Here is a 70,158-nt window from a genome sequence, read left to right as displayed (position 1 = left end):
GGCAGGCATTTCCATCAACCAAGAGATGGGGATGGGAGATGTCTGCGGCTGGTGCCTCTGGGTGTCTCAATGAGGGGGACAGCTGGGGTAGCAGGAGTGGGGTGGGGAGGCAGAAGCACCAGTCCCTCTGCCTGCCGCCCCCCACCCCCGCCCCTGCAGCCCACCCGGCCGCCCAAGGCCAAGCTGGAGGATGAATTTTCATGTGACGTCTGTGTCTTCACGCGGAGGGACCCGATAGGAGCTGCTGCAATATTTCACCAGCTCTTGTGTTTGTCGGCTCCACTAATCATCAGCCTCAATCACTGGTGCGATATTTTATGAATTAATAAAAATGATCACGGGCAGTCCAGGGGGACCCAGGGAAGAAATGCGTGCAGTAGAATTTTAATGAGCACCTTGGGGAATTTCAACCTTTTCTCTGCCTTTTTTTTTTTTAATCTTCCCTTCGTTTTTTTTTTTTTTTATCTTCCCCCTCCCTGAAATTCTTCTTCCTGCTCACCCCCTTTCCTTTAGCCAAATCATAACCCGAGCAGCTCTACATCACTGTCACGCAAATTAGGTGTTTTCCCTCAGCCTGTTGTTTGGCCCACAACAGTGCCATCCTGGGCCGCAAACGCGCCCCGCGCACCTGCTCTCCGTCCTAATTGAGCAGATGAGCTGCCGATTTGTCATGCTTAGCCCAGACCCCCTTCCTGGCACCCATCCCCCAGCCCACCGGCCTTGGCTTGCCTGGAACAACGGGCAGATGTAAAGCTGAGTGTGTGTGTGCACGCGTGTGTGCGTGCGTGTGTTATGACAGATCTTGTACTCATTATTGAATAATTCATTGTTGCGTTAATGTCTTCAGATACCATCTCTCTTTCTCCACTCTTTCTCTCTCATCTGGCTCGCTCGGGAAAACTTGATTATGCCTGCTGCCCTGACGACAGAGTATACAGATAAAAGATAATTGCTTGGCTTGACTCTTCCATTGATATGAAAATAAGATTTAAATTATTCACTTTGGTTTAAAGGTTAGTTGAAGGTTATTACAGGGGATGAAGGAAAAAAAAATCACTCTTCATAACGTTGGGGGTTGAGATAAGACAGGTCTGAAAGGGCCTAATTTGCACGTAGGCAGAGCGCCTTGTTGTGGATAAACTGAGAGCCCCTCCAGAGATTTTAATCTAGGAGAAGTCAATTATTTATAAGCAAATTATGGCCGGCTTCTCATATATATACAAGGCGCTGTGTCATAAATAAGGACGAGGTGGTGTCTGTTTCCTTTTCAGTGCTGGGTTTTTCTTGATCTCAAAGCCCTGGCCTTGCTTGCAATGGGGATTTAATGAGGCGCCCTGATTTGGAAGGTGGGCTGCCTTGGTGGGGGGGCTCTTTTTAATAGACAATAATGGTATTAATAGAACGGTAATTTGGCTCTGGGAGGTCTGCCTCTGCGCCCGGCGGGCGGGGCAAAGGGGTTGCACTGTCGGCCTGCACGTGGCCCCTCGTCCCACCGAGCGCTCCCTTCCCAGTGGGTTATGTCAGCTTTACAGAGAAAAGCATCTCAGAGCCGCTCTGCCCACAGACGCAGTTCTCACACCTGAGCATCAACAATTAACGGCCTTTCGTGTTTCTGGAAGTTGGGCGCTATTTCAGAAAAGTATCCAGTGGCCTCCTCCCCAACAGTGCTCCATGCATTAATCATTTCTATCAAAATAAAGAACCAGGGAAGAAAAACCTCTTATCTCCTGTGGGGTCGGCAGCCAGGCCCAGGGATGCTCTTGAAGAGCCCCCCGGGTGAGCGACTCGCTTCTGGGTCTTATTCTCCCAGAACTTCCTCCTACTGCACATTCATTAGGAACCTTTGCCCCTCTTTATCCTGCATTAGGGCACCATCCACACCCACCCCACAGCCCTCCGGGATTGGTTCGGGAAAAAACATGCCCTCAGAGTGCAAAACTGTTGGGTGTCCATGAGGGGTCCCGGCCTGGATACCCTGGACACGGTGGCTTCCCACAGTGATGAGGACGGAAGCACGGAGGCTGCCGCCAAGGGAGGGGCCTGGCCAGGTGACCGTCGTCCTCTCTGGCTGCTGGAAGCATCAGTGGGTTGCTCCGTCAGAAGATGGCAAAGCCTCCAGGCTCTCAGCCTGGGGTCGTTCTCTGCAAGGGTCCTATCTGGAAGGGAGACTGGCCCCGTGAGGGCCCTTCCGTGCCAGATTTCGAGGAGGGTGTGCAACAGCCTGGGTTTACCAAGGTACCTGGCCTGGCATCCGAGTGGACTGACCCGTCTGGCTCAGGGGCCACGAGGGGAGGAGAAGGCGGCTGGCTGCAGATGGGATGGGCGCCACTTCTGAGTAGCTTGGACTCAGGAGGGCTTGCAGATGACATTCTTCTACCATTACTCAGCCTGGAGCCAATGACTCTACAAAAGCTCTACGGGCAAAACAAATGAGCTTTGTGTGTGTGTGTGTGTGTCTGTGCATGTGTGGGCATGCGTATGAATATGTATATTTACATATACTACAAAAATGCACACTTTGGACTACATTTTGCCCAGCTTCCTCACTGAAGCCCAGAGAGGTCAAATGACTTGCCCAAAGTCACTTGAGCAATGAAGTGGTAAAGCCTCGATCGAAACCCACCTCTCCCGATACCCAGCTGATGCTTTTTTATTTTTATTTTTTGAGGTCCAGAAAAAACCTGAATGTTGCTTCTCATCTTACACTCTAACCCCCCCGGGGCAGTGGGGGAAGGGCAGGGCTCAGCTCCTCATCTGGACAGGGGGCTCCTGGGTCCCTTTGAGCTCTAAATTCTGTGACTACAAATTTAGTGGAATACTCCTTGAGGGCGTATCCTGAAGTCATTAAACAAAAAGTAACATTAGCTGCGTATTTGCCCTGAACGAGACCCACTCTAGGCTCTGCCGGGGTGATGGGTGACAGGATTCTCCAAGATCTCATCCATCAGCAGAAATGAAGTGTTCAGACGGAGGAATTAAAGCAAGATCAGCAATGACCCCCCAGCAGGTAGGAGTTTGAAAGAAGCTTCCAGGGACACACAGTCAGTGCTGCAGGAGCCCCCAGGTGTTGGGGAGGAGCAACAGAAGATGGAGCTGGGAGGTCCAGCTTCCCGAGGAAGATGCCAAGACAGGTTGGGGCGGGACACAGGAAGCTGGGGAATGATAGAGAGCCGGGCAGCCAGGCGGCCAGGTGACAGAGAGAGAGGCAGAGAGAGAGAGCACACCTGGAGGTGAGTAGGCTGGTGGGGAAGGAGGAGTGGCCACTGGGACTCAGGTGCATGTCCAGAGGGACGGAGGGACCCAAGGCCACTTTGGGCGACTATGGAGAGCAGCATGTTCCACAGAGCCCCTGCTGATTTTAGACAGAAGGACAGTGTGTTGAGCGCTGCATCCAAGGGCAGATTTCCTGGAACAAAGGGGCTTGAGGTGGGAAGTCCGAGAGGAGGAGGCTGATATAATCCAGGCACAGACCCAGGTGCAGGCATGGATGACCCATTTTTCAAAGGCCAGATGATGGGTTTGCTGAAGAGTTGTAAGGGGAAAGAAAGTACCAAATTGAGTACAGAAAGAAAGATGGTGGCTGGGGAGGAGAAGGGTGAATTTTGGGTGGGGAAATGTGAGGAACTGACTCTGGGACCCTAGGCAAGTTCCATGGGCAGTCAAATGACAGAGGACCAGAAATGAGCTGGGCCGGGAGGGTTTTTCTCGTCCCCGAGGGCAGGGTCTGGGAGGGGGCGGGACCTGGTCACAAGGTCTCTGGGCTCTGGTGCTCCTTCCCCCGGGCCAGTGGCCCCATGGCAGCACCTTGCCTCCAGGGAGACAGAAAGAAGTGGAATCCTGTTCCAGCGGCTTTGCCCCTGCACTCAGTTTCCCATGAGAGGCAGGAAGGTGAGAGCTGTTTGCTGGGGCAAGGTCTCATAGGTTATCTGAGCTTCACTTAAGGGGAGCTGGTTGCACCACGCCACATCGGATTTTAATTATTTCGAATCTCTGGGTCCTGGGAGGCCCCGTGAGAGGTCCGGGATGGAGGCCACTCCAGCACGAGGGATTGATTGCCAGAACAGGGACCGCTAGGTTAATGAGTCTGAGGTCGCTGCAGGAGATAGGTATCCATCCGATCAGTGGATATTAAAACCTCCCTAATCATTTTTGCAAGCTGGCTCCCTAATGTGATCCAGTGATGCGCCTGGATTTAAGTTCTCATTACCCATTTCCACCCACAGGTAACAGGTCCTGCTCATTTGCCATGGGCAATTTCCTGCCCCATTACCTGTGAAAATCAGAGAGTAGCCAGGCCCTTCAGGAGAGCCAAGGAGCCCATTTTCTGCTATTCTTAAAATCATGGCAAAGTAACCCTTCCTGTAAGACTCTGGGCTTTTGCAAATCTAAGCACCAGGTGAGGGGGCAGCGCGCCAATGCCTGACATCAGATAGCACCCCTCGAATGCAGGCAAGCGTGCTTGCTTGCTGTCCCCTCGGCGGCAGGGCCCGGGCTCAAGCTCTCAGGCCTGTGACAGGCATCCCCTCCTTCTTTTTACAAAAAGCCTTCACATCTAAGCAGAGGGCGTGGTCTGCTTTTCTGGATCACTGCTCGTCCATTACCTCGCAGGCCTTTGAACGGAGCGATAGTTCTTATGATCCAGCCCTTGGGCCCTGTGTACAGAGGAGCCCCTGATGCTGCAGTTGGCTGGCCTCTGGCCCCACGCTGCCTCATGCTGCCACCCCTCCGTGTGCTTCTCGGCCCTCCGGAGCCGGGTGAAAGAGGCAGAGACCATATCTGCCTTCATGGTCTGCCACTGTGTGAGCGAGTTCCCAAGACGCAGCAACTTGGAGCCCCGGGCACGCTCACGTCTCGCAGAGTTCCCTGTGGTCAGCACTCCTGGAACCTGGGGGTTCACGGGGGGTGGTGAGCGAGCCAGGGTACTGCACTTGTGTGGATTGCTGTGTTTGATGTGTGCGGGGCATGTAACATGGTGCAACGGTAAGTTTTGAAACTATTGAGGGGGGTTAGGGGTCCATTCTTCCATTTTATGTATGGATAAACTAAGGCCCGGGAGGAGAAGAAGCTAGTCAGCGTGCTTCCAAAAATGCAGCCTTTCAGATGGCTGAGCAATTCTGCACCCATTTCCCTGCTCCTCCCCAACACCAGGTGTTAATTAGCCCCTCCTCAGAGCCCCAGGTCCGTTTTCCCTCCCAGCTTGCTTTGTTTCCCCACACCCATTGTCATGGGAACGAAATCCCACGTTAGACCCACATCTCTGGGCCTGGGGCAAACCCCCACCCCCCACTCTAACTGGCTGGCTGACCTCGGAAACCTCCACTTCCTTATGTGTAAAGGAGGAAAGGGTTGCACCAGAGAATTTATGGGTCTGAGATGCTGGACCCTGTGCAGACTGGAGCCCCCTCCTCTAGTCCCAGGCCCTGGAGTTTCTCGTTGGCAGAAAGCAGTACACCTGACCGTGGGCCCAGGGACTCTGTTACCAGGGAGCCACCATGACTCGTCAGGGGGAGAGGGGCCGTCCAGGGGAGAAAGGCCTGGGGCTGAGGCTGCAGACTCTCACTCCCCTAGGGATTTGCCAGTTCTCAGGGATATGGCAAATCTTCTCTGAAAAGCTGGGAGGGAAATGGAGCGAGTGGCTCCCAAGGCCTCACCTGGAGCAGGGAGGGGCTGGAGATCTGGCTCTCAGCACCCAAGCAGATGCCAGGAGCTCGGGGTTCATAACAACAGCCCTGCTTCGGTGGACACGCTCCATACTTTCTGTGCTTTAAGTCGCATCGCAGCCCTCTGGGGGCATACTGACATCCTATGGTACAGGTAAGGCAACCCAGGCCCAGGGAGATCAGGGGACTTGCCCTTCCAGGTGCCTCCCAGGTGGATTAGCACCACAGCTCTGGAGTGGGGCATGCTCTCAGCTTTTCCCTTTGGGTCCCTCAGCTGCCCAGGGTTGTAACAGGACAAACTGATGTGGCAGGCCATCTCTTGTGTGGGATTGCTGCATCGAGCACATGACACTGCTGCATTCAGATAGGCACTCAGGTGCACATGCATATTTGCCAGTGTGCACACACACGCACACACATGCGCCTAGCTGCACGCTCCCCCCTGGCATATGCATGCATACATGTAAATACATGCACATGGGTGTAGGTCCTTGTCCTTGCTTATGCCCGTGCGTGCCAACGTGCACGCGTGCACACACACGTTCTCACCCCACATGCTCAATTCCATAAGGGTTTGAGTCTTACGGGAGCCTCTAGCTGTTCCCTGGGAAAGCCTATTCTGCGGTTGCTAGGAAATGCGGAGGAGGAGAGAAATCTAGACCCCTTCCCTTTCCCTCTTGGATGCAAATCCCAGTGCAGCCCCGAAGCCCCAAGCCCCGGTGCCCTTCCTGTCTTTCTGTGAGTTTCCATTTCTCTTAGTCACCACTGGGCTGCTCCTGGTGGCTTTGAATGGGGCGGAGGGGCGGGGGTCACACTGGTCTCGGGGCCCACTCAGCTCTGCGACCTGCACGGGGCCCGGCCCCCCGTGCCGCCCAGCAGTGTTCTGGTTGGAAACAGCTTCGTTTGACTGTTGCTATTGATTATGGCAAGATTGTGTGTGGCTAAGAGCTCCTCGGAGCCAACTGGTATATTAAGCAATCATTTCTATAGCGGATGACATAACTCCCCCGGCATCGGTTTGTCCTAATGGGCTTGGTATTACTCATGTGCTAATTGATTGGGCACGGAGGGAAGAAAAACTAAATTCACTTGTGAGGCGATTTTATGGCAGAGCTCATAACAGAGGTAATTTGCTGAAAATGTTCAGTCCCGCTTCGGTTATGTAAGATCGTCTGTGTTCCCGTGTTTTATCTCCTCCGCGCCGGGCGGGGAGCTGGCCTGGCGGGCCGAGCGCGGGGAGGTAGGCTCCCCCAGGCCCCGGGGCGCTGACAGCCCAGCTTTCCGCCGCCTTCCCCGGGAACACAGCGCTGCCCCTTGGGGAGCTCTGACAATTAGGGCCTTATGCATAACCTCCTCGCCTCGGGGATGGCTTTCAAAATATCTCAGCTTCTCCTGTTAAAAAACGACTCTGTCTAAGGGCAAAATAGTTATTTTCGGATCAGCCATCTAGTGTTACAAAGCTCTTGTTCAGAAAGGAGAAGGGTGAAGGGGGGATTATTATTAATTATTTTCTGGAGAAAGAATATTTTGCGTGGAAGAGGGAGGGATGGGGAGGCTTAAAGGGCCTCTTCCCCCCTCCCCCCTCCCCCCCCCCGCCCGCCTCCTCCTCCCTCCTCCCCCCTCCTCCCCTCTCCCTCTTCCCCTCCCTCCCCCTCCTTCCTTCCCCCCTTATCTTCCTCCTTTCCTCCCTCCCTCCCTCCTCTCTCTCCACCTCCCTCCCCCTTCCTCCCTCTTTCCTCCCCCTCTACTCCCTCCCCATCTCCTTCCCTCCCCGAAGCTGCCTGCCTTACCAGTGACCTCTGGAGGAGTCTGAGCCTCTGCTTGGCTCTTGTGCTCTGCACAGGAGGCAGCACAGGCCTTGAGCCACACTGCCACCGCAGAGAGGCAGGACCAGCTTTTCCAGTGCTCTCTGCAGTGACTCCGGGTTGCCATGGCTGCCTGCCAGATGTGTGCAGCTGGGTGGTGAGTTCCACAGGCCCTGGCTGCCCACCATGGTGGGCCTGGTTGTGTGATTAAGTGGTGTTTGGGCTCCCTGGGGGTTGGGTGGGGGAGGCCTTCTGAAGGGCTTCTGCACAGCTCTGAGGTGTGTTTCCAGAAGGGAAGCTGGGCTCCCCTGCAGGGTGTCACAGGACACCCAGGGAGAGACTCTGTGCTGGTCTTTCCTTACGGAAGAGGTGGTGGACTGTCACTTGAACCTGGATCCCTGATAGCACTTCTTCCTTTTGGCTGTGACCCTAGCGTCTCTCCAGTGATGTTCAAGTTCCAATGGGAGGGGCCCAGCTGCAGTGATCCAAGGAGGAAACCAAGGCACTGCATCCCTCAGCCTTATTTGAGGCTGGCCCTTTGGATCCCAGCAGTGCCCGGCTGGCCCCCAGTCCACTCAGGAGGCTTCACAGGGTCACTGAGTCTGGGATTCCACCGAAGTCCTAGTGCTGGTGCTTGATGCCTCCCGGAGAGGCGGCCTCCGGCTTCCGGGACTCTGTGGGCCCCGCTGTTTCCAGCATCCCCACGGCAACACGTTTCAAGTTCCTGGACGGAGCCTGAGACTTTTGGGCCTCACCTCTCTGTTCCCTTCATGTGGGCTAAAAGGCCCCACTTGTGGTTCTGAGCCCACTTCATCTTAGAGACAAGAAACAGGAGATCCGAGGGGGCAGGGAGCTTGCCTAGCCCGTGGCTGGGGCCAGAGTGGAACTCGTGAGCTCAAACGCCAAGCAAGGCCTGAGCTCTTCCTCCAGTGTCCCAACCCCTCAGCAGGCATCTCTGTTCTCCGGGCCCGCCTCGACCTGACAACCCACCCCTGCCACACCATCTTCTGGCCACTGCTGGCCTAGTGGCTTTCTCAGACTTCCGCCTAGCCTCAGCTCCAGGGAGGGGTCCCAGCTGGGCTGTGCTACGCTCAGCCAGCCTCTCTGAGCTTGCTTCCTTTCCTCAGTGGGGATGAGAAATAGTAGTCGACAGGTACTGAGTACTGACTACGGGCCAGGAATAGGGTTTAGTACTTAGCATGGTGTACCTCTTTTATTTTAATCCTCATGACAACTCCATGTGGTAGAGATCATTGTGATCCCATTTTTCAGAGAGGGAAATTGAGGTGACATGGCAAGTAGCAGCGCTGGGGGTGTGGGGGCGGCAGACAGTTCCGCTACAGTGGCTGGTGCAGGGACACCTTTGTCCAGAGATTCTTACCCCTTTGGGGGTCCTAGGGCTCTTTGAGGATCTTCCAGAAGCCTTAGCATCTTCTCAGAGAAATGCAGTTACAAACATGTATGAAAAATGTTGCCCACAGTCTTCGGGGTCCTGAAACGAACTGGTCCATTCTTAGGAGCATGGATGTCTGGTTAAGGACCCTTAGCCTATTGAGTGTTTTCTGCCATCTCAGTGGGGAGGTGGGAAGGGAGAGCAGCGGTGTGAATTTTGGGGGTGAGGAGCCAGGACGTGGCTCCTTAAGGTGCCCCAGATCTGTGGGACGGGTGGAAGGAGGCTTTCTACGGGAATTTCAACATGACTCGAGCAGCCAGGGCAGGCCTGAGCATGGCTCAGCTCTCCTCTGGGCACTTTGGCACTGGCCTGGCTCATTCTGGTGGGAGCCGCGGGGTGGGGATGATGGGGAGACACAGCGTATCCCAGGATTTCAGGGAGACCAGGGGGAGTGTGAGGGTAGGTGGGGGGAGGCGCTGATTTTATCTGTGCCTGGATTTCCCCATCCCTAATTATCCTGTGATAATTAATAGGTCTGGAACATTTGCCCTGAAGCCAAGCTGGGTAAATAGCGAACGGGGGGAACAGAGGTGTCTGATTGCTTAACTTGGCAGGGAAGGGCCGGTTTTATGGGCACAGAGCTGCTGGAGGGGGTGTGGTGGGACCTCTGGGACAGCCCATTTCCCAAATGAAAACTCTCTGCCTCGCCCCCATCCGCCTGAAATCCCACCAGTGCAGATACGTAATCTAGGTCCAGAAGGACATTCGCTATATGAAACGGAGACACCCCGATGACACGTGCTGGGTTTCATCGGCCACCACTAGAGGACAAAAGAAGCTCCCCCAGAGAAAGTGTCCGGAGAGAGCAGGGGGACAGAGCAGCAACATGAGCCTGGGGGTTAGGCAGAGCCAGCCTTGGCCTTGCTACTCTTCTGTTCTGTGACCTTGGGAAGGCCCCTAATGAAGTTCCAGGGAAGGTTCCTGCCCCCACCCCGGAGTTGTCTGGTTGTCGGGAGGCTTAAACGAGCTGAGACTTACAAGGGCTGAGCCCGAGCTTGGCCTGGATGAAGCGCTCACTAAATGGTGACTGTTACAATTCGGGGCCCAGGAGGGCCCAGGGGACACAAGCTGACTTCGGAGGTGGGCCAGCCCTCAGAGCCCATCCTGTCAGCGGGGCTGCAGCAGGCAGAGATCCTCCCTGAGCTCCCCAGGCTGGCATGAGCCCTGAGGCTGGCTAGCTCCTATTTCCCAGTGCCCTGTGGGAGAGAGAGTTCTGGAGAGAGACGTTGAGGAGATGGGAGGTGGCGTGCAGAGAGCAGGGCAGGGGTGAAGCGAGGGAAGACAAGAGTTAAAGGCAAAGCTAATTTCAGGGGCAGGAGGAGAGAGGGCAGGGCAGGACCATTCCTGAGGGCCTTCTAGATTCCCAAGGGTCTGCAGTGGGTTGTGGGCAGAAAGAAGGGGGGCAGGAAATCGGTGGCCTGTGGGGCTGGATGTAAATAGTGGATGAAGAAATGACCAGATAGTCTCCTTTCTAATCGCCACCCCTTCTGCCAAGAATTTAAGTTCCACGAGGGTCGCCTTTTTTTTTTTTTTTTTTTGCCCCTCACTACTACATTCCCAACACCTAGAAGAAGCTCTGGTACAAAGTGCTTAGTGACTATTTCCCGAGTGACTGTGTCTGTGCATGCGTGTGTTGGGTGTCACACACATGCTCGCGGAGGGAGTCCCACCACCAGCAGGGGACGCCCTCAATGCACTCCCAGGGCCCTAGCCCCTCTCCTGCCACCACAGCTGCAGGCTACAAAGGTGCCCTGGGGCAGCACGAAGGGCCCAGAAGGCCAGGGCCTGGTATTTGCCCTGCTGGTGGGCAGGCAGGTGCTGCCAGGTCCATTTGCGGGGGGTTATCCCTGAGCAGGTGCTCCCCCCACTCACGCCCTGTCCCCATCATTAACCCCCGGTGGTTTGAGGAGTGCCCCCACAGTGCACTGCACCTTGACTGCACCCCGCCAGTGAAAGGCTCAGAGACCTCACCCCAGGCAGCTGCAAGCAGCCTCATTGTACCACTCCAGCAGTGTTTTGCACAGGCTCTGGTCCACACGAGGATGCCGGGTAAGCAGGTATTACTTCAATCACCACATTCACACTCCGCTACGGCTGCCCTCTCTGGATCTCCTGACTCAGGGAGCTGTTGATTTACCTAGTGTGCCCTCTGAATGCAGTGAGGGTCAGGCCCTCCCAGATGGATAGATGGATGGATGGATGGATGGATGGATGTGCGGGTGGATGGATGGATGGGTGGATGGATGAGTGGATGGATGGATGGGTGGATGGATAGCTGGATGGATGGATGGATGGATGGATGGATGGATGAGTGGATAGATGGATGGATGGGTGAATGGATGGCTGGATGAGTGGATGGCTGGATGGCTGGCTGGATGGATGGGTGGGTGGGTGGGTGGATGGATGGATGAGTGGATGGATGGATGGATGGATGGATGGATGGATGGATGGATGGATAGATGGATGGATGGATGGGTGGGTGGGTGGGTAGATGGATAGATGGATGGGTGGATGGATGGATGGATGGATGAGTGGATGGATGGATGAGTGGATGGGTGAATGGATGGCTGGCTGGCTGGCTGGCTGGCTGGGTGGGTGGGTGGGTGGGTGGATGGATGGGTGGGTGGGTGGATGGATGAGTGGCTGGATGGATAGATGGATGGATGGATGGATGGATGGGTAGATGGATGGGTGGATGGGTGGATGGGTGGATGGATGGATGGGTGGACGGGTGGATGGGTGGATGGGTAGATGGATGGGTGGATGGGTGGATGGGTGGATGAGTGGATGGATGGATGAGTGGATGGATGGATGGATGGATGGATGGATGGATGGATGGATGAGTGGCTGGCTGGCTGGCTGGCTGGCTGGCTGGGTGGGTGGGTGGGTGGATGGATGGGTGGGTGGGTGGGTGGGTGGATGGATGAGTGGATGGATGGATAGATGGATGGATGGATGGATGGATGGATGGATGGATGGATGGATGGATGGTTGGATGAGTGGATGGATGGTTGGATGGATAGATGGATGGATGGTTGGATGGATGGATGGATGGGTGGGTGGGTAGATGGATAGATGGATGGGTGGATGGGTGGATGGATGGATGGGTGGATGGGTGGATGGATGGGTGGATGGGTAGATGGATGGGTGGATGGGTGGATGGGTGGATGGATGGATGGGTGGATGGGTGGATGGATGGGTGGATGGGCAGATGGATGGGTGGATGGATGGGTGGATGGATGGGGCTCTCCCCTCTGGGTGGTGACTCTGGAATTTGTATCTGCCCACAGCAATGATGCCTGTCAGGCCCTGTTCCAGTCCTGTGGCTTTACTTTCTGCAGGGGGCTGTCGCCTGTCATCTGTAAGATGGTGGTGCTAACGGTGCAGGGTTAGGGAGTGGAGGGCAAGTGACAGCTGTCTTTCGGGATCCTTCCCCGGGAGTGATGGTGGAGGGAAGTCCCGGGTTAGGAGCACAGGGACTGAGGTCCTGCCCTGGTTCATCCACTGACCAGCCACGTGACACCGTGCAGCTCTTCCCTTCCTGAGCCTATGGTTTTGAGGTGGTGCCTGCCAGGGAGAGGCCACTCCTGGCTCCCTGTGACCAGCATCTCACGCAGCAGATAAGGCTCAAGGACACCAGCCTTTGGTCCATGTGGGCTGAGACTTTGAACAAACTCCCAAACATGCTTTCCCTAAAAGGATGCAATTGTGAGGGGTCTGGTGGCCTTTGGGTGAATGACAGGCCCCTCGGGGGAAGGTGCTGCCATCCCTGAATATCAGGAGACAGAGGGCTGAGGAGATCCTCTCGGCCCACAGTCCCAGCCGAGGATGCAAGGGGACAGAGCAACGAACAGGGATCAAGTGCCTGGAGTATGCTGGGACTTGAAGGTGGGTAGCGCCTGGGGGTTCTGGAATCCTGGCTGGGCAGGGTGCTGCTGTTGGACAGATTCCTGCCCCAGTCCCCCAAGAACCTGGAATTAGGTCCTTCTCGATCTTCCTGCCAACTTGGGCTCCTTCTCCTGTAGTTTTCTCCACCCGGGATACCCTCCCCCACACCTATCTAGGCATAGACCCTGCCCTCTTTCTCCACTTCTGAGAGCCTTTCCCGATCCTCTGGGAGGAACCTCTCCCTCTTTCTCTGCATCCTTATAGAGCTCCACTCTGTCCTGGACTTGTTCTGTGCACCAGTCTGGGAGCCCCCCGGAGCCAGGATCTCTGTCTCAGCTCATGTCCCCTGAGTCCATAGCTCACTGAACGGCTCAGATGACCCAGAGACTGGATGTAAGTGATGTGACAGTCACACAAGCAGAAGGAGCCCAGAACGGCTTCCTTTCTGGAGTTTCCTGGACCCTGCAGTTTTACTTGGCATCTTGAAGGCTCTAGAACGGGCCCCACGGGAGGAATACAAGACATGGAATACAAGCTGAGTTCTCACCATGACTCGGATGACCTGCAATGTAGTGGGGCAGCGGCAGGTGTTCCATTTTACAGATGGGGAGGCTGAGGCTGAGGCTGGTTAAGGATTTCTCCAGGACACCCCTGGCTGGGGCAGAATTGGGCTGGAATCCAGGCCTTTGACCTTTTCATGGTAGGGAACAGTGATGGGCCAATCCATGAGCCCAGGGCTTGGATAGTGCAGTGCGTCTGGAGTGGGGGGTGGTTTTACAAGGACATCTCTTTAAGGGCTTTTGTTGTTGTTATTTTAACAAGAAAAAACAAAGGAAAAAAACCCAAAATGATCCATAATTCATTACCCAGATAATCCCTGTTAAATTTTTTTTTAAGTAAAATATTGATTTCAGAAAGGTATAAAATAAAATGTTAGAGTCTCCTTGCTGGTACTCCAGTTTCTCTCCTATATAAGCTCTGTCAACAGATTTTTTTCCAGGAAAAAAAAAAATATACGTAACAGCATTGACGTTTCTGTGTGTGCATAACATACTATATTTATTTACTTACATTAAGGGGGTCACAGAGTACCCATTGTGCTTAGCAATGCAGTTCTTATATGTCCCTGCGTTTCTGTATGTTTGCTTATCCCTATATATTCACGACCTGACCTTCAGAGCTACCTCCTTTTGTTAATGGCTGCATCGTGGCCCATTGTATGATGTTGCATACTGTTATTTGACTAGTGAATTGATGAGAAATTACTTCCAGCTTCTCTTCTGTCAAATAAGGCAGTGAAAATATCCTAATACCTTTGTGCCACATTTCTTGGCATACTTTTTTTTAAAAAAAAAGATTTTATTTTTTTATTTGAGAGAGAGAGAGAGAGAAAGAGAACGGGGGGGGGGCAGAGGGAGAGGGAGAGAGAGAATCCCAAGCAGACCCCATGCTGAGCGTGGGGCCCAACGCCGGGCTTGTCTTGATCTCACGACCCTGAGACCATGACCTGAGCTGAAACCAAGAGTTGCAGGTTTAACCGACTGAGCCACCCAGTCGCCCCTCTTGGCATGCTTTTGTGAATCTAAAGGGGTAAGTGTTAAAGTAAAGCTCTGATCTTCAATTGACATTGTCGAGCCTGGAAATCTTTATTGAGTGGTGTCCCTGATGTAGAATAAAAATAATATTAATATTAATAATAGGAACACACATGGCACCTACTATGTGCTAGGTACCATCTAGGCCCTCACATGTATAGTTCATTTAATCTTCACAGAGATCCTAGGAAGTAGGTGCCGGTAGTATCCTCCTTTGACAGATAAGGAAACTGAGGCATGGAAAAGTGCACAGCCTCGCCCAAGGTCACATAGCTAGTGTATTAGTTGGCTTGGGTTGCCATAACAAAGTAGCACAGACCAGGTGGCTTAAACAACAGAAATTAATTTTCTTACAGCTCTGCAGGCCAGGGGTCTGAGCTGAAGGTGTAGGCAGGGCTGTTTCTACAGAGGCTTCCCTCTATGGCTGTAGACAGCTATCGAACTCCCTGTGTCTTCACCTGGCCTTCCTTCTGGGTGTGTGTCCTAATCTCTTAGAAGGATGCCCGTGCTATCGGATTAGGGCCCACCCTTAGGAACTCGCCTTACTTTATCACCTCTCAAATTGCCACCTCCATATACAGTCACATTCCGAGGTATTGGGGGTTAGGGCTTTAACATATGAATTTGGGGAGCACAGTTTAGCCTGTAACAGCTGATAAATGGCAGAGCCAAGATTCGAACCCAGCCGCTGCACTCGAGACTAGTACACCATGACATTAGCATGGCCAGGAAGGGGTGAGCTGGCCGGTGCGAGCGGCCCTGGTCCCACGCAGAGGAGGTCTCCCGGTGGGGGCTCTCAGCTTTCAGAGCCCCGGGACAGCAGCGCCCCCCCCCCCCCGCCGGTCTGGCCCCAGCTGGAGGAGGCTCTAGCCCAGGTGGCTGGTGAGACCAGCAACGTGAATCAGAGAAAAAGGGCACACTGGGTGGGGAGCCCAGGCTGGGGTGGGCAGAAGCAGGTGCACCTAAGAGAAGGTGGCTGATTGAAGGATGGGAAACCAGGTGACAGGTCTGTGTACCTGACGAAAGGACAGGTAAAAAGGCTGCCGTCACCTGGGGCAAGCAAGGTGTCAGAGGCCTGGGGGGCCAAGCAATGTGCATTGTCTTGATTGTTTTTAACAGCCTCAGTGAGATATAATTCACATGTCATCCAATTGACCCATTTTAAGAGTACAATTCAGTGGTCCTAGAATCATCACTGAGTTGGGCAAAACCATCGCCAATATCAATTGTGGAACATTTTTATCACCCCCAAAAGAAACCTCATCCCCATTAGCAGTCACTCCCCATTCCTCCCCAGGTCCCCAGCCCAAGGCCACGACAAATCTACCTTCTTCTGTCTGTATGCGTTTGCTTATTCTGGACATTTTTACACATGGAAACATACAATATGTGGTCTTTTGTGACTGACGTCTTTGACTTAGCATCATGTTTTCATGTTTATCCACGTATAAGCACTTGACCTCTTACTGCTGAGTAGAATTCCAGGGTTTGGATATACCATATTGTGTTTCCTTTCATCAATTTATGGAAATTTGGGGTATTTCTACTTTTTGACTATTAAGATTTAATCCTACTCTGAACACTTATGGACAAGTGTTCTGTTGTCATTTTTCTTGAGCGTATGCCTAGGAGTAGAATTGCTGGCTTATATGGTGACTCTATGGCTAATATTCTATGGAAGGGTCAGACTGTCTTCCAAAATGGCCCGGTGGCTGCGATTAAGGCTGCTGATAGTCCCCTGAATAGGGGAGGTGGGTGCTGAGGGCCAGGGGAGGAATTGAGTTTGTTCACCTGGCCAGAATTTTCCAAAACAAGCACTGTAAGTAAAATGGTTTGACAGGTGAGATCATGAAAATAAAGAGATGTCGTCTTAATCAAAGGAGGCAAAAGAAGCGTCAAATCCTGGGGAGGCAGATTTAAGAGTCCCCCCCCGCAAATGTTTCCTATCCTGTGCCTCCAACACAGGATCCTGAAATCATGTGTATTTATTGAAGACACAGGCTCAGGGCTGGTGCTGAACAGACAGGAGAAGACAATGTCCTACGTGGTATGATATTAGGGGGACAGGAGAGACATCCCCATACCCTAAAATGCTTTTGGTCAGCCCCTGAAATTTCATCTCCAGGGTCACAGCCTTTTAAGCCATAATTAGAATGCAGGTTTAAAGTGCAGACCCCCGGGGAAGTGAGCCCGTGCATACTAGGCAGTAAATGAACACTAGGAACAGGCTTCCTCTGGGTGTGTACGGGAGAAGTGGCGGGGCGGGGGAGGAAGAGGCTGGGGGTCGGAGGTCGGGGGTGGGGGTTCTGGGGAAACCCGACCAGAAGCCACATTTGCTGGAGCCAGCCTCAAGAGGATAGGGCTCTGAGGAAAACCCTGGAGCTACATGGGGGCTGTCCCCAGACCACTGGGGCCCAGCCAGGTCCACATCACCTCCAAGACCCACAGGGGTGTATCTCCTTTCTTTCTTCTCAATTAATTTGCATTCTCACTTTCAAAAAATCAATCCCCATTCCACACCTCCCTAAAACACATACCAATAAGTTATTGAATGAGGCCATTCCAGAAGACACCTCAGGTTCAGGCAAATCTGATGTGAAAGTCAAGTTCTGTCCTCTAGAAGCTGTGCATTTTGGAGGAGTGAATTCCACTCTCTGAGCCTCCTGTCCTCACCTCGGCCGTGGAGATATTACGCCACCCCATGGGTTATTGGAGGATTCGGTGATGCCAAGCACCCAGCACAGTGCCTGGCATGCAGCAACACCTGGTGATGGTTCCTTTCTCCCTCCCTCCCGTCTTCCTGCTCTCTCTGTCTCAGGCTCCATCTTTCTGCTCTCCCCCCATCTGCTGACCCATCTTGGATGCTAATAATTGCTGGACACCTGTTAACATGGCTGTTCACACCTAGGGAATTGTGGTTCTGTCTCCTAACTCCCACGTATTTGTCTTTCTTTCCTTGGAGAAGCTGGTGCCCTTGGTCCCTGGCGCCTGGATGGGGCCAGCACCTCTCACATCCACTGGGCACGGGCCTCACTTCTGTGCCCTCCTCTGCTGCCCACCCGCAGGCTGTCCCACACACTGATGAATCATGAAGAAACCCTCAGACCTGGGCCCCCTCCTTCCCGGCTCCCAGCCTCTGATATATTTGACCCTGGGTGGTATAATTTTTCACCTAAATGTGAATGTATTTGCGAATTGATAGAAAATAGTCCTTGCTCTGGTGATATAATACAGGGCCGCCCCATCTTGGCTGCTATTTTGATTGTGACTTAAATGGATGAGGCCATCAATAATTATTTTATTGAACAGGCACATAAAAAATGATGCAGGGCTAAAGTAATTTCCCTGACGAAGCCGGCAGCAGCATTGTGGGCCGTCTACCTTCCCAGCGCTGAGCTTGCTGGAAGACTGCAGGGACTGTCTCCTCCTCCATCTGTCCCGCTCTCTGGCTGGTGGCAGGAGCTCTGGGTGGCGGGGTGGGGAGGGTGAGGCTGACCTGCAGGCGGCGGGAAGGGAGAGGTCAGAGCCTCGCCACGTATCCATGGACTTCCCATGGCATCATCTCCTGCTTCCTGTCATTCCCAACTCAGCACAAAATGACAATGGGACCCCCATTGGGTGGAGGAGGAGAGTGAGCCTCTGAGGTCCCACAGCTGGTGACAGGGCCTCCCAGGAAGGAAGGAATCATTCAACTGCTTTCCACTTGGGTTTTTGGGGAGCAGGATGGTGGGGACGCTCCAGGAAAGGAGATTCCCCAGATGCACCCCTCAAAGGGTGGATGAAGGCTGCTGGAGGGGAGGTGAGGACGGAATCCCCAGACGCAGGGCCCCTGAGCCGCTCCTCCGCTGGGCCCGTGGTCACCTCCACGTGTGCACTGAACGCCAGCCCGTTCCACGTCTCTGGGGCTGCGCCTGCATTATATATATGCAGTACACTGGAGTTAGAAGAACCCCAGTCCAGTTGGGGGCCCCATACTTGCCAGGGTCACACACGGGTCCCCAAACATTAGCCTTTCACATTCCGCCATAATAGCGAGCTTTATCTACATACCACCTGTACTGTAATTTACATCATATACTTCCTTAAATCAGCTCGTGTTTTTCACTTAGCCCCCTCCCTAGGCAATAAATCCATTCAACCACGGTTTGATGTCTCCCTTCTCGTCGTTTTCCAACGCACACCAAAAATAAAAGCACAACTCAAATAGAAACATGTGCATCCAGGTAACAGTGAGAACCATCTGGTAAATACTAGGGAGCCGTGGGCCTGGCTGGGGCACTAGTTTGGAGAAGCAGAGGTGAGCCTGGAAGGGACCAGAAATCGACCATCTCATCCATCTTGCCCCTCAGCTCACCAGCCAGGCCTGGATCAGCATAGCGCGAGGCCCTCGTCAGGGTCACCTGACCCTGGACTTTGATGGGCCCTGTGTGAGCGAAGGCCTGGGCTGGGGCGGCCTGTGTCACCAGTGTCTGAAGGGATCCTTCCATCCCAGGGCAGGGGGACCCTCTGCCCCCTGCCCGCCGTGCCTCCCCTCCATCTCCAATGGCCTCCATACTGATCCCTTTATTCTTTCTGGGGCTTTAATCTGCTTTCTTTCTCAACTAAAGCCACCTCCTCCCTGCTGTGCAATACCGAGCACAGGTTCCTTGCTTCAGCTCAGATCTGGGAAGATAAACACACAGGCCTTTGTGTTTTGAGGGCCCGTATCACAGATCTCCATAGGGAAATGGCCAGAGGGAACGGAGAAACAAAGGAAAGAGCGAGGTGGGGGGGGGATTCCAGAAATCTTAATGTCCTGGACTCCCGCCTGAAATTTCTGCTGGCGTCCAGCCACTTTCATTCCCCAGTGAAGAGCTAATTAGGCCTCCCTGGCTTCTCCCTGCACCTCTACCCCGCCCCACCCCACCCCACCCCTTCCTCTATTCTCTGAGAAGACCCCTTCCCCCCAGAGGCCTCAGGGGCACGGAGGCGGCCTAGGCTGGGACCACAGTGCTCAGCAAGGAGTCGCCAGCCTGAGTGGACTCTCGCTTGGGGTGACGAAATGCTTCTGTCCCTCACAAATTTCCCAAAGGCTAGTGGGCCCACCTGAGGCCGTCCGATTCCTGCAAGAACATGAGCCAGACTCCAGGTCCCACAGGGCCAGGTGGGCAGGACGGGAGGGAGAGGTGGGGACTGTGACCTACCAGAGGGTACATTCCCATCTGAAGGCACTCAAATGAAATGAAACAGAGAGCACCTGAAGGGGCTGACGAAAACACTTCGTTCGGGGAGTCGGATTCAGCCAGTGTATGCCCTTGGTCTGGAGTAGGGAGGTATTTTGTAGCGTTCTGAGTGGTGGGGGTCTTGGAGCGCTGGGGCTGGGCTCTCTCCAGGAGATCAGCACCGCATCACCCATGGTGGCTGTGGGCCCCCCTGGAACCTAGGGTCTTGCCACCCCATCAGGTGCCTTTAGTAAATTAGAGAAAGGGTCTCTTCCTCGGGGCGGAGGCAGCCTGCTCCAGAGAGCTTAGCGGTGAGCGTGTGCGCCAGCCAGGCCTGATTGCTCGCATCCCCCACCCCCTGGGCATGTACCCCACCACCTGCTGTTGTTCAAAGGAGCTCCACAAACTGCAGGCAAAACTCGAAGTGCAGCTGAAGTATGACACTCACGGACCCTCTTGGAGCCACTGGTGGGGGCATCAGGAACCCCCATCTGCAGGCCCTCCAGTGCCCAGAGGGGCAGCCAGCTGGGCAGCGGGCAGGCCAGGCTCCTTCTCTGCTCCCAGCAGCTGGGCAAAGCCGGGGTGAGGCAGACAGGGGGGACTTAGCGCCCCCCCAGGGTCGGGCAGGAGCTGAAAGAATGCAGCTCAGAGGTCCACTTTCTGCCGTCTGGATGAGCCACGCTCCCGACTGGAGAGCGGCCTTGGCTCGCCGCACCAGGCACAGCTTCCTCACCGGGGACCCACAGGCCTCAAGTTCTACCGTGTGGCAGCAGGTCAGGCAGCCCTCCCCAGCCCCCAGGCCAGGCCCTGAGGTTGGTGCCGCTGCTGACTGGTTTCCAGAGTGGGGAGGAAGGGGTTCCTCTTCATCTTTCTCAGCCCTGCGAGAGAACAGCTTGGCTAGTTAACGGGCTGCAGAGGGACATGTGAAAGCCTCAAGGGCACATCTTCCCTGGAGTGGCCTGCTCCTCAAGTCCTTGTTCTGTCCCCTCTTCCCTCTCTCCTGGTCCCTGTGTGTCTCTCTTCCTCCAGTCCTCCCCCCGTTTCTTTGTCTCCATCTGGTTTCCTGTTTCTCCCCTCCCCCTGCCCCCCCCCCCCCCCCCCCCGCCGCCAGCATCGGAGAGCTCCTTCGGCGACAGTGGTGGTGATGGAGAACATCACCGTCCTCAAGCCCAAGCCTCGGGCTTTCTGCTTCTCACAGGACAGGAGCACGGAGGTGGGGGGACAGCAACGCCCGCCTTCTGAGCAGTGGGGAGCCCTGGGCCAAAGGGAGTGAGCGGCTGAGCGCTCGAGAGCGCCCCTGGTGGTCGCTGCTAGAGGGCCAGGGCCTGGTGCTGGGAACTACTTTGTGCATGAAGTGATGTAATCCCCGGGACAACCCTAGGAGCTCGTCTTATTATTATCCTCATTTTCAGATCAGGGAACTAAAAAATATAGAGAGATGAGATGACTTGGCCAGGGTCACACCGCCAGCAGAAGGCCAAGTTGGGACCTAAGCCCATGTTTCTGGTTCCAGAACACATACTCCTCACGTTTATGCTTTTCTACCTCTCACATCCCAATTCTGTGAACCAGCAGGATGATTTGGGGCAGAGAGTGCTTCTTCACCCCTCCCATCCCCACAAAGGTCCACCCCCCCTTCTCCACTGACACATAAATCTCCAATGTTGGAGATTCCATATTTTATCCTCTGTTCAAACGTAAACCCCTGTCCACATGGGATGAGACTTTCAGCCTGAGTGTTATCTGCATCTGTCAGATACCATTTGACAGCAAATATAATGTTTGAAAGCCTGGGGTGCTGAAGACAGGGAGTGTGGAGGGTGCTTTGCAGAGCAGGGGTTCTCGGACTGGGTCTGGCTAACCCAAGAGCTGGGCCCTGCCCCCCAGAGTTGGGGGATCAGCAACTAGGGGTGCAGCTCAAGAATTTGCATTTCTCCAGTTTTCTCAGGTGGTGATGCTGTGGCTGGTTTGGGGACCCCACTTTGAGAACCACTGTCCAAAAGAAAGGGGAAGCTGGGTCACCAGAGGCAGACATTTCCGTCTTCACTGGAGGCGAGGGCAGACAGGGGAAGTCGGGGGTCCCTGCAGGAATCCGGCCGTGGTTACACAACCCCCTCCTTTGTGCAGGGCGCACTGGGCATCTGGTCCTGGCCATGATGAATAGCACTCATTTAAGCAGGGGCCGCGCGGTGTGGAAAGCACCTCTGTACAAATCTATCGGGTTTTTATTAACCGTTTTACTGTCACAGTTTCAAAATCAATCAAACAGTGTTGCCCTCCGGAGACTCGCTGGGGTTCGAGGGCCGGGGCTCCTGTTCTAAATGCAGCACAGGCTGGGCCCGAACCCGCGGCGGGGGCCCCGGGGGGTGGCACCAAGTGGGCCGTGCTGTCTGTGTCCTCCTCTGTTCTGTCAACAGCCAGCTTTGTCCTCTCTCTGAACCAAAGCCTCAACCCAAGACCAGAACTAACTGCATATCTTTGTTAATTGTTGAACCAAACCCCAAGAGGAATTTCTCTTGTGAGCGACTTACCAAACCTGTGCTCAAATCAGAACAGGGAGGGGAATGCAGGACGCTTCTCCAACCAGCTTGCAGCGGAAGGGAATCTGTAATTCCCCAAACCATTAGACTAAAGCAAATCTGGGGACATCAAAAGGCTTCAAGGCTAACATGAGTCAATATTTTGTTTGGTCTGGCTCCCTGGCTTGACATTAGCTAAGCCCCAGGTGCAGAGAAGTGGCACTCTCAGCTCCAGGGCCAACAAGGGTCTGTGCTGAATGCAACCCTCCCAGGGAACCCGGTCCTGCCGTGAAGGAGGCTGCATTTCTACCCCCACCTCCTTGTCCAAGTGTTGGAGGCCCATTTGGCCTGGCCTGGCTCCTGAATTCCGAGTGTGGGGCCACGGCCCTGGCCCGCTCCACTGAGTAGTGGGGGTCCAGCCTCTCTGGGATCCCGGCAGAGGGGACCCGCCCAGGCCAGTGGCTCCAGCAGCCAGGCCACGCAGCACCTAGCCTCCCGTGGCAGAGGGAAGGAGGAAGGCCTCTCTGAAGTTGGGGCAGAGTCAGAGGACCAGGGGATTTCCATTGTCTTCACAGGCCTGGTGCAGGGGAAGGGACGTGTGTGAGGAAAGTGGGGGGCCTGAGAAGCACAGGACAAAGTGTGTGATTACTGAGGCTTGAGCACAGCCCACCATCCCGCTTCTGCTGTCCACCCCTTGCTCATCCTCAGGGGTCACCAAACCCTGCTCTCCCTGTCCTGGCTTGGGAGCCGCATCTGCTTGAGCCCTGCCACTTGGATTCATCCTTCCTTCCTCCCTCCCTCTTCCTTCCTTTCTTCCTCTCTCTTCCCTCTTTGAATTCCTTTCACATGTTTCTGCCTCCACCTGTTCAAAGGTGGACTGAGCCCCTGCCTTCCATCTGGATGAAGAAGTGCTGCTGGAGAATATTAGTTATCCACGAAAAGGAACGACGTGTATACACGCCACAACATGGCTGAACCTCGAAAACGTGCTAAGTGAGAGAAGCCTGTCACAAAACCTCAAGTGTTGCCAGCTTCCATCTAAATGAGAGGTCCAGAAGAGGCAAAGCCAGGGGCAGAAAGCAGGTGAGTGGTTGCCAGGGCCCGAGGAGAGAGGGGTTGAGGGTGGCTGCCTGGTGGGTAGGGGGTGTCCTTTGGGGCTGATGACAATGTCCTGGAAACTAGGCGGAGGTGGTGGGTGCACAACGTCGTGAACGCACCATATGCCACCGGAATGGTTAATTTTAGGTTATGTGAACCTCAGTTAAACAAAAACCTGCTGAGTTTGCATCCCCCGGCCCTGCAATGCACTGTTCTGTGTGTGTGTGTGTGTGTGTGTGTGTGTGTGTGTGTGTGTGTGCACAAAGTGTGCAAGTCTGTCGGGCACTGAGTCCAGAAGCCCCCGACTAAAGCATCTGTAAATCTGGGGGCGAGGGTGTTTCTCTAGCCTCGTGGATAAATGTACCAACTTGGAAGCTTCCAAACTGGAGCTTGAGCGACTGAGGGGAAGGGAGGGGAGGAAGGGGGGAGGGGACAGTAGATTCTAGACTGCCAGAGCCAGCCAGCTTCACAGCCAGGGTCTCCTCCAACTGCATGGGGAAAGCCACCAGCGGAGATGGCTATTAGTGCTCCAGATTGCAGAGGAGGAAGCCCGTGCAGCAAGGGGAAGGCGGTTAGCCAAGGTCACGTGGCCAGCAAGGGGTTCCAGCCAGCCCCCTGGAGTCTATGCGTTTAGCCCTGGCCACCCACACTGAGCCCCGAGGAAGGGAACCTTGGAAGTGGCGCTGCTCGGGGTCTGGTTAGCCCCACACGTGGTACTGCCCCATCCCGGACCCTGACCTCAGTTGAACCTTAGTTCTGTTCTCTGGAGCCCTTTATACCCTGACGATGGGGTCCTCGGGCTGACCCGCCCCCCTGCACGGCTAGAAACCGGGCTCCCCAGGACCCCCCCTCCCCCACGTGGAGGAGGACGCAGCAGCCTGGCTACACAAGGCCAGCTGACTCCTGGCCACTCGGACACGCTCCCCCAGCAGGGCGTCACCGCCTGAGCCCCGGCCTGAGCCTCTGGAAGAGCCGGGCTGTTTCACCAGGTAGTCTTGGCACAGACGTGGGTCATTGGGTGCTTGCGGCAGGCAGCCACGTGCTCAGGGCCTTCCACCTTCTGGGGAGGAGACGCCCCATAAGGAGGAACAAATAGGTGTTGGTAAGTACGGGTGTGATGAGAGATAGAGCAGGGGCTGGGGAAGGACGCGGGGGGGGGGGGGAGAGGGACAGGAAATATCGGACGCCCTGGGAGGAGGCCTGGAGGCAACTCAGGGGAGGAGCATCCCAGGCAGAAGGGACGGCAGGTGTGTGGGCTCTGAGTAGCCAATGACCTTGGGCAGTGCAGGCCTAGCAAGGAGGCCTGTGTGGCTGGACAGGAGTGACCAGGCACTAAGAGAGACCGGCCAGGTCCTCATGTGGGACAGGAGGAAGCACGCGTGGCTCTCATTCCCACGTGGCCCTCCTTGGGGGCAGAGGAGCGGCATGGACCCCCGCGTAGTTGACAAGGGCAGCGGCAGCAGCTGTGTGGAGGGTGACTCGCAGGGTGCAAGAGCAGAAGCAGGGGACAGTACTCTTCCCTAGTTACTGCTCTGGTCCTTTCGGTCCTGGAGGGTTTGCAGCCTCGGCGGCTGTGAAGGAGGTGACGTGTATGTGCATGTGTGTGCGTGTGCGTGTGCGTGTGCGTGTGCGTGTGTGTGTTGAACTAAGTACAGCCTCAAGGCGAGCCTCCTGACTGTAAAGTCCCGCTCTGCCCCTTCTGGCCGTGGGACCTTACGTACCTCACATAATGTCTCTGTGTCCCTGTTTCCCCATCTGAAATTTGGAAAAGGGATTTTTCATCATTATTACAAAACAACCAACCTCGCAAGATTGTGAGAACTCAGGGGTGGAACGCAGCGAGCACCCGATGCATGTTGGCTGTTATTACCATATTATCATCTTACACACGTGCAAAGTCTCCTGGCAGAACGATGAGCTAACCGGTGGGCCTGCCCCTCGCCCTGTCTCCTTTGCCCCCTGCCTGGGACTCAGCGTAAAAAGAGGATTAATTGGCATATTTTAAAGACCCCACCTCCAGCTCAGAATGATTAGAACCAACATCCCTGGCATGCAAAAGAAAGAGCGTGGGATTAAATGCCTGTGATGTGCTAGGAGAGACCAGACAGGTTGTTGTGTTCAATCTTTCCAATGACCCGTGGGAGGATTTCATCCCTGTCAAAGCATAGGACTAGCGATTTTATCTTTTTTCTTTACTCGTATTAGTGTTATTTATTTACCTATTAGATAAATATATTGGGGGATACATATCTATTTAAAAAAATTATCACTCCTGGGTCTGTGTTCCATGCGTCCTTGGAAGAAGAGTTTCCTGAGGTGCTCAGAATGGTCTTTGAAAGGGGGCTAGGATTTAGAAACCCGGTGAGTGGAAATGAAACCCAGTTCTAGAATAAGACAAACAAGTTCAATCGTGTCTCTCTTTGTTCCATGATCAAAGGGATTTAATGTGGGGTTTTCCCCAAGGTGGGCCCATGGGGGCCCCTGGGAACCATCCCACATACCCGCAGTGGTCACCGGCCAAACACGGTTGTCACAGAGCCGTGGAGTCACATGGTTATCAGCAATTAAAAGAAGGCCAAGAGGTAGGAAACAGACCAGAGTCATAAGGTTGAAATCTAAGAAAAAGAAACACAGTCCTTGCTTACACTTCAGGCTAGAAGCTGCACGAGGGGTTTTCCCACGGAGGAGCAAACAGGGGAAAAGGCAGAAGAATATACAGAAGATGGACCCAAATACAGCCTGGATATTAAATCAGCTTGTGGTTTCATAACTCATTGAACAAACCCGACCCCAGTGGGCTGATGGATGGTTCCATTTCCACCTAGAGGGAGGTCACTGGTGGTCTCTCCTAGGCCCTGAACTTACCAACGTGTGTGCACCCACAGCTAAGTGGATGTAGACACAGGAAGCGGGCCTGTCACACAGCTGGGAGGGAGAATGACATTCCACGTGCTTCCGAGTCACCTCTTGTCTCTCTCTCCCTCAGAAAAGACAGAGTTGGTTGAAGCCACATGTCGGTTGGTGGCAAAGCCAGCCCAGGAGCTAAGTTTGCCACCTCCCTTGTGCTTGTGTGGACCGTGTTGGGATTCACATGGTCCTGGCGAGCACAGGCCATGGGTGAGTCTAGATTATAGCAGGAGAGAGTATAACGGATGAATGTTACGGCTTGCATTTCAGGTTCAGAAAAATCGATGGCCTAAGTACAGGATGTGGGAGGCTGGCTCGCAGCCGGTCTTGCGTGAAAGATCTGGAACGGCGGCGGTGTTGACCACGAGATCAATAGAAGCCTGCAGGGAGATGCAACTGCTAAACAGGGGCGTTCCTGGCCTCTGACAGGGCCGCTGGGCAGAGGCAGCATGCCCAGAGCCTGGGGAGGGGCAGCCTCACTTTCGGCCGTCCTCGCTGGCCACTCTCTGACATTTGCTTTTTTTCTCGGTGTCACAGATGAAAAAGCATGTCGAGGTTTGAAGACTATTGAGGGGAGAATGGCCGAGCTGGTGGAGGGGCTGGGGGAAGCCTATCAAAGACCTCATTGAAAGAGCGGAAGATCTTTAACAGGGAAAGGGGGAGGATAAGGGACGTGCACGAGGCCTTCCGTGTGCAAGGGGGTTGTCGGGGGTAGAGGAGAGGCTTGTCCAGGGGGACTCCAGACGGCAGAACTGGGACGCAGAGCAGCACGGGGGCGGGTGGTGGTTTACCCACCGTGTCCCACGGAAGGCCAGGAGGTCAGCAGGTGTTCCGGAAAGAAGGGTCCAGAGGCACATCCGAGGAGAGAGTATATATATGTATATGTACCCTAGACTAGACTCGCACCCTCTTGGAGATTCAAAGTGCGTATTAGCATTTATAGCATCAGCATTATGTTGTTATACGATACATATATTATTAGGTACATCACATGGGACAGAGCCCTAAAGTACAAAAAGGGCTTGTTTTTGCCCAAACCCCCAGAAAAAAAGAGCCTGGGGCAGAGGGCTTCCGTGCTCTTGCTTTTTTGGGAAGTACATTCCTAGGCAGCTGAGAAGAGCCTAGATAAGGGGGCGTTACTGAGCTGCCTGCAGCTAAGTACAGTTGATTGCTGGATCCCAAGGGACGGTCCCCTGCGAGGCCTTTTAAACTGTATGGCAGGGGACAAAGCGGGAAGACATTGTCCCTCAGGTGCTGTCTCCAAGTGATTGAAGATTTGCTCCACCGAAGTCACCTCTCCTCCCCGTGTGGGCTGGGCACTCATGGGCCCTGGGTGTGGTCCTGGGGTGACAACATCAACAGGGATGCCCCCCATGGGTAGAGCTGGTTGCTGCTTGAGGCTGGAACACAGGTGAGGCGGAAGGGATCGGATGGGTTGGATTCAGGGTGTAACATCCATGCAGTGGAACGTAGGTCTCTTTCCGTCTCTGGCCTATGACCTGGGTCTCTCTGTCAGAGGCAAACAGTGCTTCCTTGTGAAGCCTTCAAGAGAGATTCACGGCATGGGACAAGCATTGGTGCGGTTGGGTGTATGGCGTACGTATTACCCACATGCCCATATTTTCACATGATAGGAGCACACCGTATCACCTGGCCCTTTTCTACACACCGGTGTATCCCGGAGAGCCTTCCTTATCAGTACACTCATGCATTGGACTAGCTGCATCTCTTCCTCCTGTTGCTATTCCAGAATGTACTTAACTAGAATCCCATTCATGGGCATCGAGGATGTTTCTAATCTCCTGCTACTGAAATCAATCTGGCATCGGAGATCCTTGCACACAAGTCATTTTGTAACCCTGGGAGTTCAACTGGAAGGCTAAAGGCCTGGGGTTAAAAGGGGATATGCATTTGTGGTTTCGACCCACATTGCCAAATTGCCTCTCGGGGAAGCTGTGCCCGTTTCTCTCCCAACAGCGGGTCAGGAGGGTGTCCGTTTCCCTTCATCCCTGAGCACACAGGGCATTAGCACATCTGTGAACTTGGCCCGAGCGACAGGTGGAAAACGGCATCGCAGTGGGTTTTTTTTTTTTTTTTTTTTACTTTCACATTTTAAGTGGTGAGGTTGAGGCTTCTTTTCAGACATTTAAGAGTCATTTACATCTTAGTTTCTGTGAACCGACTATATCTTTTGTCCATTTTTCTTGATTTAAAATTGTTAACACAGAATGTGTCAAATATACAAAAAGATATATATATATTTACATCTCTATGTTTATGTGTGTGTATATATATATATTTGCATAAGGCATAAAAATAAAAGAACATCCATGTACCCACTACCCAGCCTAAGAAACAGACCACTAGCTGTATCTTTGAATACAATACCTGTATTGCTTTTCCCCACCGCGAGTAACCACATTTCTGAATTTTGTTTGTATATACATACATACATATGTGCATGTGTGTGCATGTGCTTGTGTGTGTATATAGAGTAGGGGGGACTTTATCTCCTTAAAAATTACATTGCTACGTACATTTTGGGGCTTTACAGGAATGGTATTGAACTATATATACATTTCTGTAACTGACATTATTTTACTCAACATTTTGGAAGTCCTAGCATTGTTTTTGAATAGCTGTAGTTTATTAATTTTCACTGCTCTAAGGTATCTTATTGTATGAATAGACCACAATCTATCCTGTCTCCTGTTGATGGCTTTGTGGGTCACCCCCCAATTTTTGTTATTACAGCGTTGCTGGGAACATTCTGGTACCTATCTCCTGGTGCACGGGGGCAAAAATTTCCAGACTAGAATGCACACCCAGGGAGGGTACTGCTGGGTCATAGGATATATGAGCTTTTAGGATACAAAAAAAATAAACTTTTGCCCATTTAGAACTGGATTGCTAGTCTTATTATTGATTGTAGGGGCTCTTTATGTGTGGAAGAAATGAACACTTTGTGATGTGGGCATATTATCAAGGGCTCAGAGAAGTCCTGCAGTAAAAGTAGCCTGTTTAAGCTGGTGTTTCCCTACGAAGCTGACGTGCCCTGGTAAATGAGAGGCTGACATCGGGGCAAATTTCAGCAGTAGGACAAGGGCCCCCTGTCCTCTGCTCAGGGGGCAAGATTGCGGAGGGAGACCCTCATGAGAAGTCTTCCTGATCTGCCCTTTACGTGACAGCTTAAGGGACCCATCCTTATCACGTATCCACCAGGTCAGGCCTTGTGTGAGTGCGTTCCATCCCTCATCTCCATCCCCAAAACTCGGAAGGAAACAAGGCTCAGAGCAGAGAGCTTTTTCAAAGGAAGACAAGCTGCCGGCTGATGCCAAAGCCCATCCTTGCTCTGTTACGCGATGTCCTGCTGGACTTGTTTAGAACCAAGGCCCGAGCCCCAACTCCCCACGATGCTGGACACTGGTTTTGTCCTTCGCCCCTCTGGCCACCACCGTCACTCCCTGTCAGACCCTTTCCCCAGTCTCGTTATTTTGACACTCGAGCCCTGGCTCTCTCAGGACCTGCGGTGGCAGGTCTGGGCCTCCCCCCTCTGGGCTCCTGGCACTTGGTCCATGGTGAACGGACCATGTCAGGGGTGGTGAGAACAGTGAACGGTGGGGGTGGGGGGGCCTCACCGCAGGCGGGTTCCATGCTAAAGATTCGGCGAGGGTCATCCTGTGTAGGTGCTATTACCATCATTCCATTTTGCAAGTGAAGAAACAGGCTGGCGGGAGTTCAGTCCCTGGTCTCAGGCCACATGGCCATTGAGTGGTGGAGGCAGGATTTGGATTCTAGAGGCAGGGTTCACAGCCGCCTCACACTGTGCACCTGATCAGACGGATGAGCCAGGAGGCCCCTGTTTAGCAGATGCCACACTCAGAGGAATGGCTGCATGGTGACAATCACAGGAGCCCGGGAAGCTTTATTTTGGCACTGCAGGGAGGCCTGTGGGAACAGGCAGCCCTGGGGTGGGGAGGACCCCAGGCCTGGCCTTTTGCCCCTTCCTTAATCCCCTGCTGCCAGCCAGGGTCACAGTCCCAGCCCAAGGGCACCTGGCTCAGGTGGGGGTCCTGGCTGATAACATTGGCGGTTGCTCGGGGGAAGCTGCAAGCAAACAGCTGTGACTCCGTCCCGGAGGCTCTCCCGCCCGCCCCTGTGTCACATTACCTGTGTCAACACTTTTATTTTTAAAGCAGCACAGCCAGGGTGGGGGCTTGGGTGGGCAATGGGGAGGAGGGGAGCCAGGCCCTTATCAGCGCTGGGTCCTTGCATATGTAACACCGTCATATAATTAACAGTGAAGATCATTTACATTGTCGCTTAGCTAATTTTCATAATGTTTTCTTTATTATCAGAGGAAGAAATTAACCCAAGAATTTATTTACATAGCAGCCTCAAACAGTAACAGCTTGCTAATTGCCTGTTAGGTGATTAATAAGCTTACAGCAGATGCTAATGCGTCGTGGGCTCCCCGTTTCAAAGGTGCTCTTGCCGCACGCTTGTGTTTTTGGCAGCTTAATTAGTGCAATAATTATGTACTTGTTGCTCCTTCTTTCGAGCAAATACTGTCAAATGCTTAAAAGATTAAAGTGAATTATATCCTGAGAACTCACAGCGCTTGAGGATGCCCGTTCTTGCTAACTTCTCTGCTAGTTCAAAAATAGAATACAGGAGAGAGGGGGTCTAATCCATCAGCGGGGAGCCATGATGAACCTGAGCGCTGGCTCTGCCCCTCACCCACACAGAGACCTTGAACCCTGCCTCGGTTTCCCCTCTATGAAAGGAGGGACACGTCACTGGCATGGGAAAGGGAGGAGGGGACATTTCAGCACCACAGGGACTCAGGCGACACAGCAACTAAATACGATCGCGGACGTCTTACCTGGGTGCTGATTTGGACGAACCAATTGTAAAAAGACATCTTTGAGCTAATCAGAGACATGTGACCCTGCACTGGGTCACAGGAGACCTCTGGAAGTCATTGTTTATTTTGTTAGGTGTGATGACAGCATAATGGTCACGCAAAAGAAGAATATTCTTTTTTTTTTTTAAAAGATTTATTTATTTATTTATTTGAAAGAGAGAGAGAGAACACATGAGAGGGGGCAGGGTCAGAGGGAGAAGCAGACTCCCTGCTGAGCAGGGAGCCCGATGCAGGATTCCATCCCGGGACTCCAGGATCATGACCTGAGCTGAAGGCAGTCGCTTAACCAACTGAGCCACCCAGGCGCCCAAAAGAAGAATATTCTTGTCCCTTAGATGCACATACTCACATGTTGGGGGCAGACATGATAGGATGCGTGCGGTCCGCTTGCAAATACTTCAGCCCCCTCCTAAAAACAGTGGGTGTGTAGATGAAATAAGATCGCAAAATGTGGATCAACACTGAAGCTGGGTGGTGGGGACTGTGGGGCTCAATGTATCAATTTTCTCCGCTTCTGTGTATGACAGTCCTTTTGAAGGCAGAGCCCGGGACAAGGAGCCCGCCAGCCCCAGGAGAGGCCATAGGCCTCCTCCACTCCCAGGTCCCCGTGGGTTCTTTAGCTATTCCAGACATTCCCAACAGGTCTGGTTTCTGCCTTTCTCATCTCCCTGTGTTGATTGAATTCCCCTACATACACTGGTATTATACCAGTATCTCTCATCTTTGGCATTTCCCAGAGTTGCCTGTTTTTCATTCATTTGCCTGACTTTTTGATGATTGCCGGTCTGTGGCTCCAGAGGGCAGAGACCGGGTCTGTTTTTGGTTACCACCCAAAGCCAGAACTTATACAGTGCCTGGCACGTAGGAATCATAACTAACTTAGTTTTTTTAATTTTAATTTTAATTTTTAAAGCACTTCCCATGTGCCAGTAGCTCAGGGAAAGAAGGCCAAATGCGTGCTTAAATTAGCCAGAGGAGGTTTCTGTTGCTGGTAACCAAACGGACCTGAGTAATGACTGCCTGTCTTCAGAGGACCCTCTCACAATAGAGTTTATGAGAGAAAAGCAGAGGAGCCATGCCTGAAACCAACAATCCTTGGGCTTGTCAGTTATGTAAGCCAATAAATCCCCCTTTCTGCATAAATGATATTTTGGGGTGAGGTTTTCCAACACCTAAGAGAAAGCTTCCCATCTGATACAAAATGCTTCAGGAATTTTGAGGTGGGTCATCCTTTCTGGGTCAAGGGCGCCTCATGGATAGAAAAGTGAAAGGAAAGATCATTCTAGGTGTCGCTTTGGGGAGTACAGGATATAAGCAGAGGTGTGCTGGTGAGAAAGAGCAAGGTACAGACAGAGGCCATGGCAGAGACCAGCAGGCTGTCCCTCAGTAGCCAGTGAGGACCCTCCAGAAGCTGAGCCTGCTAGGAAGAGGGGCATCCTGCCACCCCGCCGGAAAAGCACTTTGTCTTCCACAGTCCCCTTTCCCAGAAGAGGTCACCCCCGATGCCCGAGGTTCCCAGAGACTGCTGGCCCCTCGGATTCCGACTTCCTGCCCAGACAGGGCAGCTGGGATGAGGTCATGGCTGGGGAGAGTCTTTTATTCTCTTGCTAAGCTTCTTCTCTCAGTAGCAATTGCTGTCTTGCTTAATCTCAGAGTTATCTGATTGTCACAGTCGAGTTTTCCACATTAGGCAGCGAGCCAACAAGTTACTTAACCTATAATTGCCCTTTAATGAAGCCCATCTTCAAAACTGAATTGTCAAAGGGAAACTTGTAAACACACAGCGAGGTCCAAGACCAAGCTGGCCCCAGACGTCGCAGCCAGGCCCTTGACTCCTCTCTGGCGTCAGCCACATTTGTCTGACTTACTGGGGCTTTATCGCCGGCTGCCACCCAGAGTAGAGAGGAGTCTTGTGCTCACAACAGTTGCCAGAAGTAGGTCAAACCTTTTACAAGCCAGCTTGAGGGGGCTTGCTTTGGGTGTACACGTTCCCCTTTGCCAAGTTCTCCCCCCACCCTCCACCCCCTGCAACGGTCTACAGATATGAGAGTAATGGCCAACATTGTGACCTGAGCTTTGCAAAGCCTAAGCGGATGAACCCGCCTGCTGGTGGAAAGTGAATGGTCCGCACTATCGCAAGTCAGCGAGGAAGTCTGACATCAGAGAAGAGTTCTTACCCCAGCAGCGTCTGGGTTGGGCCTACACTGTGTGTGGTCAGGTGTCTGACTTCTGGGAACTTCCGGTGGCATCTTCGAACGTCAAACACACTAAGCCACTTCGTAGCTCTCTCCTGTTCATCCAGGCCAAACCAGGGCAAGGGAAGCAGTATTTACAGAACGCCTACTATGTGTCAGCTGTTATGTAGGGCAGTTTACATATTTTTATCTCAGGCTAGGTCATATTCGTCTTATTTTGCAGATGGAGAATGTGAAGCCCCGAGAGGTTAAGTAGCTTGACCAAGATCACACAGCATGTGGGTGGGGAAGGCAGGATTTGAAGTCGGGTTTGCCTCATGTCAAGGCCTGTCCATGCTCCTTCGATGCCTTGGAGGCTCCCTTATCAAGGTAATGGTGGCCCTAAAGCCAATGAGGGGTGCAGAGAAGAAGGGCTGTGGGTTCAAGAATTAAACACGATGCTGTCTGGGATTTGCTGGGAAATCGCACAAAAGTATGACAGGGGAGTGGGTAGGAGGACCCGTGAAAAGACTCGCTGTAGGATGACAGGGGTGGAAGCTGGGCGATGAGGACCATCGTGATACAATCTCATCTAACTTCGTCATATTTGAAATGTTTCATTATGAACAAGTTTACAAGATATAGCACTTACTCCAGAAGTTAGTGTCCCCTCCCGGTACCCTCCTAACACCCCTCTCGTGTGTCTGTCACTGCCCTGCACCCACCACATCACATTAGAGTTTAGCTTTTAAATTATCCGTGTTCCTCTAAGACCTTGAAGTCCGTTGGGGTAAGGGTGGCGACTCTCCTGTTCACCTGGTAAATTCACACAGAATGAATCAACGAAAGGTGAGTCTGGCGCACAGTAGACATTCAATAAACGTTTGTCGAGTGAATGCAAAACCAAAGAACTGGACCTTGAAGGCCAGCTGCATTCTGATTAGCAGAAGGGCCACGGGGAGGGCGTATTAGGCGGGACACGGGCGTGAGCGCAGCCCCAGGCAGCAGGTAGAGGTGAGGGACCGGGATCTCACACCGCCCATGTGAGTTGGCGTGTGCACATTAATGACTTATGTTTCACAGATGCAGCCCTGACAACATGTTTTTTTTCCTTATCACCATGGCAGGGTCATTCCCCAATGGTGGCTGGGAAAGGGTTTCGGCTCTGCACTTCAGGCTCAGGTCACTCATTGAAGACACTTGGCCAGCATATGCCTGGTGGAAGGCAGCTCCGAATGGATGCTGGTGCATTTTTGAGGCCTCCAAGGAGACAAAAGAAATCAGTTAAGGGGACAGGAAAAGAAAGCCTCCTTCCCCAGACCACCCTGAGACCCGGTGCCGCATGAAAACGGGACCCGAAAGGCAAAAACTGGAGCCTAGGGTGGTTTGGGATCAGGTCACCCTAGCAGGGCCGGGTCTGTGTCCTGAGGCTGCGCCCGCTGCATAGCATCTAGTCTCATGCCAGCCCTCCTGATGACAACCACACTGGCTGGAGGTCGAGGCCTGAACGAGGCCTGCAAGAATTAGGATCCCCACAAAGGCCTTTCTCAAACAGACGATAACGATGGCAACGGAAATGTATGCAGCTTTTATAGTTTACCAGAAGCTTCCGCATCCCAGAGCTCAGCTCGTCCTCCCAGCAACTTCAGGATGGAGGGAGAGAGATGGAGAGTGGGAGGTCCGAACTTGCACTTGGAGGAGGGATGCCAGGTGCCCAGCACGGCATGGCGGGGAGACGGTGGCCGAGACGCTGCCCTCCAGTTTGAGCATATGGTCCTGGCCGGGGACTCCATCCTTGGGCCAGGGGAGGGCACAGGTCCCGACCCCCCCGCCTAGTTCCATGGCCTGCCTGGCACGGGCCATCGTGGGCACTCAAAGGATGTTAAGAGAACCTCTGTATGGTCCTGTGGCCTCCTAGAAATATTGATGGCTCCCATCGGCTCCTGGAAATATCGATGATTTTCATCCTCCGGGCCTATCTCTACCCCAATTCTTCAAGGTATTTTGTGTCTCTGGAATATTAATCAGCCCGGGAGGACTGGAACAAGAAATGGCTCTTAGGAGAGGCAAAATGAACATAAATATGTCTGGTGTAGTAATGCCTTTTGTCACAGTGCTTTGGATTTCTCCAAGGGCCTCTGCTCACATTTGTTGTCTAATTTGAAACAAGCAGTAACCCCGAGAGCTGCCAAGGAGAGTGGCAATTACCTTCCTCCTTAAAGCCGGGGAGAGTGAGGTGCAAGCAGTCTTTCGTCTTGTCCAGCATCGGGCTTTCGGACCTTTCCACGTTCTAAAGTTTGAAGAGCATTAAGGCAATCTTTGCCCTTGGCTTTCAAATGAGAGGCTTGAAGAGGATGGATGGGAGGAATTCCTACCCCTATTTTTAAGAAATAAATTTATTATAAGGTAGCAATTATTACAAATGTTTAAGCACCTTGTCGCTTCTTTTGTTCTTTATTCTGTTTCTGAAAACGTGAGCTTTGCATATTTTTCCCCTTTGAAGCCAAAATGTCAAACTTGAGAACTCCTGACTGTGTGGGTGGGGTGGGGGATCCCAGGAGCGGTTGAGAAAGCTCCCCCCTTCTTCCTTGGTGTCTCCTCAGAATTCCTGTTCAGGGAGAGGGGAGGGTGGTCCAAACAGGGAATTTGATGCCCTCCAAGTTCACAGTTATTCACATCTCTTATTTTGTATCATAGCCAGATGTTAATCTGTTTTCACCACTGGGCTGTGAGGGCCCTGAGTGGAGGGGAAAACAAAGGATCATATTCTGGTTTTAGGGAAAAAAGCAAACAAGACTCAGGCAGCTAGGGAACTGAGGCAGGGGTGGGGCTGGGGGTAGGAGTCCAGAGCTGGGACCTGGCAGGACATCACAGCAATCAACCGGGGGGAAAGGAAGAAAGCTTGAATAAAAACTAGGACCAGAGAGGTGAAAAGGAGGGACAGACTCCTGGGCTTTTCAGGATGTGGGGTATGTGTTAATCTCTGCAATGAAGCAGGGGAGTCAAGGACTTGCTCTCAAATTCTAGGGTAGACACCCAGGGAAGTGGATGGCGGGGCCTTGATCAGAACTTGGGAACACGGGAGAAAATGTATCATGGATGGAGAAAACCAGGATGGCTTAGTTCTGGAAGGACTGAGTCTCAGGTGCTAAGGGGGTCTGGACTGCAGACATAAACTGGGCAGGTAACAGCCTCTTGGTGGTACTTTGTGGTCCTCTCAGCCTGCCCAAGGGCTAGGCCTCTGCCTCTCTAACCTTCCACCTGGCTCAGTGGGGACCCCGAAGGACCTGGACCACTTGACTTCATCATTTATTTCTTTTTGCCTTCCACCTGGTGCCTACAGTGAGGCTCCCTGAAGCTCCAAGAAACTCATTCCATAGTCCCTTGTGAAGCACCAAAGGTCACCTAGCACCATGGTACAGCAAGTGGAGCCAGAAGACATGGTTTTCGAGAGTTGGCTCAACCAATAATTACCATGTGACATTGGCAGATCACTGTTCCTCTCTGGGCACCATGTTCTCCACACTTTAATAGGAGAGTGGAGTAAGTGGTAATGTAGCTTGTGTTGGACTAACTCTCTTGTATACAACAGCTTTCATGTAGGAACAATATAAAAAACAAAACAAAACAATTATTTGCCAGCATTGGAGAGCTGCCAAAACCAGGCAGAAACTGCGGTAGGCTTGACCCTTGAAAGAAGGTAACCTCACTGGGTGATTCATGTTTGGACAACTTTTCTCCTGAGTGCACCGTACCCCTGTTTGCATGGCATGGGCTAGCTAGAATCCAAGTAGAAAATCATAGTGTTTCTGACCTTAGGTGTCAGAGGTTGGAGCTCCTCTGCCAGAGAAGCTGGAACCAAGGAGAGAAATCCTGAAAAGGAGAGAACCTCTGAGGGGAGAACCCCAAGTTGCACGTAAACTACCCTCAAATCTTTGACTGATCCTTGAACTGTGCATGCGTGAACATAACATCTAGAAGCCCAGTTGAAGCATCAACTAGAAAGCTATAAAAGCTGGCAGAGATTTCAGTTGTGGCCCAGCTGCAGCTGCAGACATAGACCCTGGACTTTGAGTCCCACCAAGTGAGCAGAATAAAAATGTCCCAGACCTAAGGGAGTCACCCTAAAACTAAGGTAAACCAAATATTACATGCCCCAAGAAAGGGCAAAGTCAAGTCTCTACAAGTTCATAGTGATTATCCAATAACTTAACTGCCTGCCAGAACAAGAATCAATATTCTTCAGAAGAAGATAACAGAATCCAGAGTCTCTGCAACATGTCATCTGCAATGTCTGGTATAAATTAAAGGGATAATAGGAATATGTTATGAACAACATTATACTATCAGATTTTACAATCTAGATGAAATGGACAAATTATTTGAAAAACACAACTTACCAAAATGACACAAAAAGAGACAGAAAATTGAATAGCTTTGTATCTATTAAAGAGATTGACTTTATTATAAACATCTTCCAACAGAAAAGCTCCAATCACATTATGAGATCAATCGTGTCACTCACTAATTTCATCAAACCTTTTAGGAAAAAATAATTCAGTCTTACACAAAGGATGTCTGCACCTTCCATTTCCATTCAGCTTTGTATTGGAGATCTCAACACAACAAGGTTGAACAAAAAATAAATAAAATGCATTAAAATGCATTTAAGATTAAACATAAGAAGTAAAGCTGTCTTTATAGACAACATGATACTTTTAGGTAGAAGATCCTAAGGCATCTACAAAGCAACTCTTAGAAATAATGAGTGAATTTACCAAGTTTGTAGAATACAAGGTCTACATACAAAAATCTCTTGTGGTTCTCTATATTAGCAGCAAAATAATTGGAAAAAGGAATTTTAAAGTCCTTTTACTTTAATATCCCCAAACACAAATACTTAGAAATATATTTAACAAAATATGAACAATATTTGTCATAAAATAACAGAACATTGCTGAAAGACATTTAAAAAGATCTTATAAATGATGAGATATTCCATGTTCATGGAACTCAATATTGTTAATATGTCACTTTTCCCCAAATTTATCTATACATCAAAACAACCCCAGTCAGAATCTCAACAGTGGTTTCTGTAGAAAATGACAAGAAACATGTCATTAAGAATGTATATGGGGGACGCCTGGGGGCTCAGTTGGTTAAGTGTCTGCCTTAGGCTCAGGTCATGATCCCAGGGTCCCGGGATCAAGTCCACCATCAGGTTCCTTGCTCCGCGGGGAGCCTACTTCTCCCTCTGCCTGCCACTCCCCGTGCTTGTGCTCTCTCTCTCTCTCTCTCTGACAAACAAACAAACAAATAAATAAACAAAATCTTTTTAAAAAAGAATTTATATGGAAAAGCAAAGATATAGAATAGTCCAAACATTATTGAAAAAGAAAGACACATTTGCAGAACTTACACTACCTGATTCAAGATTTACTATAAAGCTACATAATCAAGACAGAGTGGTATGGCATAAAGAAAGACAGAAAAACGGAACAGACTAGGCTGGAGCCAAGGAGAGAAATCCTGAAAAGGAGAGAACCTCTGAGGGGAGAGTCCCCAAGTAGACCCACATATATTTCAACCATGGTGCCAAAGCAATGGGGCAAAGAAAGTCTTTGCAACAAATATTAAACACCTCGTTTACTATATGGTAAAAAATGAACTTAGACCCTTACGTCTCACCACACACAAACACTAACTTGAGGTATATTATAGTCATAAAGGTAAAAGTTAAAACTATACAGTTTTTAGAAAAAAAATCTAGGAGAAAGTATTTGTGACTTTGAAATATACAAATGGCCAATAAGCACAGGAAACTGTGCTCAACATCATCAGTCACCAGACATATACAAATTAAGACCACAATGAGCTACTATTTATTACTCACATACCAGAATGGCTAAAATTAAAAAGACCCACAACCTGAAATTTTGGTGAGGATAAGGAACAACTGGAACCCTCATACAGTGCTGGTGAGAGTATAAAATGGTAAAACCACTCCAATTATAAATTTCTGATAAATTTAAATATTTTCCTTCTCATGATCTGGCAATTCCACTCCTAGGTATTTATCCAAGAAGAATGAAAACATATGTCCACACAATGACTTGTACATGGGGCGCCTGGGCGGCTCCATTGGTGAAGTGTCTGCCTTCAGCTCAGGTCATGATCTCAGGGTCCTGGAATTGAGTCCTGCGTTGGGCTCCCTGCTCAGTGGGGAGCCTGCTTCTCCCTCTACCTGCCACTCCCCTTGCTTGTGCTCACTCTTTTTCTCTCTCTCTCTCTCTCAAATAAATAAATAAAATCTTAAAAAAAAAATAGGAATGACTTATACATGAATGCTCATTGTAGCTTTATCCACACTAGCCAAAAGCTGGAAACAGAAAAGTCCAGTGCAGAGGCACTGGATAAAAACATGGTGCTGTGTTCATGTGCTGGAACTAGACTCAGTCGAAATCGGAATCCACTACCGATGCACAACAAGAGAGAGGAACTTCACAGACATATTGAGTGACAGAAACAATACACAAAATGATAAATGTAGTATGATTCCTTTTGTATGACATTCTAGAATAGGTGACATCCAGGTTGGTGATAGAAACCAGAAGAGTGATACCTCTGGGGTGGGTATAACTAGAAGGGAGACAACAGAACTTTCTGGGGCAATGGATATGTTCTATATCTTGGATGACATGGTAATACATTTATCAAAAGTTATTGAATTGCACATTAAAGATAGGTACATTCATTGTATATAAATTTCTCAATAGAAATACAAAACAAAATAAAACAACTAAGGGAATTTAAAAAAATCATTAGGACCCTGACATTCTAGGAGCCTCAAGTGCACTGCCCGAGGGCTTGATCACACTGGGTCCCATGGTCAAGGTCAGTGCTTTTTTCTCTCTCCATGAGCCAGAGCTGAGGAACGAAAGGCTCAGCTGACTGGGGGCCCTGGGAGCTCGTGGGCCCGGCCTCTCCGCAGCTGCCCCAACGAGTCACTTCAGCTTAAGAAGCATCTATAAATTAATCCTGAAGTCTGTGTGAGCCCATCAGTGTTCCCCACTGGTCTTTTGTGTGTGTGTGTGTGTGTGTGTGTGTGTGTGTGTGTGTGTGTGTGTTATTTTAAGCTTCTTCCTTCTCCCTCCGCTGCTATGGCCTTGAGAAAAAAATCATGATTCCCTGGGGATGATGTGTGACCCCCCCCCGAATCAGAGGGTAAGTTGTCTGGCCAACTTGGGTAAACTGCAGAAGAAAACTTCCTGGAGGGTTGTGCCACCAGTTGGATCTACAAGGACTAATGCTTTCTTACAGCCCTTGTGTCCAAGAGGGGTGAGGAGGCCAGATGCCCTGGAAAGATACACAAATGGAGTCCCCAAGCGAGTGCCGACGCCGACCCAAATTCATTCCACCCTTGTGGGAAGTTCACTCTGCTCCCTAGTCCCAGCAGCCCCTTTGGGCCCTCCATTGCTTGGAAACCAGACGAGCAAGGTGCCCACGGGACAAGGGAGGAGGGACCCCAACGAAGAGGAGACGGAGAAGATGGACCAAGACCGAGAAAAGGGAGAGGAGTGTTTAAATAAAAAGAAGTGGAGGGGAGGGGACGGGCAATCAGGGCATTCAGTAGATTAGCACCAATTTCATCCTGTCGTAGAGGGTCCGGCTGGCCGGGAAATGGGAGCCCCATTTTATCAATGGGAAAACTGACTCCGGAGAGCTGAGGGCACTTGCTCAAGTTCACCCAGCTAGAAAGAGGGCAGAGCAGATTGGTCAGATTTGGGCACCTACAGCCCTCCGGTAGCTGCAGCTGCAGTTTCCTGTCCTGGGCACACTCTTACCCCTCTGTCCTCACACCAGCACCCCCTCGGCACAGCCTCAAAGCCAGTGGGAAGGGCTGGCTGCCCTTGGCAAGGCATTACTACGTGCAAGGTGAGGGAACTTAGCTCCCAGCCGCAGGCCTTTTTAGGAAATGTAGCTCTGCATGAAACACTTGGCTTTGATGGGAAGGAAAGAACTGGGTCTACTAATTAAAGGTCATTTAGAATTTTTTTTAGCTTTAAAAACAGAGTAGATATGTTTAATTCGGGCTGACCACAGTCACTGGGCATTTCCGTGAAGCTCGGGGATCTGTGTGCTGAGCCTCCTTGACTCTGAGAGATCAGTGGATTTTTTTTTTTCCCTCCCTCTCTGGTTTTGTTTTGATTTTGTTGTTGTTGTTTTAAAAATACACACCCTCTGGAGTTGAGTACTTTGACGTCTTTGATGCAAGGCAAGCCAACCATGGATTTCTAAAGTTAGACAGAAAGGAGTTGGCACTGGCAGGAACTAAACCACGAGCCTCAGAAGCCTCGGCCGCCGGCCCCGGTTCACCGCCTGTGCGGTCGGCACCGTGTTATTATGTTCTCCCGAGAAAACTAGAGACCCAGAGACCTCTGGTTACACCGCCGCTGGCTCGCTGCCCCCGCACTGGGCGGCCGGCGGGGGCTGGGTGCCAAGCAGGAGTTGTGATCATTTCTGCTCAGCCAGGGGGACGCGAGGGCTCACGGTGCAGGAAATCCCAGGAGAAGGCCAGGGCGACCCCAGTGTGTACCCCACTCGTGTTCTTAAAAGAAGAGACGCCGCGTCTTCAGAAGCCACGCTGTCAAGACGCCTAGGGTTTTAGTCCGCCCAGCTGCCCTTCCCCGATGGTAGAAGCCTTCCTTCCTAGAGCGAGCTCTTTCCACGAGGCTTGGCTGGGGCTGATCCTGCCTTTTCCCTGACCTCACGACCCTGGCCTGACCAATCAGAACACCCCATCTTACCGAACGGTGATGATTAGCTCCATCACAGGCATAGGGCCCCAGTCAGGCCAATCAGAAGCCTTCCTTCCATCGGCTCTGGGTTTGCGAAACTGCGAGGGGCTTCCAATAGCCCATCTTTTCCTGTGAGGTGGAGAAAGCGAGTCTGAGAGATAAAGAGGGAGAGTGTGCCTGTGTGTTAAGCCCCAATACCACCATTGGAATTTCTGGATGCAGCCGTGCCTGAAGGGAGATTACTTCTATGAGCCAAGAGATCCTACCCCCTTTTTTTTCTTGCTATAACTACTTTGGATTTTATTCCTGTCACCTGCAACTGAAAAAGAACCAAGTACTATGTGTTTTACTCGTCTTTGCCTCCCTAGCAGGGGCAGGCTTGGTAAATGAGTGTCTGAACCCCAGACTGGCAGGGAGTGGAGTTCGGGGTAGCCGAGGGAAGTACGTTGCCAAGCACCTGCCAGGCCTCATTTGCCAGGCACTTTACAGAGATTATTTCAGTGGACTGTTTCCTCACCACCTTGCTGTACTAGGACTGCTATGTCCACTTGAAAGGTAAAGTGAGGAAGGAAGGGCCCTAGGGAAAAACCAGACCTTCGGAAACAGGACAGAGTGTGAGCCTTCTAGCTGGGTGCTTCTCTGACACATCAGAAATTGGACCATCTGCACGTCTCCTCTGAAGGGACGGAATGGACAAATAAGATCCTCCCAGGGAACCCCTGCTTCTGGGACCCTGGCCCTCCAGGGGAGCCCATACCAGAATTGTGGGGTTCCTTTACTCCAGGTCCTTGGATGTTGGGAGGATGCGTATTGCCAGCTCCCAAACACTGCACAACTGGAAGTAGATTTCTCAGACCCCCAGAGTTCCCGGACTATCAGCCCCTCTCATGACTTCATGCCTTTCTCCACACTTGACCCAATCCACACTAGAGCCACCATGTTAACCCAAATTTCAGTTGCTCGGTTGATCTAGGCTAGGGCCCAAGTGAATTTTTTGGGGAGTGGAGGTGTGGATTCCTGAGTCCAGAGGTTTCATGGTATCATGAAGGCTACACAGAAAGGTGACAGAACATGACAGTGGAGACCCTGAACATGGACATGAGCTCTGTATTTGCATTTTCACCAGGACAGAAATGACCTAGAGTGACAGAATAGGAAGGGACCTCAAAATCATCTAGTTCAGGAAGAGCAAGTATCTGTTGTGCACGCTGACATGCCTTGACCCTTGCTCCTGACCTTGAGAGAGCCAGGGCTAATAGGTCATAGCCTTCTCTCCTACCAAGCCCAGATGCCCCTTCAGTTCTTTCCCACACAGCATCACAGGTGACCCCACCAATCAATGGAAGATGTCTCACAAATAAAACTTACTTGCCCGCACACCGAGGTCAAGACCCTCCTTTTTGCCGTGGTGAAAATGAGCTTGTGACATGAAGGGACTTGTCCAAGGTCACACAGCCCAGCTGGAAGTTGAAACGAGATCTTTTGATTGGGTAAAGCCCGTTCCGTTATTCTTTGTTCTCATTGCTGACTCAGTACCATTAATAGATGGTAAGATGCCAACCCAATTTAAGCTATACATATACTTAACCGGAAAATAAATCAACCAAATTGATGGGGCTTGGTGTTGTGGAAAGAATATGCAGCATGAATTTCACTTCCGGTCTGGCCATAAACTAGCTGTGTGACCTTGGGCAAGTCAATTCAACTCTCTGGGCCTCAGTTTCTTCAATTGTAAATTGTGGGGCCAGGGTGATCTTTAAACCCCCTAATATACTTTCAAATACTAATAATCTTTTAGTTCACGTGCCCAGCACTGTACCAGGAAGTTTTTAGGCTATGAAGAAATGAAAGAGAAGAAACAACCACACAATACAAGAAGCAGTTCAATGTTACGCAAAGTTTTTTAATTCGTATACTTAAGGGCCAAGAGGTGAGGCCCTCCAGGAGCTCAGGGAAGGGGGCTTCCTCCTCCAGAGGAGAATTCAGCCTGCCCTGGAAGGACGGACAGATAGATGGGGGGGGGGGTGTGGAGGGGGGAATGACACTACAGGCAATAAGAGGAGAATAAGGGAAAGCAGGAAAGAGGTGAGGCCCTCCAGGAGCTCAGGGAAGGGGGCTTCCTCCTCCAGAGGAGAATTCAGCCTGCCCTGGAAGGACGGACAGATAGATGGGGGGGGGGTGTGGAGGGGGGAATGACACTACAGGCAATAAGAGGAGAATAAGGGAAAGCAGGGAGGAGAGAAAAGCAGGGCACGCTGAGGAAGAAACCAGCCTGACTGGAGTGGAGGACGGAGGGCATCCAAGGAAAGCACTAGCGAATCAGGGATGAGAGGAGAACCCATGGGGGCTGAGGCCAGTGTTGCGGAAAAAGTTGGGGTGGGGTCCTGGTCCCACAGAGTTGTATGGGGTCATTTCTTGGCTCATTGAGCAAGACCCTTTTGTGCAAGCGTCAGAAATTCAACTCAACCTCACTTAACCGAGAAAGTGAAATGTATCAGCTCACATAACCAAAAAACCCAGCTGTACATAGCTGGATCCAGGGGCTCAGAAAATCTCATGGGAATTTGCCCTTCTGCATTTTTACTTCCTTCTGTGTGGGCCTAATTCCCAGGCCGCCTCTTCCCAACGGGGGGCAAACGGTGCCCAGCAACTCCCGATTTCCACGTTGCCACTTACCAAGACCTGTGGAAAGAGAGCGCCAGGTTCTGCCTGTTTCTGCGCCAGGGCGGGGGCCGATGCTCATTGGCCTGGGTTTGATGACGTTTCCCATGGCTGAGCCAATCATCAGCCAGGGGCTGGATGAAATCATCTGATTGGCCAGGCCTGGGTCAAGGGCCCATTTGTAGGGCGCTGGAGTGGGTTCTGCCCCAAAGGGGCCTTGGAATCCGGGAATGAGACAGAAGGTCCCAGTGCTCTTACCAACAGAAGAGATGCGTGGATCCTGGACAGGCAAACCCAACAGACGTCCAGTGCCAAAGAGTATTTCCTACGTATTTGTGGACAGATAGGGGACGTCTTGAAGACAGAGACCTAGCAGTGGTTCCCCACTCCGTGCGGGGAGTTCTCGTGTCCACATCAGAACCTGGCGAGTTTCTGAGAGGCAGAGGTGGGGTGGATGGCGATGGCGAGCTTCTGGGCAGGTCCCATGTTTCTTAAATTAATACTCCTTGGATAGACTCAGCAGCGGGGCAGGAATTTGTTAAATTACATAAACATTATTGTGACCCGTAAAATTCAATGAATCTCGGCCTGTTTACCCGCGGCTGGCTTTAATGTTTGCACAGTGTAATTTAATGTGTCAATTTGCTCTCAAATAAAAAACATCTGGTCCTCTGACATGGCAAAGAAACTGAAGAGCTGATGTTCGCAACCAGCTAAAAGCCCCAATCAGAGATGATGTTTAGGGAGGAGGAAAGGCCAGGGACTCAGCAAAGGAAGCCAGCATTGTTCGGACCCCTTCCTGGCCTGGTGACAAGCCTCTGTTTGTGAGTCTGTAAGATCAGTAAATTTCATCATAATTAGAATTAAGAAAAGCCGAGAAGAGCTCATACCATCTTTAACTGGTACGCATTGTGCAATTAAATTTCCTGTGGCTGTCCCTGCCAATATTGACATTCATACTATTGGATTTTTAGCAATCTTATTATTTTGTAATTGAGAAGAGCAGAAAGAAAATTACACTTTCCTCTGCAGAAGATTTCAGCTAATGTACCCCTTCCTATAGCAGTCAGCCTGGCCAAGCCCTCTCCCTCCGGATTCCCCAGGAGTTGGTGGAGCTTGGGAGAGGGGGAGGTGAGGTTCTCCGAGTGTGTGCTTTTCCAGTGAGATCATGCATCTTGGTTTGGTCTCCATTAAATAACGATAGGGCTCGTTCCTGCAGACAGAGGCAGGACTTGGCAGGCAGGTTCTAAGTTGGAGGCGCTGACCTACATAGAACAGGACAGGGGAAGCTGAGTTCTCCTGTGAGACAGGTGGGGGCTTAAAAGCCTTTTGGGGGCCTCGTGGGGCCACTGGGGGGCTGTTCACCAATCCTGACTGCTGGGCCCCCAGATGGAACTGGGCGGGCAGGGGTGGCCCCGAGGGGCCGCTGTGCTGGGATGCACCACTCATTTCATTTTGCAGCGCCCCCTTCCTCTCCTTGCACCCAAGCCTGGGCCAGGCTGAAGGGAGCAGGAGAGGGATGGTTTCCACTCCCCTGTTTCTCACCCCAATAAATGCTCGAGACATCCTGATGAAAAAGAGGCCAGTCCAAAGCCCGGGCAGCCACCCCACTGGAAGGAGACGAGCCTGCTTTCCTGGCCAAGCAATGACGGGGTCAGAGCAAGTTCAGGCTTTGCTTTAATTGAGTAGAAGATAGTTCTTCCTTAAGGGAGCCCTGAAATAATGCTTCAGCAGAGCAGAATGACTTCCCATATTGTCAGAAGGGATTAGCCAGGCTGGTTTGTAAATAAAGAGTGATCCTTCTTCCCCCTCTAGGACAAACAGATCATATTTTCTTCAGGTCACCAGGGACTGGGCTTGCTCTAATCAAATCCTTGACATTTCACTAGGACTCCATGAGTTCTATGTTTTCTGTGATTGAGCCCTTGGTAATTACCCATTTTCCTAAACGATTGCTATTTTCCAATCCAGAACGTTTGAGGGAAGTGGGAAAAAGAGATGTCTGTCCAACAGCGTGGGGAGGAGAGGGGAGAAGGGCATGGGGATGCAGAGTGGAGGAGGGTCTCTTGAGGTTGAAACAATATCATCTTAATAAGCACCCCCGGGGGGTGGTGTTCTCAGGACCACCAGACAGTTTTTCTAATTTCTTCATCCTTCCATTCATTTGGGCAACAACAATTTTTTGAGGCCCTTGCCAGGTGCCAGAGACTGTACTAGTCGGTAAGTATAGAGTTGGATACAACAAGCTCCCGCCAACTCCAAAGAGCCCCCCATCTTGTGGAAGAGACCAGTACATGGGCCAATAATTACAACAAAAATATCCTGAGAAGTAAATATGTAAGTGTCATGGAACCCCAAAATAAACAACAAAAAACAAACACTGAAAGCCAACGAAAATCAAAGCTTTGTCTGGGTAGGACAAGGAAGGCTTCACAGAGCAGGTGACCCAGGGTCTTGCAGGGTGAGTAGGAGTTGGCCATCATAATAAAGTAAGAACAGAAACATCTATTCCGAAATGCCAGGTGCTATTCTAAAGGCTCTGCCTCTCTTAACTCATTGAATCCCCACAACAAGCTTATGAGACAGATATTTTTAGCCCTATTTGCAGATGGAAGCTAAAGCACCATGAGAAGGGTAGAAGATTCTAGGCCAAGGGAAAGGGCATGGTTGTGAGGAAGGAGGGCATGTTTGTGGACAGTGGGGAGGGGCTCCTTTGAGAAGTATGGAAAAGTGACCAGCTCAGATCTGTGTTTTTAGGAGGATGACAACATGGTAGAGGAGCCCGAGTGTGAGGGAAAGAGACAATAATCAAAAGGATGCTGGGATCCTCACCGGAACTAAGACTCCTTCCCAAAGTTCAAGCACCAAGTGATCTTATCATCGCCCCCCCCCCCCACCCTGTCCCAGATCCCGGGAAATAGCTGAAACTCAGTGGCACCCAGCTAGAAGCATCAAATCCAGACTTACCCCATAACCCTCCCTGCCCTCCTCCATCTTCCCATCTCCATAAAACAGGTGATGGACCAAACCCCAGGGGTGTTGTCTCACTGCCCTGAGTGGGGTAATCCCTCCCACTCCTACCAGGAAGCCCTCTGCACTGGGACAAAAGGCCCCAAGGCTGAACCTACACCAGGAGGGGCAGGGTGGGAGCCTGTCTGCTGATCTAACAAACTGCCACAGCCACAGAGAAGTGCTCTTGACTTTCCGGTTGGCTTCCGCATTCTTGAATGATCTCCATTTGCATCCCTTCCTATTGAACAATTCTCCCCCTACCGGGAAAAAAAAAAAAAATCCTGCAGCTTGTGTCCACTCCAAACACAGATGACAAGAAGTCTTGGAAACACAGCCTAAAGAAACACTAAGCAAACTGTTCCCCAAACAAGCCTTTCGTCCTGACCTTTGTAAGCCAAGAGCTCCACTTTATAACTTGGGAATGCACAAATATTTACAGTTGTAGGGAAGAGAGCCAGCGTCTGCTGGAGGGTCCCAGGGGTGGAGACAGCTGAGGGCTCATCTAGCCCAGCATCCCATGCACTGTGGGGATGCTCTTTGCAGAATCCCCTGGCAGATGGTCACCCAATCTCTCATCACCCTCTGAGAAAGCTTCTTCCATTGATCTGCTCATTGCCAAGTTCTGACAGCCAGCCAGAATTGCCTCCCAGTAACTTTGCCTCTGGTCCTGGACAGGCCTTGAGGCTTGAGTATCTTACTTCCCATGATAGCCTTTTGAAGGCTGGGAGTGAGCCTCCCTGTCTGCCTTCCACTGTCCCTTCTTCCTTGGTTCCTTCCTTCATTGCTTGGGGGACCTCCCTTGTGGGCCCCTCACCACTGTGGTCGGCTGAGTTTCTTACTATGATCGGAGCCCTGCGCCACTCATTTCTCATCCCTGAAACTCAGCGTAGCTCACCAGGCAGTGAAATCAAGGTAAAAGGAAAGGAATGCCGTTTTCTTGAACTCCTGCCACACTGGGTACTGTTCTTGTTCTTTGTAAACACTCCATGCCCAGAACAACAACAACAAGGAGAGGAAGTAGATACTCCTCTCCTTGTTTCGTATATGTGGGAACTTGGTTTTCTGACACGGACTGAAAATGAGGAAATAAGCAAAGCAAGTCTTCCAAGAGTCTGAAGCAGAGGGGAGAGAACTGGCCAGAGTCTATGGATTCTTATTTTGCGTTCATTTCTACCAAGATGCATTTGGTTTCGGGGAAACTTGATTTTAAATCTTTACGCAGCCACTCTCTAGCTGTGGGACTTCGGGCAAGGTAGCTAACTTCTCTAAGCCCATGGTGACCAAACTGTCCCTGTTTGTCCAAGACTGGCCAGATTTGAAATGCCAGTTTCCATGTCCTGGGAGACCCTTTAGTCCCAGGCACAGTGGTGGGGTTGGTCACCCTATCAAGCCAACTTCCTCGTTGTAAGATGAGGAGAGTCATAACCTCCGTTGCGGCGTTGTCGCAAAGTTTAGCTGACATGATCCGTGCGAAAGGCCCAGTTGTGTGCCTGGCACACACCGGACACTCAGCTTATGTCTCGATTAATGTGAAAGCCTGGTGAATCGTGGCAGATGAGAAAGACGTAGAGGCCCGTGGTGTGGCCATGCGCAGTGGCACAGGAAAACAAGTTTTTAAAAAAAAAAAAAAAAACACAAACAGGGACATTGGTATAGGGTCTCCTGCTCTCTGCAGTGTAAATATCCCGCTGTGGTTCAGTTAAGCGTGGTCATTGTTAACCTCAAATGGGACTCCGGGGGACAAAGAAAAAGCTAAATCTTGAGCATTATACTGTCTGATAGGCAAAGTAGGCTGGACCCCCTTGTGGGATAAGTGCCACACAAAATTTGACACGGGCTCTGGTTCCTTAAGGGTAAACCTTCAGCCACCCTGCCGGGTTGTCAGCCACCCAGCACGGTGGAGGGGTGGAGGAAGAGAGTCCTGAAGAGAGGCTCCCAGGAGGGGTGAGTCTGCAGTTCACGCACTGGGTGACTGTGGACAAATCGTGCTCACACTTCCGGTCCTGTCTCCTCATCTGTAAAATGGGGAAGAGAAAGTAGACAAGGTGTTGTCTAACAGAGAGGCGGTGGGGTGGAGCGGTCAAGGGCATGGATCCACCACCCACTGGCTGTGCGAACTTGGGCGAGCCAGTCCACCCCTCCGTGTCCTGAGTCCTCAGTAAAGTATTTGTTCTTGTCACTGTCCGCTCTCTGACACAGCCATTCAGCAGCCCCCACTCTCCCACCCCTGCGCCCCCATCACTAAGGGTTAATGCAGCAGAAGCATTAGGATGTTGTGGCATGTTCCCTTGCCCTCCCCACTCTACTGGCTCATGTTGAACTTGAGGCAGACTAAAACCTCCTGATCTTTTTTATGTGAGTTGCAGTCAGGCCAGGTCTCCCTCATCCTGTTCTTGTGCAATTGATTTTTGGAAACGGCATTCAAGACATTAGATTTATTGATGTTAAATTTCATCTGGTTGCTTTTGACCCAGCATTCTCGACTGTCGAGCTCATCTTGAACCTTAATTCTCTCATCCCCTCCAGCGTTGAGTCATCTGCAGATTTGATGCACATGCTTCCCATCTCTTCATATGAACTGTTGGCTTAAAAAGGCGATTTGTATAGATAAAAATAGAGACAGAGACACAGGCTGCCATATAGAGCAAGAGGGGACTTCGGGTTTGAGGCTGAGCAATGGGGATGCTATCTTGGGGGAAGCAGGGCTCGTGGCCCTCCATCAGCAATGAAGCCTTTGCTCTGTGTACCCACTTGCACACACTCCTTTCCTGCCCCTGGATCCCGGAGTGTTCTCGGTGATGACAAGGGGAGTTCACCCCTCAGCCATCCTAACTGTGGCCCCTCCTAAACTACCAAATCCACAGAGATGGTCTGAGTCCCCGTCTGTCTGCACCTGACGCAGCCCCAAAGCCAAGTCCTGTCTCATTGCTTCTCAAGCTGAGACCCACTCCCACCTTGGGGCCGTGCCAAATACCTGCTGTTAATCCAAGAAATCAATTCTCACTCGAAGGTCATGGACCACGATGTCTTTCCGTGTTTCCCGCTCAGATGTTTCCGTTTTAACAGGCACCCCCACTGTCAGCACAGCAAGGGCAGAGTGGGGGTCGATCTGTTATTGGCCACCTGTGGTGGTGCGGGGCTCTGCACTCAGTCCAGGGACCCCAAGGGCATCCTGGATCACAACATGGGGCACACAGCACAGCTCATATGTGTGACTGAAAGTCGCCATGGAAAGGCTTAGGGCACTCTATTCAAGGTCACAGAGAAAAGTGAAAGCAAAATTCTAGAAGTACTTCCTATCGTGAGTGGTTTAAATAAAACCCCAACAATTTCTGTTTCTCCAGATAATTTGGCAGCTTTCTGGTGTTGTGCTAACTGGGTGGCCACTGGTTGTAAGGCTTTCCGAAACCCCATGCCCACTCCACACCCAGACACGGCCGTGGGCACACGGCTGAGCGCCCCAGGCTCAGGACAACCTGCTGGCTCAATGAACTCAAGCTAACACCTCTTCGATATCCTTGGTACCAGAACCTTTCTATTTTTATCCACAGGGTTCCCTTGTAGGGAAGAGTTTGCCGCTGCCCCTGCTGATGATAAAGAGAAGTTTCCCCTTATTGGGTGCCTACTAGGTGCCAGACATTGTGCCAGAGCCTCTGAACGAACCATAGGTCATCTTTTCAACAGAGCTAGGAAGCCAGGTTTTATTATTCCCATTTCACAGAGGCATAAACTGAGGCCCACAGAGATCCAGTGAATTGCCTGGGGCCACAAGAAATAGCGGAATTAGACTTTGAACCCTGGTCTCTTGATTCTAAGCTCCACTGTAACCATGGCTTTGTTTTGGCAGCTTTCAGAGAAGTCACACGGTTATTCTCTTTTGACCCAAGAAGTTCTGTGAGAAAGAGAGGAAGCCAAGACAGGACAGCATCCTGCCCATCACTCACTTGAGTGCTGTGACCAGGATCGAGGCCACGGGGGATCTCGCAGAGCTTGGGACCCAGCTGTCTGGCTGGTAATAGGGTGAATTCAGTGGGATCCCTACCACTTGGAGGCAGCCCAGTGATACCCAGGAGAGAAAAGCTTTCTTTGCCTTTGGGAGAGCAGGGGTAGGCGGTGGTCCTTGGTGGGGGAAAAGCTTCAGTGAATGCATGATGCTTAAGCATATATGGGTTCCAGTGTGTTCCAGCCCTTACTGCCTGTATAAACTTGGGTCTACTATTTATTTTACCTTCCTGGGCCACCATTTCCCCATTTGTACATGGGGGTAATAATAGTGCTTGGGTGAAATTGGGGAGGTGAGTCATTTCTGTAATTCATTAGCACAGTCCAGGAACGTCTTATGTACCTAATACATGCTCGCTATTTTTTGTACCTCCATCACTATAATGACCTACATCTCCATGAGTTGCTCATCTCCCATGGAGGCATCCTTCTCTCCGTTGTACAGACTGGGAAATTGGGTGCCAAAATGACCCGGCCAAGGCGATCTGGAAGGTCTTGGGTAGAGCCAGGCCTAGACTCCCCGACCGCACAGCATCTCCCTGTCCTCATCATGCTCAGCTTTGTCTTACCCTGGAGTCTAGATTCACCACCTTTACTGTGTGTCCCAGTTGCTGGGGGCTCTTGTTAACCTGCAGGTTCTGATCCGGAGGACTGGCTGGGCCTGAGACTCTGCATTTCTAGCCATCCCCCAGGTGACCGCACTTTGCATAGGAGGGGCTCTTCCCTCCAGTGGGTAGGGGTCCTGGAGCAGCCTCAGGGAAACAAACAGCCAATCCTGGGGTGCCTTGAAGAGGCTTCAAAGGGTTACCCCCCAGGATGGGCCTGCAGCCCCACTGTGTCTCCAAAGCAGCGCCCTGACCCAGGGACGATGCTGGGGAGGTAGGGTCTGTGAGCCGCCTCCCAGCAGGGTCTCTGCGCCAGGACTGCCCTCCTGCTCATGCTCTCCTTTTGCTTCCTTCTGGCTGCTTCTGTCAGAGCCTGACAGTTACAGCAAAACAGTCTTGCTCTCCCGCACCAAGCCTCCGCTCCACGGCTGGGCTCGAGCCCCAGCAGCCTGCAGAGAGGGAGCTGACATTTGTCTTAATTGGAGTTACCCGTGTAAATCCTGCCCATCCCCTCCCCACGCCCTCGGCCTTTGATGAGCGAGGGGGCTCTGAACACAGAGAGGCTCCTAATCTCCCGGGGGATACATGGTGTTATTAATGCAGGGGCTGGAAGGAAATGTTCCGTCTCGTCGGCGGGGAAAGTGAACTGGAGGTGAGAGGGGGGGAAAAGACAGTAAAGGAGAATACAGGCCACAGGGGTGAGAAGGGGAGTGACCCCCCCCCCGGGCAACTGCATCACCCCTCCAGGGCCAACAGCGGCAGACCCTCCTGTTCCCCCAGTCTTCCAAAACCAGCTTCTAACCCAGACGGTTTCAAACTCAGCTGCACAAGTCACCTGAGAACTATAAAAATTGCTCATGTCTGGCTCCCACCCCAAGAGGTCTTTATTTAATTGGCCTGGGTGTGGCCTGTAGACATTGGGTCTTTAAAGCCCCCAAGCGATTCTAAGGTGCAGCCTGAAGGAGGACTGCTGGTCTCATCTCAGCTTCTCTGGGAAACCTCCCCTGATTAGTGCAGACCCATTTATGGGCCCAATGGAAACAGCTCGTCGTCTGAGTAATTGACACAGTTTACAATCTGGCCAGCCCTGCTAGATCTGCACAACTCCATGGGAGCAGTGTGCAGATATCCCCCATGCCGGTGCCATTTGGTTGGAGAATGCACAAAAAGATCTGAGAGGTGCCTTCTCATTTCTTTAAGGTTAACGCACAAATGAGCAAGGATGTGCACCTGCTGAACAGCCCCTGCATCAATCAGTCATTTAGCCAACATTTATGGAGCACCTATCATGGGTACAGAGCTATGGGAGATTTGAAAGCATATGGGAGGCACACTTTGCTCTTATGTAGTGCCTGATAAGGATAGATTAGACAAGACCATAAATAACAATAGTAAAAATGAAACCTGGAGGTGATAGGCTGTGGGTTAGGGAAATAAACAGGCAATGAAAATGTATCCAACACTTAGGATGTGTCACACAATGTCCCAGCTGACTTACCTTTGCTATGTCGTCGAGGTCAATGATAGCCCTAAAAAGGAGAACGTATTATTCCCATTTTACAGATGAAGAAGCTGAGACTCAGAGAAGTCATTGGCTTGCCCATGGTCACACAGCTAGTGCATGTTGATGCCTAACTCCAAAAGGGAAGTGAGAACATGCTTCTATTAGATGAGGTATGATTCTGGCTAGGGGCATCTGAGAGAATCTTTAGGAGGACCCAGGAACTCACTACACAAACACACCGCCGCTAAGGTGCCTTGCATAGGAGGACCATGTGAGAGGAGGTAGCCTCAGTGGACAGCCAGGTGCCAGATGAAGCTGGAGGGGAGCAGCAGATTATGCAGCAGGATATCTGGAAGTCCAGGGCAGGGCTGGTGGGAAGTGGAGAAAGGAGGATTTCTCTGGGGGATGCAAGTTCAGAGCACTGAGGGGGTAAAAGTGTGGGGAGGGACAGATAGCTGAGTGGGAGGCTTCTGTTCTGGGTACCAACTGATTAAAGAGGCAGGGGAAGCACAATAGTCTTGCCACTCTGAGAAGGTGGGCCCTGGCCCAGTCTATGTGTCTGAGTTGATGGCAGATTTCAGTCTTTGCCGACACAGGGCTTGGCTGAGGGTAGATGCACAAACCACTCAAATGACACCCTGGGCGGGCTGGATGAGGTGAGCAAGGAGCCAATGACTCTGTTTTTCTGACACTAATGTCCACCTGTCACTAGTTGACTATAATATTCATAGTTTTTGAACATCTGCCACCAGCAGGCATGGGCCCCAGTGATTCCTGTCCTGGAAGAGATAATAATTTCTGGGAAGATGGGGTAATGGAACGAATCTTCAAAGATCAGGATGGTGGTGGGGCAGTGGTGATGGTGGTGGGGGTGACAGTGATGGTGGTGGGATCACTGATGGTGATGGTGGTGATGATGTAGTGGTGATGGTGACAATGGTGGTGGAGTTGATGGTCATGATGAAGGTGGTCATGATAACGATGGTGATGGTGGTGATAGTGATGATGGTGGAGCTGATGGTCATGACAAAGGTGGTGGTGATAATGATGGTGATGGTGGTGATGGTGATGGTGGTGATGGTGATGATGGTGGAGCTGATGGTAATGAAGGTGGTGGGTGGTGATGGTGATGGAGTTGATGGTCATGACAAGGGTGGTAGTGATAATGATGGTGATGGTGGTGATGGTGGTGGTGATGGTGGTGGGTATGTTTGAATGACTGATGCCCAGGTGGCTGCTATCTCTAGCCTTTCTCCTGACGCACACTTGCAACTCCCTCATTGTCATCCCCTCTTGTGTTATGAAGACCTGTGACACTCCAAATATCCACATGGAAACCTGTTCTTCCTCCTTTACCCCTGTAGCTTGGAGAACAGCCCCACTGGCCAGCCAGCCACCAGAGCTGGATGCCCAAGTCAGCTGAGACTACTAAACATTTCTCATCCCCTATATTTCTCAGTTGATTACCAAGTCCTGATGATTTGGCCTCTTAAATATCTCTTGAAGCCCACAGTCCCCTGTCCATCTCCCCAGCTCCTGCCTGCCTTGAGGTCACATCACTCTCCTGCTGGACTATGGCAACAGCATCTTGATAGACCTCTGAGCTCAACTGGCCTTTCTTTAAGCTACCCTTCATCTCACTGCCAGAAACGACCTTCCCTCAAGCAGATTCAACCATGCCACTGGCCAGGGTCAACCCCATCTCTGGATCACGGAGAAAGAGCACAGCGTAGATGGCAGGCACAAGCCAGCCCCAATCCAGCCACATAGCTCCCAGCCCCACGAACTTGCAGCTCTCTGCTCTTGCTTCCTTTCCTTTGCTCATCCTAGTCCTTCTGTCTTAGACAACTTCTTCTTCTCCTCTGACTGCTGCAATTCTTCTTAGTCCCTAATGAAGCTCTCCTCTGACCTCCAAGTCAGTGAGCAGTGTTGGTCTCCCTCTGCTGTGCATTCACCTACTACCAGCAGCCTTTCTTATCCCACTATGCTGCAATCCGCCCCACCCCCTTTTTTCTTCTTCTGCATCCTCTGCTGTGCCATGAGTTGTTCCAGGAAAAGAACCTGCTTTCTCATCTCTGAATCCCGAGGACCTAGCCCAGGTACCTACTAGGTGCTTCCTGAATTAGAGACCAGGAATGTTAATCTCAGCTATCTGTGTGGTACCCAAAACAGGGCAGAGAGCTGTGTCTCCCATCATCTCATTTGATTCTCATTATCTTCATGCAGGGTTGCAGGTGGCATTTGAATTGCTTAACTGATGGGAACACAGATTTAGCAAAAATGGTGAGATGACTTGCTTGAGGCTGCCCAGGAAGGTAATGAGCAAGTCAGTCTAGGTTTCAGGTGTCTTGACTCCTGTGTGGGAAATATGTTGATTTCACACCAAGAAGCTCATTTCCTTTCTCTCTGAGAAACTTTTGAGACTGAGAAGTGACTCATGTATACAAGACCCGCCCACTCTGAACACTAGATACTTGTGTATAGGGAGAAATGGCCTTGGATTCCTAGGTAAAGATAGAGACTGAACACAAGCAAGCATCTTAAAGACACACACCCATAAAAATGAGGAAAACAAGAGAGAAGAGTCACAAAATTTTGGAAGCTGGAAAGCAGGTAGAGAAGTGATAACCACCTTAGCAGGAGAAATAGCAAGTACTCCTAAGCTGGTATTAGGAAAAGCTAAGAACCAAATCAACTTACACAGTAAAACCCTCAAAAGCCTCAGGAACTGGCAGCATCAGGTACTCCTGGAAGCAAGTGAAGAGAGGGGGTCAAAATAGAAATTACTGAGTGAAGGCAATTTACCCAAAGGCAGTTAGAACTCCAGATCCTTCCCTCTGATCCTCACAGCTAGGCAACCATCTATTTCTTCCCATGACCAAAGCCTGGCGATAAGAGGGAATGTCTGCACCAGGATGAGGTGTGTGAGGCACAGCTGAGGATGGAGGTCTGCGCTGAAAACAGGGAACAGGAGAACATTTGTATGCTCTATGTTGAGGGAATGGCCAACTTCTCTCAGTTGCTCCCAGTAAGCTGCATCTGGATTTACACTGCCCACACAAGACACTGGAAGTCTCTTCTTTGAGGGAAAAGAGTAGCCCAAGAAGAAAGATCCACAGAGTTTAAAATTTTACTCCAGTACATTTTGATCAGAAAAGGACTGATAAATGGAGATATCAACCAAAATGGAGGGGAGGTGGACTAAGAAAGAGGAAAACATGGAACAGATATAGATGCAAAGGGAACCCCCAAATGATGATTATGGGAGAGCCCAGGATGACAGTCATGACCCAGGCAGAGATGGTAGCCAGTCTCAACTGGAGAAGATAAGAAAACCCCATGAAACACTGCTCATGGAAAATGAAACAAATACAAAAATGGATGTGTATGGATATGTCTAACTCTTCAGAAAACGAATGGCCATTTTGAATGTTGAATGAATACATTAATAGGAAACTGCAAGCAACAGGAAAAACAATAGCAACTATCAAGTCCAAAAAAACCCCACAAAAGGTGTCAGGAAAGAGAAAGGAATCTTAGTTTGGTACACGAATCAGTTCTAAGGTGTAGTAGTTATTTCATCATAATAATGATAGCACTGACTATTGATCTAAGTAAATTAACTATATGACTAAACTGGGAGACAGAGACGAGGAGATGTGCACATGTGTATCAGGTGTATGCGTATGAGGAGAAGAGCTACAACCCACTGTTCCATAATGAAATCAACCAATAATGCCTAAAATAGAAATATCAAGAAATAGTAATGCAAGCATGTAATACAGAGTTACGAAGGTAAGTATTAGACGAAATCATTTAAAAAGTTGCAAGGGCTCGTCTATGAAAGAGGGGTGTTGGTGAATGCTGTTTTCTTTAATAAACTTTGTAGAACTAGTTAACTTTTTAAACTGCACGGTTGTAAACTTTAACTTTAAAAAAAACTAACACAAATAATTGACAAAACAACTAAAAAGCACGGGCATCAGAATCAGACGCTGTCAACACTCTTAACTGGGTGACCACAGACAAGTTGAGTAATCTTTCTGAGTCTGTATCCTCAACTGTAAAATGGGGATAAAAACACAGTGCACATGATGGCAGTGAAGATAAAATGTGGTAAGTATCTCAAGTGCTAAGCACTAGTGTGTTCTCAATTAGTGTTTGTTGAGTGTCAATCAAGACAGACAGTTGCCTGTATTTTTGTTCGTTTGCCTAACAAATGTTCCTTCTCCACTCTATACCTGTCAGAGGCTGTTTTCATCTATTTATTTGTTGTTGTTGTTTCTCTCAGTGTTGTCATTAGGAGTCCCTCTGCTCCTGGCCCCCACCTTCTCAGATTAAGGCAGGAAGAGCAAATTCACAGACTCACAGTGAGGTGGCGGGTAGTTCAGTCTCTCCAAACCACATTAACGCGTCAAGTTCACTTCTTGTTTTAGCCTTTCCTCCTGTACCTCCCCAACCCCCCCTCCCCTGTAGCTACTTTTACTTGCAGCCTCCCAGTTCCCTCTCCTTTGGCTCTCTCCTTTCCCCTTGCTTAATCAAGCAGAACCTCTCCTTCCTTCCTTCTCTGCCCTTGCAGATCATTACACTCTCGCTCTCGACTCTCAAGCCTAGAGCCTGCAAGCACACCCCGGGAGGGGGGGGGGGGCTCCTGGTAAAGCGGCTGGGCCTGTGGCTCTGTCCCTGGCTCAGCTAGAACATCATCAAATCCCATCTCCTTCCCTGATCCTTCTCCCCAACTCCAGCCACACATTGACAGCGGCTCCCTGGCATCTCTGCCTCAGTTTCCCCTGGTGCATAAGGGGACACTGAACTTATCACTCACCTCTCCAGCATTGTTTTCCCATCCTGTTCTTGACTGTTGGAAGATGGTGGTGCTGTTCTTTGGAAGATGGCATCTGGGGAGGGGGAGCTGGTCTGGGGAGGGTTCGGGGGGGACTTGACTTCACTCACGTTGAGTTTGAGGTGTAGATAGATATTCAATAGACAGTTGGATCCAGTGGTCTGGGGTTCAGGAGAGAGGCCTGAGGGTGGGAAAATAGAGACCTGAGGACACACCCCTCCAGCTGAAGAAGCTACCAGAAGGCATGGATGGGGCTCAGGGACGGACCAGGAAGAGGAGCAAGCATGTTGAGTGAGAAGGACAAAGAGCTGAGGGATGAACCCTGGGGATACCTCTCCTTAGAAGTGGGTTCAGAACCTACCGAGGAGTTCAGAAGAGGCTCCCACAAGGACCCCGGGAAAAGTCCTGCATGGGCACCACCTCTGAAAGCCTCTGAAGAATGTCTCCAGAAGGAGGAAGTGGTCAACCTTCTCGAATGCTGCAGGGAAATCGGGTGAGAGAGAGTGAATCATGTTGGTGTCACAGAGGCCACGATTATCTTGACCAGGGAAGTCCCTGGGGTGGGGGCAGGGAGCCAGACCACACTGAGTGAAGGGGCGGGAGGAGAGGAAGTGAAGGCAGTGATAAGAAACAACTCTCCTAGGAAAGGGGGCTCAGAGAGAAAGGCCTGGTGATCGCCTGGTGGCCCAGGGGGGTGTAAGCACTGCTGGAAAGGAACCAAAAGCATGTCTGAATCCGTGTTGATCGTCCTGGTCCCAGGGAGATGCAACGGTACGGTCCCAGGTCCAGGGAGATGGGCCTGAGGTAGATGGGAGGAGGTTCGCCCCTTCCCTCAGGCAGGACGAACCAAGGAGGGATGGGCCCCAGGGAGAGACCCTCAGGAAGGGGCAGGACTTTGGCGGAGTTCCCTCCTGCAAGCCAATCTTCAAACTTCCTTTGTTTTTCCAAAAGAATTTTCCATGGCTAGTGTTTATGAAGCGTCTAATTCTATCTCCCTGGCACTGTTCTGGATGTGTTATGTGTATTATTTCTAATCCTGCTGGGGTCTGGGAGGTAGGCACTTACGAAACTCCTTTTGCCTGTAAGAAAATTGGGCCTGAGGTAAGTTAGTATCTAGTGCACGGTTACATGACCAGGGAGTACCTTGCGAGATGCCAACCCAACTCCAAGGAATTCCCCAAAGCATCCCACAGTGCCCTCTGGCCTCCTAGCTCGGCCGCCATGAGCTCTGAATTACTCAACCACATCTGCATGAGCTCTCTTGCTTCTGCTCGGAATGCCCGGGGTCCATTGTCTGCCACTCAGGAGGAGACTCGTCCTTCCGACTTTCCCACATTCCTTGGCCGGTGTTCCACGCCCCTGTGTTACCGCACACCACATCCATGCCTTTTTACACCATTGGCTGTGCTGTGGCTGAAGTGATCCGTTGTTGTTTTTTTTTTTTCTCTACTCCACACCAACACTGGCCTGTGAGTACCCCATGAGAGATGTCCCTACCTTATCTGTCTTATCTGCAGCTCCCAGACAAGCGCCCAGCAGATGGTAGGGCCTAGAAAACAGTTTGTCAGATGAGTTCATGATAACTTGCTTTTAAAAATCAACAAGGACAATTTGGGCATGAGAACAGATAACGAGGGAGAAATATTTGCAAACCACATATCTGACAAAAGACTTATATCTAGAATGTATAAAGAATTCTCAAAACTCAACAGCAAGAAAGAAAACAATCCCACTGGAAAGTGGGCAAAAGACATGAAGAGACATTTCACTAAAGACAGACGGATGGCAAGTAAGCACCTGCAGCAACAGTCAATATCATTAGCCATTAAGGAAATGCAAATTAAAGCCGCAATGAGATATCGCTGCCTCCTCACCAGAATGCTAATACAAAATTTAATAGCGACAATACAAATGTTGGCGAGGACACAGGGAGACGGATCCCTCACCCGGTGCCAACGGGAATGTGGAGTGGCGCCTCCGCTCTAGAGAAATCTGGCGACCTCTTGAAAGTCTAAACGTACACCCAGCATATCACCTGGCACTTGCACTCCTGGGCGCTTAGCTCTGAGAAATGAAAACACAAAGCCTGGGCATGACTGCTCGGGACAGCTTTATGTGCAATAGCCGCAAACCAGAAGCGGCCAACGTGTCTTCAACGGGCAAATGGTTAAACGAACTTGGTGTGTCCACACCGTGAATACTGCTCAGCCGTGGAAATGAATGAAATGTCGCTACACACAATGTGGGTGGATCTCAAGGACAGTATGCAGAGTGAAGAAACCCAATCCGTGTATAGAACATTCCATTTATAGAACACTCTGGAAATGAAAAATGTACAGACATGGAGAACAAATTAGTGGTCACCGGGGATTAAGGATGATGGCGGAAGGTGAGATGTAACTATGAGAGAATGGCACAGGGGAGATCTTTGTGGTGATAGAGTGGTTCTGTATCTTTACTGCAGTGATTACAAGAATTTAGTATTCATAGACATTGCCCCAGTGTCAGTTTCTGGTTTTGACATTGCACTATAGTGATGTAAGATACAACCATCCAGAGACTGGGTGAAGGGCCCATGGGACTTGCCATCTTTGCAACTTCCTGGGAATCTGTAATTATTTCAAAATAAAATGGTATAATTAATTAATTATAGTAACAGATTATAACCCACAGTAAAGAAAGAATCCTTGAGTCTGAACTGATATAAATAAATGAATTAGTAAATGAGAAGGGAAACCTCTTACTTACAGAAGGATTCCAACCAGTAAATATAGAAGGAATGTTGGAATTAGAAAATCACCTATGGCAACCACCACAGCAATACCTGCTTCAGGCAAGGACGGTCCGTGGATGCTAAAATTGGTGAGCAGGCGTGTGATGAGAAACGAAATATTTATGCAGTCTCGAGAAACCTTCTCACAAGATACTTAACACTTTATAAAGGGAAAGAGAATGACTTTGCAGTGGAGAAACTTGGCAGACCCCACCTAAGCCAAGTGATCAAGGCTAAACTCACCAGTGAGGGGACCAATATCATCCCGCCCTTCCTGATACAACGCACTGAGAAGGACCGCATCATCTCTGCGTCAACCTGCCAACATTGCGTAACCTGAGCCTTATCAGGAGGAAACACTATCAGACAAACTCATACCGAAGGGCTGCTGCAAAATAACTGGCTGATTCTCTGCAAAAACGTTAAGGTCGTGAAAAACAAAGAAGGGCCAAGAAACTGCTCCCAGTTAAAGGATCCTATACTAGAGAGACATGGCGATTGAATGCAGGTGGGATCCTAGGTCAGAAGGACATTGGTGGGACAGTCGGTGAAATCTGAAAGAGGTCTATAGATTAGATACTCTTATGGAAATAGTGAATTTCCTAATGTTGACAACCATACTGTGGTTATGTAAGAGAATGTCTTGTTAAATAAACACATGCTGAAGTACTTAGAGGCAAAAATATCTAAACTCACTCCCAAATTTTGTATCGTACATACGCATTTGCACACATACACACGTGTACGTGGAGAGAGAATTATAAAAGAAATTATAAAGCAAATAAACAAGTGTAAAATGTTAACATTTGGGAATGCCTTTGTATCATTTTTGCAACATTTTTTTAACCTGAAAATATTTTTATAAAGTTTAAAAAATAAAAAATTCATAGGAAAAAAGTTAGTGGGACTTTTCACATACGAGAGATTGCTGTTACTCATCTAACTGGCCATTCAAAATGGCCAATTCATATTCCTGTCCTTAAGAATATCACATTCAGGCTGCCCTCCCCCAGGATGGCCAGGGGGGCTGACGTTGCCAACTCGCGTTTTGAGGTTAGAGGAGGAAGGCGAAATGCTGTCCCCCCCTGCCTCCATGGTGCCACCATGGACTTACAAAGCCAGTCCTGGTCCGTCAGGGGTGGGCAAAGGAGATCTTCTGGCTTTCTAGATCTTTCCAACCTCTCTTGCTTTTTCTCTCAAAGCCACTTCCTTCCTGGAGGAACTGAAGGCTGCAGTCAGACATGGCTTGTTTAGGAAGGCAGGGCTCACCCTGTCTCTGGGGGGTCCAGGGAGGGCCTCGGCCAGAGCTGCAGCAGGTCTGTGAACTTCAGTTCTGTTCCTTACAGGGAGCCAGCTGAGGCCTGATGTGGTCTGGGGCTTCTCCTGCCTCCCAGCCTATACTCTCTACATCCCACACAGCTCAGAGCCAGAATCAAGAAGTGAGAGGTCTGATTTTCATTCTGCTTTAAACTAGTTGGGCACCCATGAATAAAACCCTTCACAGCTCTGGATCTCACTTCCTCATCCATTACGTGGAGCCAATGTCTCTTGCTTTGCTTCTCTCAGAGCTGGCTTAGGATGACCTAAAGAAGAGAAGGATCCTCTGGAAACATAACGGTGAAGCTGTAATTTAAACCTTCAGTGGGCAAGGCTCTCTCTGCTCCCGGGGAAGACAAGTTCCACAGATGAAAAAGGGTAGCTTTGGCTGTCTTATGAAATGGATGAACCATCTATTCATCCACCCATCTATTCTTCCTTCCTTCCTTCCTTCCTTCCTTCCTTCCTTCCTTCCTTCCTTCTTTCCTTCCTTCCAGCCATCATCCATCCAGCCATCCATTCATCCTTCCTTCTTTCCTTCATTTCAGCCATCATCCATCCACCCATTTAGCCATCCACCCATCCTTCCATCCATCCATCCATTCTTCCTTCCTTCCTTCCTTCCTTCCTTCCTTCCTTCCTTCCTTCCTTCTTTCTTTCCTTCCTTCCTTCCTTCCTTCCTTCCTTCCTTCCTTCCTTCCTTCCTTCCTTCCTTCTTTCCTTCCTTCCTTCCTTCCTTCCTTCCTTCCTTCCTTCCTTCCTTCCTTCTTTCCTTCCTTCCTTCCTTCCTTCTTTCCTTCCTTCCAGCCATCATCCATCCACCCAACTATCCATCCATCCATCCATTCATCCTTCCTTCTTTCCTTCATTTCAGCCATCATCCATCCACCCATCCTTCCATCCATCATCCATCCATTCTTCCTTCCTTCCTTCCTTCCTTCCTTCCTTCCTTCCTTCCTTCCTTCCTTCCTTCCTTCCAGGCATCAGCCAGCCAGTCAGCCAGCCAGCCATCATCTATCCACCCATCTATCTATTCAACATCGATCCATTTATCATTTCACTCCATCATCCTTGTATCCATCCAGCCATCCAGCCAACACTCATTCATCCATCCCTCTGTCCATTCTTTTTCTCATTTGCCAAGCAGTGCCAGACACTGGGCTGGATTCTGGGGATGAAATGATGAATGAAACCAAATCACGGTGACAGCTTGCAGTCTAAAAGAAGAACAGGGTGTGTAAACTAAAACAGTGCTCTATGTGCTGCTAAGAAGAATATACAAGGTGGTATTGGAACTTGACAGTGGGGATTGAAAGGGGGGGTGAGGGGCAGTGCTACAAAATGGAGTGACCTGAAAAAGAAAGCTGGAGGCACAGCAGTAGAATATGTTACAGGCCAAGGGAGCAGCGGCTGCAAGTTCAAAGCCACAGTGTGGCCTGGAGGAGGGGCTAGGTCCAGTTGGAGAGGAGACTGGGAAGGTGCTATACTGCTGGTGAGGCAGCCAGGCCATAGGGCAGGCAGGGCCCTGGGGCCCATCCCCGGCAATGTCATCCCAGGTCAGCCCTCTGCCACTGGGGGAGCACAGCTTGACTCCCAATCCTCCACGGCATGCCAGAGTAAAACTACTCAGCCCTTGGTGTGTCTGCAGTGATTGGAGGCCCAGGCTGCTCAGCTCCAATTGGGAAAGTAGGGTTGTCAGGGAAGCTGCCAAAGCCACCAGGTCACAGCGGAGGTGGGGCTGGCCAGGGAGGGCAGCACCCAGGAGTCCGGGTGGCCTGCTTAGAATTCTTGGTGGTTCCCTGCTCATTTGCAGGCTGTGGTGGGGCAGGGCCCACGCCCCAGTAAATTGGGGGTTGGCTCCGTTTCTCAGCGACCGCCTGCATGAGGGAAGGCAAGTTCTTTCGATCCCTCAGCCACCGTTCCCCCATCTGGGAGGATCAGGCTCTTCCTGGCTCTGAAATCTCTCTCCGGGGGCCTCATTCTGTGTAGGATGCCTGGTGCTCTGAGTCTTCTCCTGCACAGATGGCCCAGGTGCGGAACATCCCACCGTGAAGTGGCTTGCTTTCTGCCTGGGCCCTCAGATCTCCCTGGGAATGGTAACCCCTTACCCCGTGGGCCATGACCTGCCAGGTCTGTCCCATACCTGGCCCTCCCATGGCTACTGCTCCCCCAGCACCGCCCAGGGGCGACCGAGCAGGCCCGGAGCCAGCATCTGGGAGCAGGGCCCTGGTGGGGACTAGAGTTCGCTGGGACAGAGGCTCCCCAGGGAGTCTAAGCAAGGCCAAAATTCTCAGGGGCAAGAGTTCAGAGGGAGGGGAGAAGGGCATTTCAGGTGAGGCTCAGAGATAGAGTCTGTTGAGCCCACAGCTATGCCAGAGGTCTGCCTGGGCCCTGGGGACCTAGTGTGGAGATTTGAGCTTGATCTCCTAGAATTTATTCTAAACTTCGCTCCTGGCTAAGGCGGCAAATGAAAGCTACACAAATCCTCAGCCAGTAGCTACGGAAACATCCACCATGGCCACCCTCCTGTTGGCCCACCTGCAGGGCCTCCCGTCTGTCACCTCATAACCACCCCATCTTCCGACCACGGGCCTCCCACCAGTGAGCCAGCCACCCTGCAAGGGGCCCCGAGAGGTACCACCCAATGAGAGCTGCCTTCTGTCCGTGTGTGCTCTGCTGGGCTTCCTGTTGGGGCCCAGAGCTGCGGGGTTCCTTCCGTCTCTTCACTCTCCCAGCCTCCTCTGGGCAAGGCCTCAGGTGGTCATCTACACGGCCGGCCAGGCATGTGCTGGGGCTCCAACCGGATCTCCGCATTCGGGTTTCTGATCCGTCCTTGTGCAGTGGCCACCCTGCTCCTGGGAAGCCAGCTTCGGTGTCTGCGGGAACCGTGGTTTCAGACACGTAGTGAGCACTCACTCTGGCCAGCCAGGGTCTGAGTCCTTCCGGTTACTGTGCTGTTTGAACCTGGGCTCCTAATCCCATCTGTGATGGTTGGTGTGCCAGGCCGCAACACCTTGCAACACTGATCTAGGTGTTGCCATTGCATTTTGTAGCTTTCCTTAACATTGGCAATCCCCGTTGATTTTAAGAAAAGGAGAGTATCCTCCTTAACCTGGGTGGGCCAGTCTCAATCAGTTGAAAGGCCTTAAGAGCAACACTGAGGTTTCCCTGAAGAAGACGGAATTCTGGCTGTGGACTGAAGCTTTGGCTTGTGCCTAAGCTTCCATCCTACCCTTCCTGATGGCCCGCCCTACAGATTTCAGACTTCCCAGTCCCCACAATCATGTAAGCTAATTCTTTTATATATACTCGCTCCTACTGGTTCTACCTCTCTGGTAGAACCCTGACTACTACACCAGCTAATAGCCACAGGGCCAATGTCACACCCTTAGTAGGAGGGGGAGCCAGGATTCAAATGTAGGCAGCCCAATTTCTGAACATGGGTTCTTAGCCTCTAGCCCATACTATTTCAACAGTGTTAGCACATTGCCTTCGTCTTGATGAGATTCAGAAAGGTTAAGTAACTCGCCCAAGGTCACACAGCTTATACACAGATGTGCTGGAATTCCAGCCCAGGTTTGTCTGATTCCAGGACCTGAGTACTTTCCAGTATACTCAGTGGTGTGCTGGTAGGCGATTAACAACTGCCTCTCTAGCAACAAGTACATGCATATATGTATTATGAATTTTAGGGCTAGAGAGCATCATAGCACATGACATAAATAATAAAATATACAATACCCTTTATTAGAAATTCCATCTTGTCGATTGATTCTCACAGAATGCTTTCACTGATATTTCCTAAACCCTGGTATCCATCGCAAGTTGTTCTTACAGTTGACAAATGTGTGTAGTTTCTACATGAATGTTAGGTGATATTTTCATTTTCATTAGTGAATTAGATAAAAGTGAAACAAAGAAGACATTTAATCAACAATGACACACACGACTTTTTCGCTGAGTTGGATCATAATTTTGAACTACTGGAAGAATACGTTCAATTTTTTTGTGCTATTTACAATGTCATTGCCACAGACACAGCTTACTTGTAAATTTAATCTACATCATTAACATTGTCATCGTCATTCTAAATCTAGACAATCGTCAAAACAATCGTGCAGCCCGGATGTGTAGCATTTGCCAGTTTCCATGGTGTAACCATTCCCACCAACATGAGGTCCCGAGGAGGGGCTGGAGAGAGATTGCACACCATTACCCAGCATTTCTGCACACGGATGCAAAGCATGTGAACAACCTCAAGAGCGTGGTTCTAAATTGTTATAAAACAAACAGGAAGGAGTTTTTAGTATTCATTCGCTTTGTTTTTGGAATAATTCACTTAATTGTAAATTTATCTGTTAATTTTTAAACAATAACTTTGACGATCAATCAGCTTGTAAGATTTCTAAAGAACAATTAGCTGGCAAACCTGTATGAGCCGTCTCCAGCACACCTAAGTCTACGCTATGCTTTGACCCAACTGCCAGAGCTTCTGCCAATGATTACATGGAACAAACTGTGGGCTGGGTGGTATAAAAAGGCATTTGCAATGATTTTCACTTAACTCTAAAAGAGTGAGATTTGAATCGATAACAGGCAAGTGCAATCGGAACTAACAACTGTAGTGTTACAAGCTCCTTTTATACATTATTGCATAACATCCTTACAATGTTCTGTGGAAATGGGTGCTATCATTGTCACCATTTCACAGATGAGAAAACTAAGGCACAAGGAGGTTTGTCCACACTCACCAAGTTGCATTGTGGTAGAGCCAGGATTTGAACTCAGAGTTTTAGAGCCTACACTTTTAGAAGCGTGCTAGAGATGAAGTGAATCATCTGAATTTTTATTTAAAAGAAAGAACAAGAGAGGGACTGGAAGAAGGGACTGATGTTTGAGGTTCAGATTCCCTTCCTTCTGCTAGTTTCCTCATTCCTATTTCTACCCAAGGCTGGGAGGGGTCCCCTCTAAAAGACAAAATCTTGGTCCGGCCCCTCTGAACATCAGGAGTGTCTCAGCATGAGCTGACTTTTTCAAAGATACTTTGCCCTCTGTCACCAAAGTGTCCCTTATGTCACATCCACGCAATACACCTCATACATAGAATAAGTTTTCGCCCCTGCGCTCTGGGGCTGGGGAAGCCTGCCTACCTTGGCTCCATGCAGGGCCACATGGAATTCAAGAGTCCTCCTGGGCCAGCCTTGGCCTCCATGCCTGTCTGCTGGGCCCCGAGTCTGCTTAGAATCCCATCTGGTGGATGGAGAGGGAAGGTTTGGTCAGGCCAAGTCAGCCAAATCCTTCTGTGGGTTCACTGTGGACAGTCTCCACTCTCTGTCTGTTCCACACTTGTACAGAATGGTCTAGAAGGAAGGGGGAGGAGAGAATGTTCCCCAAGGAGCCTGAAGCCTGGGTGACCAGCCAAGACCAAGACAATGGAAAGAAATGATCCAAGACCCTGTCCAGCCACGGGCCAGAGGCTGGGTGTCCCACATTCTGGGGCATTTGGAGAGGACAGACAGCCTCGTGTCCAAGTCAGGTTCGAGCCGCTTCCTTGCTATAGGATCTTTCTGATAAAATGGAGATAAAATAAGATCAACCTGACTGGCAGGGGACTGGATGAGATAATGTCTATAGTGCTTAGCACGAGTAGGTTCCCATTTAATCATAGTGCACATTATTTCACATCTTCTTGCCCGTTATTCAGTGTGTTTTCCCTAAGGACCTACTATGTGCCCAGATCTTCCTCTGTGGAGAGGAAGCAGAAGGAATAAGTGTCAGTGGGTAAGCTCGCAGACTCCAGCCCGGCTTCCCGGGTTCTCATCTCAGCTCTCCCTCTTATGAATGCTGTAATCTTGGGCATGTTTCTTTATCTCTTCGTGCCTCTGTTTCTTCATTTGCAAAATGGGGAGAAATATAATACCTACCTCAGAGGGTTCTGTCTCTGTAAAGTAGGAGAAATAATCTGTCTTGCCTTCCTCACCGAACCACTGGAAAAGTCAAGTGAGGTAATGGATGTGAGAACACTCTGTAATCTAAAAATGGCACATGGTCAAATGGGACTATTACTGTTTTTAGCATGTTCTCTGCATGAGGAGGTTAAGACTTTGCCAGGGGACACCCAAAAACTTTCACTCAGGACAGATGAGGAATGCTCCTCAATGGGCGGGAAGCCATTGTTGGGCAGGGGTGGGAGAACATCATCTGTGAGAACTCTTGGATGAGGAGATACCCTCCAATCCACCCGTCCCAGGATTTCCAGAAGGACCTTTCTAACACACTATCCCCTCCATGTCACTCCTTTGTTAATGACCCTCTCAGAACTTTCTACTTCTTGAAGGACCAATTCTGGACCCCCTGAAGGCACATAGGTACTTTATGGTCTGGTTCCTGCCAATCTTTCAACCTCAGCCCTAGATTCATGTGCTCTTCCTCCTGCGTTCACTCATCCTCCCTGCCCCTGCCCAGCTGTCTCCTGCCTGGAATGTCCCTCTACCTCTTCTCTGTCTGGAAACCTTCTGCTTACCCCTTAAGAAGCACTCAAGCACCGTGTCCCTTCTGAAGTCTTTCTTGATCACCAACAGACCATTATTCCTTCATCTGGAAGGACCTCTTGTGCACCTGTTATATTGTCATTATTTATTTCCATATTTGTCTCTGCATTAATTGGGCTCCTGAGGCCTGGGACCATAGCTCATTCATCTTTGTAATGTCCACAGCACCCAGCTCAGTGCCTAGCACCAACCAGGTGCTCAAAGAAAATTTGTTGACTAAATGCAAATGATAGGGATTTTCAAACTATGCTTTCAAATGCCTAAGAATTCCAAAACGATATTTCCAGGGTCGCCACAAGGCTGATGGGAAAGCTGAGTGGGTAGAGTTCCTAAAGTCAAAACAAGGTGCCATGAAAAAGGCACAATTAGTGGATGAGAAAGCACTCCTAGAAATTAAAATTATTATTGCCAAAAGTTGTGAAAATCATAGAAAGTCTGGAATGAAAAGTCAAGAAAATCTTCCAGAACTTTAAGCAAATGGCCTAAAATACAAGAGAAAAAAATATTCAAACTGGGGGGGTGCCCGGGTGGCTCAATTGGCTAAGCGTCTGCCTTAGGTTTAGGTCATGATCCCAGGGTCCTGGGATGGAACACCTCGTCAGGCTCCCTACTTAGTGGGAAGTCTGCTTCTCCCTCTCCCTCTGCTGCTCCCCCTGCTTGTGCTTTCTCACACCCTTCTGCTTTTTGTCAAATAAATAAAATCTTTTTAAAAAATTAAAAACTATTCAAACTGGATCAATTCAAAAGATTCAGCATCCAGCTATCAGTAGGGGTTTCAGAATAAGAAAAGAAAGAAGATGGAAGAGAAAGGATTATCATAGAAATAAGAACACTAAAACAACACAAAACCCAAAATTTAAAAAAA

The 70,158-nt window shown here is 50.6% G+C and overlaps 1 protein-coding gene and 3 long non-coding RNA genes across 19 annotated transcripts; 2 read left to right on the top strand and 2 right to left on the bottom strand.

Moving 5' to 3' along the window:
• The first annotated feature begins 7,440 nt into the window (after nt 1–7,440).
• LOC114206519 (uncharacterized) lies at nt 7,441–14,160 on the top strand. Its single transcript, XR_015768579.1, has 3 exons — nt 7,441–10,967; nt 12,209–12,806; nt 13,071–14,160. It is a non-coding gene; the product is annotated as an uncharacterized LOC114206519 (long non-coding RNA).
• Nucleotides 14,161–17,679: 3,519 nt separating this feature from the next.
• Nucleotides 17,680–20,656, bottom strand: LOC114206520 (uncharacterized). The gene is made up of 2 exons (XR_003608664.2): nt 19,638–20,656; nt 17,680–18,312 (listed from the first exon to the last, which is right to left on the bottom strand). It is a non-coding gene; the product is annotated as an uncharacterized LOC114206520 (long non-coding RNA).
• A 66-nt stretch (nt 20,657–20,722) lies between these two features.
• On the top strand, nt 20,723–29,033 carry LOC148163958 (uncharacterized). Its single transcript, XR_015768578.1, has 2 exons — nt 20,723–23,204; nt 26,397–29,033. It is a non-coding gene; the product is annotated as an uncharacterized LOC148163958 (long non-coding RNA).
• Nucleotides 29,034–37,669: 8,636 nt separating this feature from the next.
• On the bottom strand, nt 37,670–60,795 carry LOC114206517 (uncharacterized). Of its 16 annotated transcripts, XR_003608653.2 has the most exons (7): nt 60,599–60,705; nt 59,014–60,201; nt 58,635–58,833; nt 56,510–56,556; nt 53,804–53,834; nt 43,394–49,713; nt 37,670–42,154 (listed from the first exon to the last, which is right to left on the bottom strand). XR_003608653.2 is itself a non-coding variant. In XM_028100366.2 (5 exons), exons 2-5 carry the CDS (start codon nt 59,162–59,164, stop codon nt 40,531–40,533), a joined length of 918 nt encoding a protein of 305 aa, XP_027956167.2. In that variant the 5' UTR covers nt 59,165–60,201; nt 60,599–60,731; the 3' UTR covers nt 37,670–40,530. The 16 variants fall into 16 exon arrangements, 5 of the variants coding, with proteins under 5 accessions (XP_027956167.2, XP_087881005.1, XP_087881008.1 ...); XR_003608655.2 differs by lacking the exon at nt 53,804–53,834 and having other exon boundaries at nt 60,599–60,704; XR_003608650.2 differs by lacking the exons at nt 37,670–42,154; nt 43,394–49,713 and adding an exon at nt 50,119–50,945 and having other exon boundaries at nt 60,599–60,789.
• Between the last annotated feature and the right edge of the window lie 9,363 nt (nt 60,796–70,158).

Source organism: Eumetopias jubatus, unplaced genomic scaffold (assembly GCF_037043125.1).
Source record: "Eumetopias jubatus isolate StellerSeaLion01/CBP00866 unplaced genomic scaffold, mEumJub1_p1.0 scaffold_7, whole genome shotgun sequence".
Classification (NCBI taxonomy): domain Eukaryota; kingdom Metazoa; phylum Chordata; class Mammalia; order Carnivora; family Otariidae; genus Eumetopias; species Eumetopias jubatus.
The sequence above is the reverse complement of the archived record's forward strand: the minus strand, read 5'-3'. Positions and strand labels throughout refer to the sequence as shown.

Bases quoted from the DNA above. Each gene is read 5' to 3' on its own strand.
- LOC114206517 (XM_028100366.2), bottom strand. From the start codon at position 59,164: ATGATTCACTCTCTCTCACCCGATTTCCCTGCAGCATTCGAGAAGGTT. The intron at 58,834-59,013 runs GTAGGTTCTGAA...TCCCACCCTCAG, and splicing joins AGCCTCTTCTGAACTCCTCG to GCCTCTCTCCTGAACCCCAG. The intron at 40,979-42,034 runs GTAAGATGGGGT...CCCTCTTTCTAG, and splicing joins GAGCTAATCATCACCGTTCG to CTGGGTGAACTTGAGCAAGT.